At 31.4% G+C, this 60,948-nt stretch overlaps 1 protein-coding gene across 1 annotated transcript; it reads right to left on the reverse strand.

The window, feature by feature from the left end:
- Positions 1 to 37,181: 37,181 nt before the first annotated feature.
- On the reverse strand, positions 37,182 to 45,116 carry LOC145323654 (band 7 protein AGAP004871-like). Its single transcript, XM_080166073.1, has 11 exons — positions 45,051 to 45,116; positions 43,864 to 43,903; positions 42,804 to 42,909; positions 40,870 to 40,945; positions 40,332 to 40,373; positions 39,629 to 39,715; positions 39,056 to 39,125; positions 38,561 to 38,649; positions 38,292 to 38,387; positions 37,887 to 37,950; positions 37,182 to 37,581 (listed from the first exon to the last, which is right to left on the reverse strand). Exons 1-11 carry the CDS (start codon positions 45,096 to 45,098, stop codon positions 37,424 to 37,426), a joined length of 876 nt encoding a protein of 291 aa, XP_080022199.1. The 5' UTR covers positions 45,099 to 45,116; the 3' UTR covers positions 37,182 to 37,423.
- Positions 45,117 to 60,948: the final 15,832 nt, after the last annotated feature.

Consider the following 60,948-nt stretch of genomic DNA (forward strand, 5'->3'; position numbering starts at 1 on the left):
CATAAAAGTCATAAAATTAATACTAATTTTGTTAGCTCGGAATTGCGGCTTTTCGGGTCTAAAAAAGTTTTAATCTGATAATATTTTATTCTAATATCCAAGGAAAACTGTTTAAAATACGATGCGATACATAATTAACCCTTAACGACCCCCCCCCCGGCCCCCCCCCCCCTCCGGTTTTTTCTCTTTTTCTGTGTGTGAAAGATATAGAGCCCAAACTGCTTGACTTTTTAAGTATGGGTATGACACATAACTCAGAGTTGGATTTTTTTAATATCTCCATCCTGGCGGGCACAGGAGGTCATCCAGGTAAAGAGCAAAAATATTTTCTTGACTTTAACAAAGTCTTTTATCTTAACAAAATACTGAAATATCCTCTAGTAGTACATCCTCGAATTAAATATAGGTGTTTAAGTCAATTTCAGGTTCCAAGTATGATCCTCCAGGTCTCCAGAAATCTTTGAAAGGCTCCTGTGGCCGCAATTTTTACTTAGAGACTTCAAATTTTAAACTTAAGCTTTTCTTACATGTGTACATAACGTATTGAAATTTCATAAAGATCCGCCGCCGTTTTCCCGCCGACCGCCGATAGCTTCAAAAATAAGAAAATTACAGCCGTTTGAAATTTTTAAGTAAAAAAAGACCTAAAAACAAAGGTTGTTGAATAAAAGGGTGAAGAAAGCGAAAATTGACTTTGACTTACTTAAGGTCGTAAATTTATTATCAAAAATTTTAGCCCTCTAGCTCTAATGGGAAATGAGATAATACGGGGGGGGGGGCGATGAACGCCCCCTCCCCCCAACTCGACCGATTAAGGTGCGGCAAGGGGCCCGACTGTTAAGGGTTAATATTCGTTCTGCAGTCAATTCAAAATATTATTTCTTATTCTTTCATTTTCTTCTGATAGCAAAAATTCAAAATTGTCTATAGCTATTTTTGATGAAGAAATTATATAAGACTTTGATTTTTAGATATTTCTATCTTTTGATTTACTGTTTCACAATTCGTACAACATATCTCATAATATAAACCAAATTCAGAAAAATTTTTCATAATAAATGAGAATAAATGTTAAATAGAGGAATATGCAAATATATTAAAACAAATGGTACTAAATAAAATTCGTTAATATCCCTCAAATTTCATTGATGACAACCTGACCCTCCCCCCCCCCCATACCCCATGAAAATTTCAGACAGCTAGACAAACGATGTTTAACACTAATAGAGTAACTACACTTAAAAAATAAGTTGTAAATTGTTGTAAAACAGAAAACTTAATAAGAGGAGACTAATATTTTTGTGGCTTGATTATAGAGATGCTTTGCTTTATTGTCTTGGGAATCTCGGCTACAGGATAATTTTATAAAGTCAAAATTAGGCTTTCCAATATGTATTTACAAAAGTCATCAGCAAAATGTTAGCCTAGGATATGTAAAATTAAATGTATGGTAGGGTTTATTTGAGGTCCACTAGTTAATAAGCGAGATTATTCCTGAAATTCAATGGTTAGAAAGTGGAGAGGAAAGAGATTTAATGGGATTATTGTAAATCTTTTCAATTGTAAGCTACAGGACACCAAAGGCTGTGTTTTGATTTAAATATTTCTTATTTATAAAATAGACTCTGGAGGCTTTATTCCGGGCTGGGTTGTAGGAAAATCCAAACCAACCAAACATATTTTTATCATTAAAATTATAAGTATTTTTAGCAGTAGGGATTTTTTCTGGGGCTATAAGTACATTAGGGATTTCATACTCCCTCTCCAAATACTTTTTTACATGTGTTCACTTCTCACTCATAAGACCTAGAAACAGTTCCATTTAGCTATAAAGCAGAATTAGACATTTTATAGGCTTGGTATAGTTCCATTAAATTAAAAGGCAGAATTAAAGCCGTTATCTTAGACAAACATCCTGCTACTTTATCCTGCCCTTAAATATGTTCTGCCAAAATAATACCAGCAAGCTTAAACTGTGCCAGATAATCACTTAAAACGTACTTTTAACTGTTAAAAATAGTTAACATATTTGGGTATAGTCCCTTTCGTAACATCGCACCCTATGGGGCGATTCTTCGTAATTTTCACAATAACTTTTCTCCTATTTCTAGCCCCTGCGGGGGGCTCTAACACTGCGAAGCCAATAACCTAACCCTGTGGGTCAATCACATAACCCAATATACCCTAACCTAACCTAAAATAACCTATAAAAAGCCATTTTAAAAATACGATGAATCGCCTCTTATGGGGCGATGTTACGAAAGGGACTATTCCCACATATTTTTATTGTGTTCTAACATTATACAATATGCTAAAAATCTATGAAGGAAAGGAAGAAGGAAACATTAGATTGTAAATAAAATCTCATTCGTTAGTCCGAAGACTATGGGTAATTCTATAGAATATTGATTCGCTATTTCTAAACTTAGAGTGTCTAAACTTCTCAATCCATAATTTTGATCTACAGAAGGGGTATTTTTTGTTTATCATCATTGGAAAAGTGTATTAAATTATCGTCCATTGTCTTTTCCCTTAAATTCCTGGCTATTTATGTGGGGTGCCTACAGAATCAATTATTAACTAAATACATTACAATTAATACACAGGTAAACACATAAAATATTTGCCAAAACTATATTAGAGATAAACAAATAAACAAAAGGTTTAAATATTCACGTACATAGCCCCGTCCCCCCCCCCCCCCCACCACCCCAATCAATAAGAACTATCAAGGAAAACTAAAAGCTAAGTTGCTCAAAATAAAATAAGAAAATGAAATAACGTCGTAGCTCTGATATTGCCATAGATAAATATATAACAAATTAGAACAATGAATGTTCATCTGTCTGCCTGTCCATCTGAAACTTTTCATTTCGGTAACCTCTAGACCTGCAAGGTTGTGAATTTTATGGAGTATACATATTGACCCTAATTTCTTAAGGGTGTGTGACCCCTAACACTCCCACCCAATCACAAAAATTACCTCTCTTTAAAAACTTTTCTGAAAAACGAAATCAAATTTGGGGATTTGGAGCTCGTAAAGCACCTTTATGCGAAGCCCCTCTGAGAGAAATGACCCAATCTTCATCATTATCTTATTCATTAAAGTACTTGATTTTTCACTTAATAAAAATAAACTGTACACAGATTACAACACAAAAAAAAACTCTTTCAACAATTCGAATTATATAGATATGTGACGTGGAGGGGGGGGGGGGGGGAGTACTTTAAAGAAGTTTTGAATGTGCTATTTCATTTCATTGCAGGGAAAATATAAATAAAATAAAGTTTAAGCTGACATTGCATGTTACATGGCCATATGGTTTTACTGTGGTTTAGTTATCCTTAAATCTTTTCAACTTTTCACCTTCCTCCCAAACATTAGACGTGGTTTCTAGACTAGTAAAATCACCTTGTTTTACGTAAAGGCATATTAAATAGTCCTTTCAAAGTCAAATCTTGGAGTACATCTCACTGATGGTGCTACCCTTCCAAAATTTAGGTATTAACTTTCCATGGACATATGAAAAGCTTCACTTAAAGAATTACCATATTGGTTCAGTGGTTAGTTATATTTTTCTTTACACACACACTAAGATAAACATCTTTTACTTTCAAATTAAGAATAGGATTAATTCATGTATTTTTAGGGGGGAATTTAATGAGAGAAGGAATTTAACTCTAATGGCGACTTGAGTTAGTAACAAAACCGAGTTTGTTTACGTCATAAAGTTAACCACATTACTTATCCTTATACATATAAAAATAAATGGATGTCTGCCTGTCTGCCTGTCTCTCTGTCTTTCTTTGTACCGAATGAACTCAATAACTGCTAAACCGATAAGGTTTTGTACCAATTAACCCACCCCCTACAAAATGTTTCTTCTGTAAAAGGCATTAATACTAGAAATCCCTAACAGCATAAAGCATAAAATAAAATCATAAAAATAATATTGTATAGTTTTAAATGCAATTTACGTAGTTCCATTTCCTTAATTGCAATGATTTTTTGTTTTCAAATGAAGCTTATTATTTGTACATATTATATTGCAATGCATATAAAGTAATTAATTTGCTGTTAATTCGACAGCTAATTCAAATTTCATGACCTTGTTGATAATTGAATTCATTAAACAAAACATTTAATTAAAAATGTAATTAAAACTAATAAAAATAGTTATTCATCGCATCGTATTATAGATAGCTTTCCGTGGTTATTAAAATGAAAAGTTTCAAGATTAAAACCTATTTATTAACCCTGATTGGCCGAAGTCAAAACTGGTATTGAGTATATGTTTTTTAGTGGAAAATTGTTCATTGGTTCATTACATTTCCACTTTATTGAATTTTATAAGTCTTCACTCAAAAATATAGCTGGATTCCCTGAAAGTTCCTAGTCGAGCACATAAACCCCTCTTTTATTGAAAAAAATTGATAATAAGGGATTGGAAAAGTAGTTTTTCTTTTTTTATTATTTCTTTAGGTAAGGTTAGGTTAGGCTATAATGGGTACTAGGTAGCCCGTAAGTTTAGTGACCCATTTATAGACCCCGCATGGCTAGGGCCTCTAGAAAAAATACTCCCCTCCCTTATTTCCTATTATTTTTTTTTAGAGGGGGAGGGGGGGTTAGGTTCTGTACACGATATTCACTCTGTGAGAGAAAGCAACAAAATATAATTGGCTTTAATGAATTTAATTGAAATAGTTATATTAACAACTAAAGATTGATTTTTTAATTGAATATTTTGATAAAATCATTTTGTAACATCAAAATGAATGGAAATATACTTTATTAAACTGTTTTCTTTAGTATTTGAAAAATCATAGGATACATTTTTTCGACTAAACGTTTTGGGCAAAAAGTATTTGTAAATAATTAAAATGTCCTTTTGATGTACAAAAACAATATAAATGTATATGTATATGCGTATGTATTTTTGTAGGTATTTATTATAAGACGTAAATATATTCAATTATTAGCCTTGAAAATTGTTCTTTTTAAGACGTTTGTACAAAAAAGTCAATTTTCTAAAGCAAAGTTATTTAGAGAGAGAGAGAGGGAACAAATTTGCTGTTTGTTGCACTATTTAGTCTTATAATAACGTTTTCTTATTCGTTGACCTAGGTACGTTTTGATTGGTTGAATCTTTAAGTTGAGTTTCAATGACTAATTGTTATCTAACGAAGGGGTTATTTTGTGTATCATCATGAATATCTCAAGAACAAATAAATTTTCTATAGTCATTATTTAGACAAAATGAATTGTTTTACTACAAGAATTATAAATAATAGAGCTATGTAAAGACAATGAAGTTCATTACTAGAGAAGCATCTTTAAAAAATAAGAAAAATAAAGATAATAAAAAAGATTCATCTTTAAAATAAAATTATCCTCTAAACATTTCAAGCATAAAATTTTCATTGCTAAATTTATCTAATTATGTTAAAATGTATAAACATTGTCTATTTGTGTATTAATGATTGATATGAAAATGATTAGCCTTCTAATTGTCTAGCATATCATAAACAAAGAAAACAGGGATAGACCTATGGAGAATTGAATAAAATTCAATGACTTAGAGGTCCCTAAAATATTTTTTTTGATACTTTTTGTAACATATATTATATTTTATTTAAAATTTTTTCAAATCAGTTCTAGTATATATCTATCAAATTTCCTAGGTATCTATCTATCTATGTATAACTTTACCGATTGTAAATTAAATGATTAACCATTTAATTGTCTGACATTCTTAAATGATTCATAGAAAAATAATGTCTACGCCACATTATCCATCAAATGACATATTTGATTAGATTATATAAAAAAAATCAAACTCTTATTGTATGAAATAAAATAGTAAATTGTGTATGTCCGATTTAATCTCGTAAACGGTTGGGCCAAATATTCAACTCCAGTTTAGTATTGGCAGGTTTTGACCATCTTTTATAAACCAATCTCCACCCCGCTTCTTGTAAGCCCAAAGAATAAAAGACATCCCTCAAAAAAAAACTACGTGGCTAGTATTATTAGGAATACATAATTTCTTTGGACCTAGAAGCAATTCTTAAATGGTTATGTCGTTACATGTTACTTCAAAAATATTTATAACAATTATGGACATACTAATAAAAAAAACCTATATCTACAATGTATTACAAATCTTATTCATTGATAAAAAAAAACTTCAAATGAATTGTTTACTGTTAAATGCTATTCTAAAGTCAAGGTGATTATACGTATTATACCTGTCCATAAATCTATTATTTATTTTTCTTTGTACAAAAAATTCCATCTTTGCTTTCCTTTTTATAATTGAATAATTTGTTTGTGGTTAAATTATTGGATTCATTCCCAAAAAAATTCGATTTTAAAACAAAAAATTGTAAAATAGCAGAGTTTTCTTACAGTTAGGGCTGGTCCGTACTACGTACGTCCGTAACAGATAGTTTTTTACATCAATTTATCGATTTCAAACTTTGCTTGATGATTCTTGAAGTATAAGATGCAGTACATGAAGTGTAGTAACTTTTTGGATTACCAGAAATAGATCTTGGACAAAGTAGCCTCGGACAAAGTAGCTTCGGACAAAGTAGCTCCAGGACAAAGTAGCTTGCGGACAAAGTAGCTTCCGGACAAAGTAGCCTCCTAAGGAAAGTAGCCTCCACTGTTAATGCAGGCCGGGGGTTGAGCCTCGCTTTAATGGATTTTGTCATCCTCTATAAAAACATTTGTAAACTATATTTTTAGTTATAATAATGAATAGAAAATATTTGTTGTATAATAAATATTTTATATTCTTCATTTAAATTTAAAAAACTTCAATATCAAATTTTTTGTTATCCTTGCCTCTTTGAAGTATAAACTATTAGACGAGCAGATTTAATTGGGATATAAGTTAAAGTTAGATAGGTTTACTTAATCCTTTTCCAGACATTTTAATCATTAACTTACGCAAGAGTTTACCCAATAAACCCTAAATTCTAGGACAGAGGGAGTGCATGCAAGGTAATGTTTAAATTTTCTCAAAGTTTAAAATCCTAACAATGCAGGGGCACAGATTGCCAGCAAACGTTTCCAATTTATCTATATAAAGTATACTAGTATTTGTACTAAAATATTAAAAAAATATATCATAAATGCGATCAGGAAACCTCTGTCCTAAAATCAAGAAATCAAAAAAAAGCATTTCTCTATTGTGTTCTCAGAAGTTATAACAAAAAAATACCCAAAATTTGTTAGTCCACACGCTATAAAATAAGAGAGGGAGAGTCTTCAATGCCCACCTTTCTTCCCTGAAAGATATCTGCGGGTTTAGGGTTAACAAAAGTTTCTCAAGAACAGATATAATTAATCTATGTACCATTTTTATACACAAGTCTATTCTACAATACCGTTATGTACGTCAATTCATTATAGGTGCATTTATTTACAGCATTTATAAGATTATTTTATTTTGTGGACGATTCTTTGAAGATTAAAACGATGTTATCAGCAAAGCAACCTTATAACTATGACTTAAAGTAATACATTGCATTGGGATGATTGTTAAAAAAGATAGACCTATGCAGTATGTACTTATTTTCTAATTGTTTGATAATTATTTTTTAATTCAAAAGGCTGCCGTTTTGTGAATGTTATTATGCTTACTTATTATTTTAGGAATGAATTACATTCTATAAAACTTAATTAAAAGTTAACAAGGTCTCTTCTTAAAAGATGATAATTATATAATAGGAATTTTTGAAATAAGAATTTAACGATTTCATTTAAAATATTGCATAAATAAGGTGATATCTATAATTGTTTCATAGATTGTATAATTTTGTCCATGGAAATTTTAACAACATATTTATATTTTTTGTGTGTTTGAGTTTTATTTTATTAATATTTATTTAGTCTTCAACACAAAAGTATGAAACAAATATATAGCCTAAATCCAACCTGGGGGTTTAAATAAAGCATCCCTGACTTGAAGAAATCAATGGGTTGAGATACTTCAACGATCAAATAAATCATAAACCTAAGTCTATGTGGGATTGCGAGGTAAAGGGTCAGAGAAAGAGCCTAAAACCTCCCTAAGACAATTATAAGACTTCCCTGAAAAAGCACAACCCATGTGAACCAACAACGTCCGAGAACTTAATCTTCAGATAGAAAATAACTGTATTATTTGCATGATTGGACTGGTTTATTTCCCAGTGCCACTAGCTGCTAAGGGAGCTCTAAGGAGGACAGAAAATAGCCTAAAAACAACCTATAATATTTATAAAGCTTACCTGAGTATTACAACCAATTAACCCGCGACCGTGGCTCAACACGTAGCGCATCCGCTCGTCGTCGGGAAGGTGATAGGTTCGAATCTCGGGCCGACACCGCGTCATAACTAAAGACGTTAAAAATGGTTCCTACTGCTGCTATGTCAGATGCGCGACATAAATAGTTAGGGTGGGGGAATGCCTTGGCCCAAAACAGGCGCAACTCGTTACCATGCATAGTTGGGACTTCTCAGACAAAGGTCGTGCATCACAGAGAGTTGGTTGTCTGATGGATGTTACTTAGCCTAATACCCTTGGGTGTTTGGACAGAGAAGGTTGCGTTAGTCATCCTTAGTTCTCCTGGATTGCTGGACCAGGACTTGGACAGTACATCAAGTCGATAAGGTCCGGTACTGCAATCCCGCCCGTACGAGGTAATCTAGGTAATCTAATTACAACCAATTCAGACCAGCTATTTCCGAGATCTTCAGGTTAAGACAAAAAAAACCTTACTACTTAATATTATCGGATACCTGAGTATTTTTTCTGAAGAAATATGTTTACCTCATAAGTAAAGATAATCCTTTTTACATGATAATTGCATGATAATAAATACATGAATGAATATTGATATTCTTTAAGCATAGATGATCTACTTAAATTATGTAAAATTTACGCACTAACAAGAAAGGATAAACTATTAACATTCATTGAACCTCATACAACTTTTGTTTTCTTTGTTAAAACACAAAAAAGGAATAGTTTTTAAACATGAAAAAGAGAAAAAATAATTGAGAGAAAATAATTACATAAATAAATCAGTTTAGATTTGAGGATAAATACCGGGCATTTAAACTTTTTAAATCTTTGCATATTCTGTTTTCCTTAAATTTTTCCTAATCTAAATACTTATCAATAGTTATTTTAAAATTCAACATTAATCAAAACAAGAATGACAAAATATATTTAAAATCAAATGAATCCTTAACGGTCAGGTGGGGGGGGGGGGAGGATGAGTTATACCTTTGGTAAGGAAAAATAAATCAGCTGTCTATCTTAAATATCAGCCCAGCAATTTACGTTCCCCCATTCCTTTTCTTATAGACAGACAATTCGAATTGTAGAGTATCTTCGCTATTATAATTGAGTAGCTTTGCTACAAAAATTCATCGTAAATAAAAACAGATTTTTGTTCGACGTCTATTTGAATAATCCGCGGCTAAAAATAACATAATGAACGAGCACATATCAGGTATTAAAGGGAATGGTAATACAAGGGTTCATTGTCGTAAATAAAAACTTTGGAGTGGGGGAGGGGGGTTAGTTGTTCCCTAACATCTAAACCAGCAAGAAAAATATATATATTTTTTTTAGGGGGGGGGGGGGGGAAGCAAGACCGCGAAACTGTAGCGAAAAACAAAAATTTTAATTTGTTGGTCCAGCTTTTGTTTAAAAGTCATAATAGAATTAACATTAGAGTAAAACAATAGATTCGGGAACACAGCCATGTCACTACAAAAAAGCAGAAAGCAATTTGCTAGCAGACGAAAAGGTCCTTAACAGAAGGATCCAGTTAGTAATCTGGTTATACATCCATACTATAAATCTATTGAATTAACCAATTTTTTTTGTACACATTTTATGATTCTTTTGTTTTTAAATGTTAAAAATAATTTTTCCTTTATTCTAAGAGAAAATATAAACATTATTCACTTTAAGCTTTGGCGTATATAATAAGTAGTGTTTGTTTTTTCTATACACATAACTCCTCGGGGGCTTCCGGTTTTTTATTATACATAACCTTTTATTTTACACAATTTTATCTTGCCAACTTATGTCATTGTTAAAAGCAAAGCTTTTCCATATTTTCGGTCGGTCCGTCCGTACGTTCATCCGTAACGTTTAGCTTTTTTCGTTCATTTTAAACATTTTTAAACTGTTAATGTTTGTTGTCCTACCATTTTAGAGCTTCAATTTTATGGATCATTTACTCTGTAATTTTCTTTTTAAAAACGAAGCTTTTCTATAATTAGGGTCTGTCCGTCCGTACGTCCGTCGGTCCGAGAAAGATAGCTTTTATTCGTTAATTTAGGCATGTTAGAATTGTCCTATCGATTTCAAACTTTGCATGGTGATTCCTGCAGTAGTTAGGTATGATTTAGAAAGCGTAGCAACTCTATAATCATTACAAGAATGGTCGTACGTTCATTCTTAACATGTTGATTTTTCTACTTTTTTAAAAACAAATTTTTATGTGATCTAATTATCCGTTTTATCTGATTTTTGGTATATTGATTCCAGGGACAACAAAGAATAATATTTAAGCAAAGCAACTCTATAATCAATTCTTATAATTCATAGAATAAGGAGGAATAGAAATGAAAACCCTAAATATTTCTGGGAAATTTGAAGGAATCTTTGACTTGCGCAGTAAAGACAATAATGATAAAGTACAAATCACAATGACTAGTTGGACAAAACTAGAAAAGTTTAATTTGTATCAACATCTAATATAAGAAACATAAGAGCGCAACTTAGTTTTATAATATAAATACTGAGACCAATATTTTTTTTGTAAATTTTCTTACATAATTATTTTTTTAAGGCTTAATATGCACATTAAATTCATTTTTAATCCATTGTGAATAGGGAAAAGGAAGCTGGATTCTTGGCTACATGGCTTTTAGTAAATCATTGGAAAAGAAATTTATTTTGAATATTTTTTCTGAATAATTACTGAAATCATGTTATTTACTAACAGCCTTGTAGCCGTTTTGGTCTTTCAAAAGTTCCAATTTTACTTCAGGCTAGCCAGGCAGAATCTTCTACCTGGATTCTATTCTATACTTTATCTTCTTTGCTTATAATTGTAAGTACGTCCATAAACATTATCCTGCATCAAGCAGTTTTTCAACAAATTTACTCACAATTTAGCTTTGACTCTATTTATTTATATTCTGATTATTCAGTTCTGACAATATACAAGTGTTTATGTCGCTTTTATGGATGTTGTCATTCTTGTTCTTTTGTGATTTGAACAAGATATACTCAGGGATATTTAAAACAAGGATGACAACATCCATAAAAGCGAAGCACAGAAACGGTAGGACAAACGGACATGAACACTTATATAGTGTAAGAACTGAATAATCAGAATATAAATGTATAAGAGTCGAAGCAAAATTGTTAGTAATTTTTTTGAAAAACTGCTTGATACAGGATAATTTTTATGGACATACTTACATATTTTGGACTTGATTTGATTATAGAGTTGCTTCGCTTAAAACATTATACTTTGTTTTCCCAGGAATCAATATACCAAAAATCAGATCAATCGGATGATTAGATCACATAATTTTTTTTTGTTAAAAAAGTAAAAAATCAACATGTTTAAAATGGACGTACGTAAATATTGGCTTTATAGAGTTGCTACGCTTTCTAAATCGTAACTAACTACTAAAGGAATCACCATGCAAATTTGAAATCGATAGGACAATTCTAACATGCCTAAATTAACAAAAAAGCTATCCGTTACGGACGGACGGACGGACCAACCCTAATTATAGAAAATCTAAAGAAGTTATAGAAAAGAAAACTAGAAGACTGTTTGTCTGTCTATGCCGAAAGAATTTGCTAACTGCTCGACCGATATTGTTCTCCTTTTCTGTGAATCTTATCATTGGTCAGCCCATCTCCCACTTTTATTTTTTGAAAATGTTATCATCCTTGTTTAAAATGTAGAACTACGTATTAAATAACAAGAGATTAATCTGATAAGACATACCTACACAAATTATTGTAATTTTTTTCTAAAATTGATAGACATATTGACATACACAACTTTCCGCGCTATTGAAAAAACAACTTTTGCCTGCCCATTGTATGTATAGTTTCTTTTACTAATAAAAGCTTTTCTATAGCAAGGTTTGTCCTTCCATCCTACCTCCGTCTGTATACTTAACTTGATAAAAGTTTAATTACTATTTAAAAAATTCAGATTCTACACTAAGTTAGGACTGAAACTTTTAAATGCTGTAACAGTAATAGTGACTGACTGTTTATGACGTAACAAAAAAAATAGCCAATGAGAGGTCACTATAAATTTTACCATTGGTCAATAACGGCCTCTCTATTACTGTGTTCCAATTTTTTGACTTCTTATTATTGTAGTTTGAAATTGAGGTATGAGTTACGGACATAACCTAATACAATAAAGCTTCGCATTTAAAGAAGGTTATAAGTGTCCACGTAACACTATTACCTGTACAACGCAAGGCATAATAAGTTGGATAAAAGTAAAACTTTTACCTCTGGGTGGCTTTCAAGCTTAATGAAACGAACAAAAGATAGAAATCTGGGCTCTACAATATAGAGTAAGATTATAAAGAGACCTAATAATGTTAATAATGTTTTATGCTTAGGAGAATTAGAGAAAGAAAATTATAATATGTGCCTTAAGAATAACAATTAAATTATCGAAATTTGCAGCTGTGCATTAAATTACAACTGCTTGACTTTTTGGTGGCTGCATCTTTTGATATATTTTACAAAAAAACGAAACTTTTGATTGACAAATTTTGCTTAAATTAAGTCTTGCCGTTACCATTAACAATTATTTCCGGCTGATTGTCTAAAATAATACGGCTTGACTTTGAATTCAGATTGCCAACAACGAGCTATTACAACTGAGGATTGTTGAAATCAGTTATAGAAATATTACAGGTCATTCTTCTTCTACTCCTGTTGTAAAATATTGATAATACCAAGTTTAACCAAATCCTATACATGCGTAGCCTTCACTTGTTTTTTTTGTGACTCTTTACAGTCTTTATCATGTTGGACATGTATTCAAACTTTGAATTGGTTTGTGGTATGGGCTAGTAGGTGTTCTTACATGTTATCATATTTTAAAGAAAAAAAATCACCAATGCTAATAAAACACGTTTGAAACGATCAGAATAAACGTTTTCCTCCATCAGTTTGGTTCCTGTTTTCATTAAAACATTGTCTTATGAATAGTAATTTTATGTATTTATCTCGTGCTTCGCTATTTGAGAACATAAAAAAACTTCATCGGATATTGTGGAAAGATCAGTTTAGCTGTTTTTGAGATTTTAGTAGACATATAGACAGACATCATGTAACTTTAGTATATAGGATATGAGACTAATAAGATAAAACTAGACACATCTGCAATTAATAAAATTAGTTAGAAAGTATAAACACCCCCAGTAAAGAATGGGTAAGCCTACATAAAACTTTTTTCACATTTATTTTGTTTAAATTTTGTCTTTTATTTTGTTTTGGCCTAGTTTAGTTTTATCATTCAGAAACTTCACTGTTTTAGGTTAATAAGCAAATTGTCTAAGCACACATTTGTAAACATTAAACTTATTTAATTAGATGTACAAATTCACTAAAATAACCATAAACCATCCCAACGTATAAGTTTGAAACTAAAGCAGTCTAAAACCATCAAAGGATATATTTGAAGATTCCGAAAAATGGAGAACTCAATTAGTTTAATAGTTTTGAAATATTAAATTTCAGACAACAATACATTTTCTGTACTTGATTTACGTATGTTTTTGTAATGATTCCTTCAACAATTAGATATAATTTAGAAATAAATGTAATTTTGTAATTAACCTATTTTCTTGATATTTTGAATATTATTACAATATTAAGGCAAAGCAACTCTATAATTAAGTTATACAAGTAAATATATCTTTATTCTGTATTAATTTTTGTCCTGATTTCTAAATAATGTTAATTATAAATGAGCTATAAATTTCCTTATACTTGAGCGAATTATAGATGTTGTCATCCTTGATAACATCCAACTGGAGGTAATAATTTTTTCAGTATGACTTCGAAACTAATTCATATCCGTTGGACTAGAACCGGTTCGTAGCCAAACTAAAAATTCATATATAGTATCGTATTGCAGACATTTTCAACGAATATTAAAATAAGAATCTTAAATAAATACCAATTTTATTATCTAATATCTTTTTATTTAAATTTTAAATTTTTTTAAATTATGATAATGAAAACTCTTGTCTTACATGAATAAAAAAAATTTAAATGCAAATAATTCAATATTTTAGATTATTAAATTCGCCAATCTTAATATTGTATGGTTATACAAAATTATTGGATTATGTAAATCAAAGTTTTTTCCTCCGTCTGTGATAAATCAAAGATCATAAAACATCAAACCTTTGTTTTTTTCTACAGATTTGAAGACTTTCATATTTTTCACATTTGGATTTTAGTAGCGAAACTACTCTACAACTCACGTTGTCTGTACGTCCACCAGTCAGTCCGTAACGCTCTGTTGGAAATGTAAACACTAAAATGTTCAGTGAAGTTTTCTATGATATGTAAGAAACTAACTTTTACATTGTTATTCCAGTCTGTCTGTCGTTCATACTTTTTCTTTTCTGACAACTCAAAATATGCCCTAAAACTTTGTTTAAGAATATACTTTGTCCTTTTGTCCATGCATAGTTCTCTTTGTACTTCGCTAATTGTGTTTCGTCATCCTTGTTTTCAAAGTTATTGAAATGTTTTATTTTTTTGTAGAAAAGCAATACAGCACAGCAAAAGTTCACAAATGCTGATAATAATTAATATAAAAGCATGAAAAAACATTAGAAACAATCCTAGACGTGAATAAGGAAGATGCATCAACCCCCGTCAAAACCCTACAAGGGTGTCAATTTACTAGTCAAAGAAGGCTTGACTGACTTTTGAAAATAGAATAAAAAATTTGTCATCATTTCTAGCTGTATGAACGGAATCTCTCACAATAATAAGTACACAATTATTTTGTAAACTTCGCTTTCTTTTTATTATTATCCTTTTCTTTTATCTTATAGATGAATATGATTTGAACAATTTTAAGTTATAAAATTTTACTGAATAACATGAAGACTTGATGATTTATAACTTATGAAGTTTTACACATATTTCAAAAAGTAGGCGTTCTAGTTTTAATAACAAGGATGACAACATCCATAAAAGTAAATATCTTAAACGAAAGGAGAAACTAATATTAACAATTGTAGAGTGTCATAACTGAGCAAGCAGAATATAAATCAGCATTTATTAAATGGCCTTTCTGGTAACTATTATAGAGTTGCTCCGCCTTCTAAGCTGTACCTAACTGTTATATGAATCCCCATACAAAGTTTGATAGGATAATTCTAACATGTCTAAATTAACGAAAAGAGTAAACCGTAACGGAAGGACGGACAGACTGACCCTAATTATAGAAAAGTTTTGCTTTTAATGAATCTCAAAAGAAAAAATATATATAAGAGAAAAAAAAGTAGTAAAGCTGTTACAGAACAGTTTTCCTCTAGCTGCCATTTTCTTCAAAATAAGGCAAAATTAAAATGATTGTATAACTAAAGAAGATAGCTGTAAAAAAGTTCAAATTCTAGAAGAGTTAGAAAGGTTTTAAAGTTTATTTGATTTATTGTCCGTTCAAATTTAGATATTATAAAATAAGGCAGGGAACTGTTTTCTTAGAATGAATGTGTAAATGAAATATTATAAGACTAAAACCAGTGTTGTTAGCCCAGAGAGCATAAAGCCTGTGCTAAACTGGTATTAGTTTAATGATTTTTATTTGATATTCGTAAAAAAAAATTCTGTAATACGATACTATATCTAATTTTTCAGTATGGCCAAGAATCATAATCTAATCCATTTTATTATTTCTTTTATAAAATATTTCTTCTACATAGAAAATATTTACCCATATTTGCGATGTTTTTTTTTAATCTGTTATTGTTTAGAACTCATAGACAAAAGTTAAAATTTGTGATTAATGTTTATATATTTTGTTTTTTCGATGAATTGACTCTTATCTCTTCTATATTCCAAACACATTCAAGAACAAACTTATGCAAAACTTTTATCTATTCTAGACTTTTAGGTTAAAATTATGTAATTTTCTTGGGTTAAAATGATACGTTTTCCTATTAATATCAAGTGATTGTGCTATATCTTTGCATTTATTGATCGTTTTAATGGATTCGCTACTATTAAATATAATCTTCCTTGTTATGTATGTAAGTAACGCTTCTAAAATTATTTTGTTTTTTCGATGTGTTGCCCATAAGAAAAGCAATTACACTAAATATAAGAATCGATCGTATGACTATAAATCACAAATAAAACGGCAAATAAAATTAACATTTCGACTTGTTTCTTAATACAAGTTTAAATTTCATAAAAAAAAACATTCTGTTTAAAACAATTCACAAAAAAAACATTAAATTATCATAAAATTGTTATTTATTAAATTTATAAATTATAGAATATCTTTATTTATTCTGAGGATTTGTGGCTTTTGCTTGTATGAGTGTTGTTGCTGCTCTTCCCATACCTCTTGAACCTGTTGGCATCCTTGGACCTGGCCTTCACCTGGTGTTTCTTAGACTTGCGCTTGATGTTGTGTCCTTTATCCTCTTCCTTGCGGGATGACCTTTCATGAAGCTTGGACTTGTAACGCTTTGTAGATTTCTTAGTTGCAGCTCCGCTCATTGACTTATTCTTGTTAGCCATTGCTTTGGAAGTTTTAGCCATTTTTGCCATTTTAAATGTTTATGTGTTGTCTCTTCGAGTGATTAATTTAAACTAATTAAATGCAACTTTAAAATATCCTGGATTTTTTTCCTTTTATTTTCGAAGATTTTTTTTTATAAATTTTTATTTTGACGCAATTAAGTTTTTAATGTTAATATGGTTTTAAAAGTAAAATAGACTCGAATCATTTTTTTAAAGGGATAAAATAAAGATAATTCACATATACATAGACCCGCGTAAAGTTCCTACAAATATATATATACTAGAGTTGGCTCGATATAATTATCTCCCTATTGGCTAGTTTTCTATATGCATATCTATTTCTCAATAAATCTATTTTCCTCACCCGGCATTACTATCTAAAAGAAAGTAAATATTTAATAATCTAAATGATTTTAAAAAGATTTTTTAAATTATATTTTTTCTTTTCATTACCATCACCAAATGGTTAATGATGATGATTACAATTTTAGTTTAATATTTGAACACACAAAGTGTCGCCACAATCGAATTCTTTTAAAACAGAGTTTTCTTACATTTATTTTTTTAGAAATTTAAATTTTCTTTTTTATGATTAGAATTTAAATACATTGATATAAGGTAAATAGCAACATGAAATTAAAAAAAGGAATTTATTTTTAATAAAGTAAAATAATGGGTCTTATCGTTCTGGGCAATGAGAGTTTATTATGGATTATTGGAGCACTATGAGTTTTAAACAAATATTCCTTGGAAAACTTGAGCTCGTTTATAAACATTTATTTCCTATATAGATCTGACATGGATCTTGAAGCAATTAAGCAGGCCGTTTTGTACATGTTAAAAATTGGAAGATTTAGTTAAATAAAAGTTATCGCAAATATACTTAGTAAATAAAATTTTATTATTCTACCGTCTGATTTTAAAGGTTTACTCTTATGGATTGTTAGTATATCCTCTAATCGAATCATATAAAGTAGTAAGTTTTGTTTGTTTGTTTGTAGAGTGATTTTCGATAACTACTGAACATTTGAGGAAAGCTTCACATAGGTCTTGTGATGATTTCATGCTGTCTTATTATAGACTAGCGGATACGCCCCCTAGAAGCCTCTAGGGGCACTGGTAGGAGGGGGAAAAGTTGACCTTATCCCATTTTAAATTTGAGTTTCAAAAGAGTTAAAAAAGCATTTCTTTGGGGGGAGGGGGGTTAGAACCCTCCCAAAAATAGTTAAAAACCTTCCCAGAACCTATAATAAGCTTCACTGTAAAGGAGAACAATATAAGTTCAGCGGTTAGCGAGATCCTTTGGGACAGACAAAAAACGTTTACTACTTTATATAATAGGATTTAATTCTTAAGATGGTTTCAGGCTGTGTTTCTGTCCTTCCCTAATACTTTAATAGAAAAGCTGCTAGATGCCAGGGTTGCAACCGCTAATACTACATATTTTATATACATATACTGTAATTTAAAGTCCTAACTTGGTACAGGAATTATGACAGTCTTTTTGTACCTTCATGATCAATTTAGCTCTTTTTTCAGGGAAACATGTTATAGTATAAATACAGGTTTTTAAAACATAAGTTATATAGTTTTTATGTTCAAGCCCCTTCTTGAGAGTCCCGGGAGGTTAGATACCCGGCAAATAGTTTCAAATATTGTAATACATACTGACACTGTGTACACAATAAAATACCATGTTCTAAATGTGAAGGTGTCCTATCATTTCTGTACAAAAAAACAGGTTGATAAAATCGCAATATTCTGAATAGGCAAACATTTATTTAGACAATTATATGACAACAATATGGTAGATAGACATCCATATTAACGTTAATATGGTTAGATATTTGAGTTTTTAGATGAAACTTATTTAGGATTCATAATTGGTCATTTAATTTTTTTAAACCTAGGTGTATTCAGGACTGAAACAATACTTGGCATTGTATAATACCAGCGGTTACGACCCTAGAGGCCTCTTGGGGCACTTGAGGTGAGATGGGAAGTTGAACAACCACCCCCCCCCCTAACTTTCAATTTGAGTTTTAAAAATAAAAGGCAAAAAATGTTTTTGGAGGGTGATATTTTTCTAATATCGATTTTCTTAGAAATGTGGTTGAAATAAACACACTCTCAAAATAGTTATAAAACTTTCTAGGACCTATGGGAAGCTGAATTGTAAAGGAGAATCATAACGGTTAAGCGACTAGCGAGATCCTTCGGTACAGACAGACAAACAGAGTCCAAGACATCTTTTTTACTTTTATATGCTTTTATTAGGCGGAAATTATTGTACTCTACATGAGTAGTATGTAGTTTTAAATAGATTCACATGGAGGGACAAATATTTAAGTAGGTCGTATCCTAGATAACTATATCTACTATTTTTGCATTGTATATAACAAACAAAATTAGCGAATCTTGATGATTTATTTACGGGAGATCCGCTTATTTTTTTGTTTGTCATAAAAATAGCACTTCCTTTTCTTACTTTATCCTAAAATTCACAAACATAAAACGTATTTGATTCATGAATAATACATGCGACATAATTAAACATTTTGGGTATATGGGTATTTGTACAAGGATAGTTTTAGGCTATCTAACAACCCAAATACTATCTTCATCCATAGAAAAAAAGAGTAAACACTGAAAACCTTTTTAAACATAGTCATAAAATTACTTTTTTTCAAAAGTTCTATCATAATCTTAAAATTTCAAGTTTTCGCTATTAAAATAGAATTATCTGTTGTATAATAAAAACATTCACTGTATTTAATCTGTTAACCAAAACTATTGAATATTTTGAATCAAATTTTGTTTGCTTGGTCAAACAATATATTTTATATGGATAAAACATTTTCAAAGCATTTCCCTTCGTCACAATTTTAGAAACGTATATATGGAACAATAAGGTAGAAGTCCACTATCTAATCTTAATAATTTATTTTTAATATGTATTATTTTCTATTTTAATAATCAAACATTTTGTTAAAGTCAATGTAACACAAATTTGAATTGCCTTTTTTCTCAAAAAATCATATATTGATATTTATTTGAGTAATTCATTACCAATCTATGATATTTTGCTGAGGCCTAATTCACTTTTGAATTTAAAGTCTTATATTCATGATTTCAAATCCATTATTTTACCAAAATTTATAAACCTTGCCCTGTACATTTACAAAGTAGAATAATGTCTGTCCGTTTGTCTATCCATAATATTTTACTAACCGCTGAACTTATTTAGTTGTACTATTCATGGAATTTACCTATTGGTCGATCCTGTGATGCTTTTACTTAACCCTTAACGGTCGGGGGGGGGGGGGCGTTGAACGCCCCCCCATCCGGTTTTTTCTATCTCATTTTCTGTGTGTGAAAGATAAAGAGCCCAAACTGCTTGACTTTTTAAGTATGGGTATGACACATAACTGAGAGTTGGATTTTTTTGAATATCTCCATCCTGGCGGGCACAGGATGCCAGCAAACATGGCAGGGTCATCCAGGTAAAGAGCAAAAATATTTTTTCGACTAAAACAAAGCATTTTATCATACCAAAATACTAAAAAATCCTCTAGTAGTACATCCTTATATAAAATACAGGTGTTCAAGTCACTTTTAGGTTCCAGGTATGATCCTGCAGGTCCTGATCCTCCATGTCTCCAGAAATCTTTAAAAGGCTCCTGTGGCCGCAATTTTTGACTTAGAGACTTCAAATTTTAAACTTAAGCTTTTCTTACATGTCTACATAACGTATTAAAATTTCATGAAGATCCGCCGCCGTTATATTTTGATATTTCTAATGTAAAATTTACATAAAGATAAACATTTTCTGGGAAAAAAATTTTCTTCTAGCTTCAAAAATAAGAAAATTACAGCCGTTTGAAATTTTTAAATAAAAAAAGACCTAAAAACAAAGGTTGTTAAATAAAAGGGTGAAGGAAGCGAAAATTGACTTAGACTTATAAAAGGTCGGAAATTCATTATCAAACAGGGGACTTGCACAAAAAAATTTAGCCCTCTAGCTCTAATAGGAACTGAGATAATTAGGGGGGGCATTGAACGACCCCCCCCCCCCCCCCCGACCGATTAAGGTGCGGCAAGGGGCCCGACTGTAAAGGGTTAAGCTATGTTATAAGTGGTGCAGTACCCAACTTATAAGAAAAAGTTATAACACCATCCAAAAAATATAATAATGAGCAACTAGCGATGTTTGAAATCATAATGTAAAAATTTTTTTTTTAAAGAATAAATCATACATTTACAATGTAAAGTGGATTAAAAACTATGTATTTTCTAACCCAAATTTTACAATTGATCAATTACAGTGCATACTGGCCTTTCATTGGTTAATTTTTTTTTGACGTCATAATCTAAGTCAGCCACTTTTACTAGCTTCACAAATGCCATCAAATGCCTTTCTTATTCTTACCTTTTTCCTTCTTCTTTTTTCTTCTTATTTGTAAAAAAAGATTTTTTAATTAATTTGGCAGTAGATTTTTCTTAACTTTTGGATGTAATCCTCAACTTTAGACTTTTTGAAGGAAAAATTATCATTGTTAGTACTTTTAGGTAGGGTTAGGTAAGATTAAGGTGAAAGAGCCCAGCGGGAAATATACTTGGTCCATCAGTCTTAGGGCTACTTACGGGGACTTTATACATGTTCTTTTGTTAAAAATAACTGGGTTCGGGGTCTATTTATAGGTTTGATTTTGCTCACTCTGTAAGTAAGTGTAACTCTAGTTATCGCTTGGTTTTTCATGATTCTTTTTCTACTACGCCTTCATAGCAACCATTTAACCATTATTGTGCGTGTTTTAACGTAACATCACTTTTAGAAAATTTTAAGGATAATATTAATTAGAAAAGAAAAAAAAATAACATAAAATTAAAAGGAGATGATTATGTATTAGATGTTTATTCATTGTATAGTAGTCTAATAATAAAAATTTTACTATATATTTAAATTCTATACATTGTTTGTGTTAATAAAGATCTTATAAACGGCTAGTGATTAGGTTATTTAAATAGCCTAAAAAGGATTTCTTACTATCATAGTAATTCCCTATTCTTTTTAATAAAGTAACAACAGTATGTCTCTTTTTCTGTCTGTTTCTACCGAAGGATCTCGCAAATCGCAAACTTTTTAAAAAGTAACAGTATGTCTCTTTTTCTGTCTGTTTGTACCAAAGGATCTCACAAATCGCTGAACCAATATGGTTCTCCTCTACAGGGTAGGTTCTCATAGGTCCTGTGAAGGTCGACCCCCCCCCTTTCCCATAAAAAATTAGCTCCCAAAAAAATTGGCGTAGCCGCTAGTACCTAATAAACAAACGAAAAAGCCTTATATTTTTTTTTTCACGGTTTTGAATGTTATCCGATTATTTTTAGCTATCTCATCACTGATTAATGTAGATGATTATTCTGTAATAATCCGCTTATGGCTAAATCTTAAGGATGTGTGGTCAGCAAAATACAACACAGAAGCTCACAAGAGGACATACATACGCAAAAATTAATTGGTACAGAAAACAGTTTATTTTGGGTGCGGGTGCTGTCCCTCAAAGTCATTAGCGAGCACAAAACCCAATCACCTATCTTATTTTAAAGTAAATTGGAAATAAAGTTAGGTTACACATACGAAAAACTATCCTTTCCCCCTTTATTTTCGATTTTTTTTTAAATAAACGGGGTTGGGGTTATATCAGTGCCCGACAAGTCATTTTGAGGAAAACCACCAACCTATGTTCATTAATGCTAAAGTTCAACAACTTTATACAATAAGGATTTTTAGGTCTCTATCGATAATACCAAATAATACAAAATAAACTAAACCAAAGTAAATTAATTTATTTGTCTTTTTTTCTGTAGTGTATAAGAATGCTGACATTTCACAATTGATGTTAATTCCTATATTCACTAATGCTTGTATGATCTAATTCCTGTTTAGGATTTCTTTTTAGTAGAGCAGATACTCCATATACAACTTTGGTTTTAATCATTTAAAGGTTACAATTGTTGGATTGTTTTAATCTTTTAAAAAGTCATATCCTTATAATAAAGTAACAGGATGTCTACTTGCCTGTCTGTTTGTTTGTATCGAAAGGTCTCGCTAACCGCTGTACCGTATTGGTTCTCCTTTACTGGAAAGGTTTTTAACTATTTTGGGGCAGGGTACCACCACCCTCACAAGAGAATTCGCCCCTAGAAACAATATCCTTTTTATTTTTTTTTAAATATGAAGTAAAAATGGTGGTTATTTAATTCAACTCCCCCTCCTTAAGTGCCCCAAGAGGACTCTATGGGCTTAGCCTCTAGTGTACATATTGTATTGGAATATTATTATTAGACTTTTGTATTTTTAACTTTCTATGTTTTCTGTCTGTCAATCTATCTATCTAATAGTATTGCAAATAAAAAAAATCGGTGATTTTCCTCAAAGTTACTAAAGAGCACTAAACTTCTCCCCCCCCCCTACTTTTTTTAGATAAATTGAGAATAGTAACTCCTGTGGGGCCTTTATAGCTACTGTGCTCAAACCCTGTGGCACTACCCAGTAGCTAATATAACCTAACCTAACTTAACTTAAAGAAAAAACAAAACAGTCAAATCACTCATTTTGTATTCATTTTAATAAAAATGTGGAAGGGGAGGGGGGTTGGGTTGGTGGGTGTTGTGGGCTCAACTAAACATTTTGCTAAAAGCCGCCAAAAAAATCTATGTTATCGGGAATTCCTTGGAAGGATGCAAATATATTGGAAACAAAGGGCAATACAAGTCAGGGAGAAGGATATGCAAAATGAATAAAAAACATTTCAGTGAAAGATTAAGTTGTTGGATGAGTGGTGCCCTCACATTTTGTTATTAATATTACATATTATGTGTGTTAAAAGAAGACTGATTTCTTTATATTAAAACAAGGATGACAATCGGATGATTAGATCACATAAAAATTTGTTGTTAAAAACGTAAAAAAATTAGGGTTGGGCCGGATATCCGGCCATTTTCAATATCCGGCCGGATACCGGATATTGAAACTATCCGGCCGGATATCCGGCAAAATAATACTTTATATTTTACAACAAAAATTTCTGCTTTTTAAATTATAAATGACTGTAATTTTCTTATTATTGAAGCTAGAAGAACAATTATTTCTGAATATGTTTATCTTTATGTAAATTTTATATTAGAAATCTCAAAACATAAATTTTGGCAGGTGCAGCAGTACTTGGCAGCTGCCAGCCTCAAACTGGCGGTCGTCAGGTAAACAGCAACGGATTTTATGAAATTGTAATATGTCATGAAGACATATAAAAAGTCTAAGTTTAAAATTTTAAGGAACTGTTTAAAGATTTCTAGAGACTGGAGGTTCAGGACTTGCAGGACTATACCTGGAACCTGAAATCGACTTGAACACCTATATTTCATATGATGATGTACGACTGTTTAAGTAAAAAAAAATGTTTTTACTTTTTACCTGAATGACCTTGCCAGGTTTGCTGGCATCCTGTGCCCGCCAGGAAGGAGGTATTCAAAAATTTCCAACTCTCAGTTATGTGTCATACCCATATTTCGTCATTTAGTTATAGCCCTCTACCTTTTATACACAGAAAATGCACAGGGGGGGGGGGGCATGCGTTCAATGCCACCTCCCCGCCCATCCTCTAATATTACAGATTGAGGGAAGTAATAGTTTATTAGATTAATTGCTTAGAAGAAAAATCATTTAAAAGTTACATAATTTTTACATTTTATTCTGAATCCTTATAATAAAGTAACAGGATGTCTATTTGTCTGTACTGAAGGATCTCGCTAACCGCTGAACCGATCGGTACAGGGTAGCTTTTCATAGGCCCTGGGAAGGTTTATAATTATTTTTGGGGAGGGTACCACCACTCTCTCAAGAGAAATCGCCCCTAGAAAAAAATACCCCCACAAAAAAAAATTTTATTTCATTTTTCAACTAAATATAAAAATAAGGGGGCGTCAGCCCCCCCTAAATTTTTTTTTCTTCCTTAAATCTGAAAGAAAAAAAATGGTTATCAAATTCAACTCCCCCCCCCCTCAAGTGCCCCTAGAGGCCTCTAAGGGCGTAGCCGCCAGTTTTGTATAATAAGACGCAAGTAATTTGGCCGGTTATCCGGCCGGATACCGGATATCCGGCATTTGAAATCGGCCGGATATCCGGTATCCGGTATCCGGCCAAAAAACTATCCGGCCCAACCCTAAAAAAAATCAACATTTTTAAAATGGACGTACGGTCATTTTGGTAATGATTAAAGAGTTGCTACGCTTTCTAAATCGTACCTAACTACTATAGGAATCACCATGCAAAGTTTGAAATCGATAGGACAATTCTAACATGCCCAAATTAACGAAAAAGTTATCCGTTACGGACAGACGTACCTACCCTAATTATAGAAAAGCTTCGCTTTGAAAAACAGGATGCCAGTTAACTTTATAGATTTATTCTGGTAAATTAATATTTAAATACAAGTGGCTCATTTTTTTTGTTGTTTTTTAAATGGGGGAGGGGTGTCTTAACGTCCCTGAAAACAGCTTCAAACCGCTTCAGGACCCGTATGTATATTTCCCGAGAAACACAAACTCGTCGGTTTAGCGGTTATCAAGATCTTAATCTTAAACGGACAAACAGACCAACGTTCTACTACTTTTGTATTATAGATTTGTTATGACTTTAACTGAATATACATATAAAGGTGTTCGAGCCAGTTTATTTCTCATTTTTAAAAGAATTTTTAAGGATTTTTAAACTTCTGTTCACAATACATTTATCCTTATCCTATGAAAGTTATGCAATATCCGTCAGTGTAAACTGTTATACTATCTAATAGAAGAAACGAATCTCTTATTACTAATTATGGTATCTATGTACGTCTGTTAGTACATAACGAACTAGCGCCTACGCCCCCAAGAGGCCTCTAGGAGCACTTGGGGAGTTGGGGGGTTGATTTCAACAACCCAATTTTCATTATATATTGTATAGGAGAACATTTTCGGTTCAGCGGTTAGCAAATCCTTCGGCACAGACAAACAGATATAAGGAAAGCTCTGACTGGCAAAAGGGCATGTTAGAATATCTTCATGCATGATATGTGATAATGTTGTTTAATCTTTAAATTTCAGATTCTTTTTGGCATAATGTTTTTTTTAGATAGTAAATTAAAAATCACTTACAATTTTTATTTCCTATTGCGATAAAACATTTAAAATGACTTAAAATTAATATTTTCTATAAATATTTCTATCGTGATTAAATTGTTATTAATCCTTTTAACTAAGTTTACTTTATTATAGATTATTCTAATAATTTTAAGTCTCTTTTCCCCATCAGAAAAAAACTTTAGATATATTTTAGAATTGAAGTGAGAGTTTAGTCAAGGAAAAGAATATATATACAAAAAGTAATATGAAAATCATATGTTTTTTGAGGATGAGAAAATTTTAACATTATTATTTTAGTTCTAAAAAGATCAATTTTCTTTCCTAATATCTGCTTGGTAACAAAATTGTTAAGACAGAATAAAAAAAAATCTAGTTTTTAGGTTTATAAAAAACAGAAAGTTAAAAACCTACGTCTGACTAATTTTTGAAAGAGAAAAAAAATTCAATCGTCATTTTTTCATGCTTTATTTGCCCAAAATATTAGACACTATTTCCCCAAAAATGTATCCCGGGGGTATGATTTATAAAGGGTAGGTAATTACCCCCGTCCCAAAACAATTTAGAGGGGTTTAAGTGGATGGTTTGGGAATGGAGGTGGGGGGGGGGGGGTTATTTTAAAATCAGATGCAGTATTTCTAAAACTTTGAAGTCGACCAACTGGACCTTCAAATTATATTGAAAGGGGGATAATAAACTTTTTAACCCACCATCTAGAGACGTCCTTGGGCGCTGGAGGTTATAATTGGTTAATATTAAAAAACAAGCCTATGTTTTTTCGAACTATTTGCTTTAATGTTACGTAAATTATGTTGTGCATACTTATTCCTGTTACTAATTGCAGCTGCAGTATATATTGCCATTATCTTGAATTGAATGTCCCCCCCATCCCAAGCAGCCAACGAGCAGCCACCAGCCCCCCTTTCATGCATTTTTAAGCCTCTTGTAATGGCCATTTTACGTGATTTAAAAGTTTTAAAAATTCTACCAGCGAAGTTGTATGGCTTATTTAACTTGTTAGTTAATAGGAATAGGTAAATTACCCCAAATCAATGTGTACAAAGTTGATCACTTCAACGCTGAACCACTGAGCTACTAAAAATACATGTAGTAGAATAAAAAAAGTTATCCCTTTCTTGGATTCATATACCATAGAAAAAGACAAGAAACAATTTGTTAAAAATTTACTTTTAAAGAATTAGCAACTTTGATTTTGGATACTTTTTTATTGGCTATGGGCGATTATTTGAGCCCCGTGCTAAACTATCCCATTTGTAGATTAAAATCATTTGTTTAGTCTAAACCTACCAATAAAGATTACATTTAAAAAAATTCCAAACCAACGAGAGAAGGTATTTAAAGCTGGAAAACCTTTATAAATTAGAGTCCAATGCCCTCCCCCCCCCCTTGATATTGATATCCCTGTTTGCCTTTATACCTATCCGTAGCTTGCAAATTTTTGGTGTATGTAATTGTTCTATTACATTGTCAATATAGAACTTGTTAAACCCATAAATTTTCTTCTTAATACGTGTGTGTGTGTTCCTTTTTTTTTGCTTTCTACAATTTAACAAGAACAATTAAGTAAAAAATCTGCGAACTTTCATGTTTCGACAAAACTTATATTAAAACACTGCTTATCAGTACAACTAGGTTTAAAATTAGATGTTGTATAAACATGTAACATTTAAATCTTTGAATGAAATTTAATTTTGTATGTGTCTTTGAATTTTAAGGTACAGGAAGGCGTTTCAAACTTTTAACGTTTATGTATATTAACGGTTTTTCGTATGTAGAGCCATTTTTGAACAATATTATAATTTCCAGAATGGTTTGTAAGCCAATTAATATCCGCTAGATTAGAACCAGTTCTCAGCCATTCCACAAAAAACATGTATAGCATCGCATTACAGACAACTTTCTGTGAATATTAAAATGAAAAATCATAAATTTTATTGTTAGCATAAGCCTTCGGCCCCTCAGTGATAGCAAATCTGGTTTTAGCCTATTATTTTTCATTTTAATATCCGCGGGAAGCTGTCTATAATACTATACGATAAATAACTATTTCTGTTATTTGCTCTTTTATTATAAAAATGTTTTATTTTGCTTGTATTTTTACAATCATAATCTTTTAAATTACAAATATTGTCTGATTGTTCATCCCCCCCCTCAAAATAAATCCACCCTGCAGATTAAGATTTTTCGTTGTAGTGTGTGCTCAATATGCATGTTTTGTGTTTGTTTGTGTGTATGTGTGTGTGTGTGTGTGTGTGTGAATGTGTGTGTGTGTGTAGTGTGTGTTTGAATGTGTTTGTGTGTGTAACTAAGCTTGTGTTAGTCTGCTTGTTTTGTATACTTTAAAATTTGAAATCCAACAAGCTTTGATCTCTAATTTGTTTGCTCTAATCTAATGGGTTGCATCTTCTACCACCACCCTAAAACTACCCCTCACCTGTCCCCCAAACAACTTCCAACGTACCTACTCCTAACTACCACCCTGGGGTGTTTCAGCATTTAGACAATTATGTTCATAAATAGCTTAAAACAACACGAGATCTTATTAAGGTGTATCTATAAAACGAAGACCAAGAAAGTCTAAAAAAAAACAGCAACATGAAAACGAAGAATTATCCATCTCTTTTTTAGGGGTTTTCTTTCCCACTCCTCCTCTCCTCATCCCTCGTTTTTATGACATCATTGAGGGACTTTCTTTGTCTTCTCTTAAACAAATCTTGCTTAATTGATGTGCATGATTAAATGGTCACAGGCACTTTACACAATCAACCCTTTGATTTCACGCACCTTTGTCTGTAAGTCCTAACTCCGCATGGTAATGAGTTAAACCTGTTTTGGGCTAGGATATTCCCACTGCTCAATTTATGTTGCTCGCCCGACATAGCAGCATCAATATCAATTTTATAGTCTTTGGTTATGACGCGGTGTTGAGCCGAGATTAGAACTTTCCCGACGACCAGCGGATGTGCTACAAGTTAAACCACAGTCGCGAGTTAGTTCAAAAGTTTACATACAAAGTGCAATTATGCAATTTAAGTAAAAATTTGATATTATATTGTTTGGATATATAAATAAGTAATTATATTTTTTTGTAGACTTGTATGAATATTTTAAAACTTTTCCCTTCCTTGAATAACAGGAATTTAGGCATGCTTATGATATAAAATTGTAAAATAAAGAATTTATTAAATTAATACTTATTAAGACGGAATTGTCTATTCAAAGAATAATAGTAATTTCCTTGATTAATATCAAACATTTCATGCAATTCTTTTTTTTACATTTAATGAATGGCTTTTTACAGGGAAAAAATATATTACTGATTATTTTAGTTTTGGATAGAAAAGTAGATGGCGAATATGTTTGCTGAAAATCCGGCAGTAAATTTTGCCTTATTTATGCTTAAAATTTAAAAAGTTAAAAAAATCTTACTAAAAAATGTGACTGATCAAAAAATGACTACAGTTAAATTTTAGTATTTAAATACCAAATGGGCTACTTTATTCTATAATAAAGCTTTTTATTGTACCTATAAAAAATTACTCACTACAATACACAGACTAAATTACCAATGGCAATCCAGTACACCTTTTTATTGACCAATGGTAGGTCAGTATGCCTTTTATAGGCACTTTAAAAAAGCTTCATCTAAAATAAGTAGAGAGAAAGGCTTCTGATTTCGAGGCTGGTCAGCATGGCAGGAATGCTTGTTGCAGTTAGAGATACAGTTGCCGAGCCCTGCATCTAATGCATCTTATTGTATTTGAATATGATGTCTGACGTGTCTGTGACTGTATATGGATTCTATATCATACATCCCACACAAACATATTTCATAAAATAAATAGTTTCAGTTGTGAGGTTGAAAAGTAAATTTAAATTTTATATCACATATTATCATATTTGTAGTTGTACAATATACAAGAACTTGATATTAAAGCCATGTAAAATCCGCAAATATTTTACTGTTTCGAAAACGAAAAGATGTACAAAATCCTTAAAGTAAGAATTCAAAAAGCAAAGTTTGTTGAAATTCTTTCTTGTCTGCTAGCAAAAAGGTCTTCAAAAAGGGGGCGAGCTAGTTGTGTATAATATACATCTATACCTAAACATTTATTGCAAAATCTTAAACCTCTAAATTGCCCTTTTTATAAAAGCATTTTATTAACATCTAGAAATTTTGCCCTTAGATTTAGGGGCTCTTTCTTCAAGCTGGAAGAATGGTATGACATCTAAAACAATCATAAGAAATAAATTGAAAATAAAAATGCCTTAATCTTTCAGAGAGATAGAATATAGACTCCACTACCCAACTGTTGAAAACATATTCTTATTTTATTTGCTCTCACTTTAGAAAGTAAACAAAGTTTCAACAAAATCTGTTGAATCCACCAACTCACTATTTCCTTCCACAAAAACTTCACAGTGAAACAAATATTTTTGTGAGAATTTATGAATAAATAATCATGGATAAAAAGCAAGGCATACAATATAATGATTAATTTTATCCCTAATTTATATAGGAATAGTTATTGATCGCATCGTATTATATAAACAGCTTTACGCAGATATTAAAACGAAATATTCTAAGATAAAAACTAAGTTTTTTAGCCCTGATGGATTATTCAGTATCTCTGAGAACCGGTTTTAATCCAGCGGATATTAGTCAGTTTCAAGTCCAAACTGGAAAATAGTTTTATTAAACTTGCTTATTTAAATTTTTAAAATTATAATATATGTTTGTATCTTTTTAGGATTGTTTGGATATGTTAAACATTTTGATAAAGTCAAAGGGCCTTTAGCTACCAGAAAATTAAATAATAAATTTGAAATGCAAGAAAATTTAAGTATTTGAGCTATTTAGCCATTTATATGAAGTATAATAAATAGATAACCTAAGCATTTCTAAGTAAGTTAACAGTCGGGGAATTGGCGTTCAACTAATTTTTTTGGCCCTCTAGCTCTAATAGGAGCTGAGATAATAGCAGGGGGCCTTGGACGCCCCCCCCCCCCCTCCTGATCGATTAAGGTGAGGCTAGGGGCCCGACTGTTAAAGGTTAAATTGCTAGAATTTGATGTTCTGATATTTCCAAACTAATTCTATCGTGTAGGTTTAACTGTAAAATGAGTTTCCATGTTTTTTATTAACCTCAAAACTTTGCTATGAAATGATAAATGACCTATTAACCCTATTCCCTTCCCTAACATTTTAAACTTATTTTCTTTTTTTATTATAAACTAGTTTTTTTCTTTATTGGGTTATGGTCAGTTTAAACATTAAAAAAGTTTAGGTGTACATATTTTTAAAGCAAAGTTAACCAATTTTTTAATTTGTCTACCAATCTGAAAACCTTACATGAGAAATATGATTTCGTCGGATTCTATTTAAGATAGCCTGTCCCAAAGTTTCCAATTACTAAAGAGCATCAAGTATACAACTTACTTCGTCCGTCATGTCATACTACAAAATACATTTATATAATAATATGGAAATAAAGGTTTATATCATAATTCTTATTTTTTTCCTACTCAACTTTTGTCCGTTTCTATATCAATAAACATTTAACTTACCTACTTATGGCCGTTGTAACCTTGTTTTTTTTTTGATAATTCAATAATATATACTTCCAATAGATTCAATGCAATGTGTAGGAGGCAATGCCTTCACCTATAACATGCGAAACTTATCATTACCCACAGTTAGGATACCTTTTAATACCAGCAACGCAGGTATCTTTAGGGATAATGGCCGATAAATTAATGCACATCCCCAACTATGATATAAAAATTACCCCTTCTAGTGATTAGAATTAGTGGTTGAAACGTCTGAATACTCAACTTAACTAAAAAAAGAAACATAATTATAAAACTTTAGGGACAAGTGTAATACACATCCCATTTACCTCTCTTTCTCTCTGCCAGCAACGTTATTGATTTGCAAGAAAATATACAAACTTAAACTCTCATTTTCCGAGGTGTTTATATCTTGAAAAAGTTGTCCCAATCTTTGAATACTCATATTACCAATATATATCTTCTCATATAAAATACAGATTGTATTTGAAGGGAAAAGGATATATTCAGATTTAAATTGGTGCTAGATAAAATCTATTTCAAATATCCCAAGCTATTTAATGGATGTTTTGAAATTTATGATATCTAAGTTGCCCCCAAAATTGCACTATTATATAAATTTGGCTTCCCTTACCATATATAAATGGTCAGTTTCTATAAAATTTCAATTGATTTTAATCTATTACCACTATATAGAGCTTTGGTAAACATTTTTAAAATCGATGCTTTTCTATAATTAAGGTTAGTCCACCCTTCCTTATGTAACATATAGTTTTAGTTAATTTATATTTGTAAGATTTGTCCTATTGATTCTATAGTGATTCCTGCAATAGTTAGGTAGCAACTCAATAATTATTACCAGAATGTTCATACGTCTATGTAACTATTTATGACAATATTTCTTTTTATGTTTTGCTTATTCAGTTTTGACACCATGCAAGAGTACATGTTTGTTTGTCATAAAGTCTTACTTCAGGACTTTTTATAGATGTTGTCATCCTTGTTTTTACAATGACTATTATTTCTGACCCGATGTATTCTTTTTGTAAAATCCTGTTTTATTGTATTTACATATATATATATATATAAATTTTTGTGCTGCTTATTGGAGGATAACCTAATTTTTTTCTTATTTTGAAATAATGCGGTAAAAATAAAAGAGTTCTGTTTGAAAATAATGGATATTGCTCTGTGCTAGCTAGCTATTGTATCAAAATTTGAAGTTAAGTGCTATTATTCAAACAATTTATCTTATGTTTATTGCTTTAGCCTACCAAAAATAAAACTTTGATACTTATATATAGCCTAGAATACATATATAAACATGTAAAAGGATAAGGAAAATAATAAAAAAAATATAGGAATCATAAAGAAGCTTGTAGAATGGGGGTGTATTCACCAATGGAGGGAGGGGACACTGGGCTGTTCATTTCACCAAAGTCCCCAATATAATTGTATAATATAATTTTCTTTTTCGTTTGCTTCATAACTTTAGGGACGTACTTTTATTATTTGTTTGTTTATGGTAGGGTCCAAACTTTTCACCCACTAATTATAATTGTCTTATCCCTTTAGATCCCGGGTATCCACCTCACCCCCGGAAAATTAAAAGGGATTTTAAATATCCCCGTAATGAAGATATCCTTTTTTACCATGGTAAAAACTACACCTTAATTATATTTAAGCAAGTTTAAGTCCTACAGTTGCTTGAATATAATTAAGGTGTAGTTTTTACCATGGTAAAAAAGGATATCTTCATTACGGGGATATTTAAAATCCCATTTAATTTTCCGGGGGTATGGTGGATACCAGGTTTCTATCCAACGGATTCAAATGAATACGAGAAAAACATAACTTATTGTTAAAGCTTAAATCAAACCCTTCAGCTACTTTTTTATTCTTTATCTATTCTACACAAACTACTTTCATTTAATTTTCAAGACATTTTTTTTAACTTTTTTCTATAAGTTATTGACGAAAAAAGCAAAATATACATCCATATTGTCTTCAACTGAAAGAGATTGTATAAACTTGAAAGTTTTAAATCTAACTTTCTTTGTACTTTTTATTCATTCATGATTATACACATTGTACTGTCATTACATTTCGAAAAAAATTCTCTTTCAATTTTTTTTCTATAGAAATTTGATCCCCTCACTTGAAGCTAGCATAATAAAATAAGTTTTAATCCAGGGAAGTAGAGGACATTGGGCTGTTTATTACACTAGTCCCCAAAGTTTTATAATAACGTTTTCTTATTCGTTGGATTAATAATCTTGGAGACTTTCATTGGATTTTGATTGGTTAGTTCATTAAATAATGTGTCCAAAGTTTTCACCACTAATTGTAATCTACAAAAGGGGTGGTTTACATCAATTTATCGGTCATTGTCTTATCCCTTTAGATCCCTGGTTTTAATCACTTACTTATAACTTTATCATTGAATTTCACCTTATTGATACCTAGATCAATAAATGTTTTGTAACTAAAGATAATTCATTATTTTCCTTGTTTTAACATTTTTTTTTGCTTTGAATATTGTATTACTTGTTATAAGCCCCTCCACTTTTACTTAGTATATCTCTCTTCATTAAGACAAATAAGATTTCTTCTAACAAAAACTTTTTCTTTGCTCTTTAAAACTTGTAAATAATCAGTATAAGATCAGTATAAGTGTGCATTCAATACAACTCATAGCTTTAGCATTAAATGTGTTGTTATTTTCTATTTAATATGATGAAGGCATTTTCTAACTATACTATGTAAGGCGTTTGAAGGTTGTACAGAAACTCTCAAACGATTAGAATTGAGAAGGGTTGAATAAAGCTTAATACATATTTTACTGAATAAGCTTTTTTTATCATGAAGCTTAGCTCTATAAAGCGGCGTTTAATAAAAGATGTGGTAAATTATGAATCAATAATAAAAAAATAATTGTTAGCAATGGGTAAAAAGTTGACAAAAGCTATTAAGATACTTGCAAAAATCACCCTAGATGTATTTTTGCAGAAAAGTCTTGACACTATTAGCTAGTCGGGGCTGTAGAATTAGAACTATAGAATTCCAATATTTTATATTAACTTGTCCCAATACAAAACCTTTAAAAAGTTTTCACTTGATGCCTTTACGAATGCCAAACAATTAGAATTTAGTTTCCATGGAGTAATTCTTTAAGTTTATTTGTTAAGCACAAACCACTCCAATTAATTTTGTAGGTTTGTAGTTTTTGTTTTCTACTTTAGTTCAGGTTAGGTTAGGTTAAGTTGGGTACTGGGTGAACCCGAAGGGATAGTCCCCGGAGTCTTCTTCAAAAAACACTTCACCCAAAGTGGTGGTGTATACGCTTTCGAGGAAAGTATAAAAAAATGTTAAAGTTGAGGATTTTTTATAACAAAGTAGTCTACTTGTTTTAATGTTATTCGTCTGCATACAAGTCCAAACAGGTTGCAATCGTCCAAATTAACTTTCAATTTTAATGGTTCATCTCAAATTTTAGTTTTGAATCTATTAATAAAATTGATCGTGTCATAATTATAATAAAAAAAAACTTTCAGGTAATGACTAGTAAACAAATAATTAAAGCTAACACTTTCAGAATAATAAAAGTGATCCGATCCGTTGACGGATTTAGTTACAATTACAGTACGTTTTGCAATAGAACTATTGATGTTCATTCAGTTACGCAAAATTTCGGCATGGAAGTATTCGCATATAATAACATTAGCAAATAAGCTAGAAAGGTTGATTAAGGATAGAATGGGGGCAAATTGGAGGTAGGAGTTTGTGCTGTTGTAATAATATACCATTCTGATAAATTAGTAATTTTAAACCACTTACGCCATACTAGAGACGTTAAATGTATTGTATCTAGTGCTGCTCTGCCAGGTGTTTTACATCAATATTTATAACAAGGAAGATGTTTGTCCCATCCCAGGTTTAACTTATATGCACAGTTATGACTTCTAGACAAAAAAGAGTACAATCAAGGATTAGTTGTTTGTTGGATGTTACTGAAGCCTATGCCCTGGGTGTTTAAACAGAAAAGAAAACAGTTATCCTTGGTTGTTTGACGTTATGTTACTGTGTCATGGGCAGAAGCCTCGCCTAAATGAGCTATCTTATGATTTTATATATTTGCAGAAATGAAGGCACACCAAAATATGATTTCCAGTCACTTGAATAATTCAATAAAGCAAATTCAATTTTTAACACTGCAAAAATGAAAATTGGCATCTACGCAATTTTGTAAGTGATGATTCTTTATACCCTAAGTCATACGTACGTTTTCTATTGTATAAAAACACTGTTATTGTGAATTTCTGAATCTCGTCATGGCTAGTTAGGCGGCAGGGAGGGGAGTTTACTTCACTGGTTCCCAATGTTTTATAATAACGTTTTTTTTATTCTTTGGGTACTTTCATTGAATTTTGATTAGTTTGTTCATTAATTAAGTTCCAAACGTTTCAACCACAATTGTAATCTACAGTACGGATAATTGTGTGTATCATCATTGGGTATGTACATTAATTGAACAGCCATTGTCTTATCCCTTTAGATCCCTGCTAGTTTGGACATTAAGAACCTTCGTAAGTATTGGAAGTTGTCATCCTTGTTTTGTTTGTTGTTGTTAACGTTTTTTTACGCTACTTATTACAATGAATTCTTGTCATGAACACAAGTTGTTATATTTTATTTAACCCTTACAGATTGGGGGGGGGGTCATATTGACCCCCCCCCCTCTATTTTTTCAATGTCATTTTTTTTGTAGGTATGATAGAGAGTTGTTACTTCATGACTTTTTAAGTTTAGTAGTTATACGTCGGCAAGAGTTGATTTTATTAGGATATCTGGTCTGTGTCGGTCGTGGTGTCCGGTCAAAGTCGGTTGGGTAGCACCAAAATTTAAAAAAAATTCTAAATAAATCTTAATTTCTACATTATGACTTTGTATATAAGGTAGAAACCTAAATTTTTTTGGGTGAATACTGAGATATCAATGACCCTATGAGAAAAGTGGTGTTATGACCGTTTGACCGCACCCTGACCGACTTTATGGCCGATTTTTGTCCGGCTTTTACTACAGACATATATCATGAATATCGTGGCTTTTATTACAGCTAGAGACCTATAAATTTTTTTGGTAAATCCTTGAGCAATAATAAACAGATACAAATATTAATTGGCGCCGCCAACCGCCGTTTTACCGCCGTAACCGCCGAAAATGGCGGTTTCCGTTATTTGCCGTTTTTTGGCGATGATCAGATAAAGTATTTTTTTTGTTATGAAAAATAAAAGTTTGTCCTAAAATTTGGTCATCCTAGCTGCAAAATTGGCCGCTCTACAGCTGTTTTAAAATTTAGCGGCTGGCCGCTAAAAGGCGGCTAAGGAGCGGCCTGACCGCTATGACTAGAAAAAGTAATTTTTTCTAAAAAATACACATGAACCACCAGAAAAAAATTTTACGTCTTTATCTGTAACAGAAGCCGAGATAGAGGGGGGGGTCAATATGACCTCCCCCCCCCCCCCCCCGATCTATTAAGGTGGGAATAGGGGCCCGATCTGTAAGGGTTAAATTTGTAAAGAAATATCATTATTTATAATAATTGATAATTAAAATAAATCTACAAAATTAATATAATATATTGAAAATAATAGCATTAAATGTACGTAATCATTTTATTTAATACATTATCACAAATATCAATTGAATCTTAAGCATGATATCAAAAATGAGTAAAAAAAAACTAAATCAAAATTATGTAATTAGTAATTTTTTCCAAAATTCTGAATAATTTTCATGAAGCACGCAGCTACATTTGACTGGAAGTAGCTGGCTGAGCAGCCTTTCCGTTCATAAAGTTGGACATCATGTCGATGGGAAGGGGAAAGATGATTGTAGAGTTTCTTTCAGCCGCTATCTGGGTCAGGGTTTGCAAGTATCTCAACTGCAGGGCGGATGGGGACTCACCTAGTATTGAAAAAATTGAAGAATATACATAAAAAGATCAGGGTAGAATGAATATTTTTTCAAAACTATCAATCTGGATATAGAAAAGTAGGTTTCGACTGTTTAGGGTTGTAGTACCTTAACCCTTTCAAAAGAAATTGTCAATGAATAATATAACCCTGCCCCAAAAACAAAACTTTTAAAACATTTTCTTTAAAAACTGAATTAAAAGTAGGGGGGTCAATCCCCCCCTCCCCCCTCTTCATTAAAACTTGTATCTAGACAGATACTTCTTACTGGAAAAATATAATTTTAATGCTACTTACTGATAATCAGAGAAGCTTCTTTTAGTGCTCTGCTAGCCTTCTGTTCTCCTTCTGCTGCAATAACCTAATAAAACAAATGTTTTACAATTATTTTATTATGTCTTTTTTTGCAGTAAAAGTGTTCAATTAATGGGTGCCGTAGTCACTCCAAAATCTTTGCAAAAATTTTAGATTTTACCATCCCACAACCTCTCAATTTTTATTACATTGCACACCAAAAAAAATGGCTTTACAGCTCAAAAACAATTTTTACCCCCAGCATGCAAATTTTACCTACTGTGTAAAATTTTTAGAGGGGATTTAAGCGCAACATTTTAACCCCTCTCCTTAATATAAAAAGTCAATTAATAACCCCTATCCAGATAATTTACTTCTCAACACCCCATTTCAAAATAAAAAGTATACCTTAGCTCTGGCCTCTCTAGCAGCTTCAGCCTCAGCAGCCATAGCTCTTTGCAGCTGTTGGGGTAGACGAACATCCTTTACTTCCACACGTTCAACCTAATAAAAAACGACATAATAAATAAGTAGTAAAGCCTTTAAAATGATAGAATAAGAATTATAGTAAAACAAATAAATTGTTAAACTTCTAGATTTGTATTTGAAAAGAAGCATTTTTAATTGAATTTCTTTAGTTTGAAATGAATAGACCAATTCTATCATAAAAGCCATACCTGGATACCCCATGGATCAGTTGCCTCATCCAGTTGTTGTAGAATTTCTGTGCTAGTTCTTTCTCTGTCCGCTAGGAGTTCATGCAATGCCTTTTTGAATGAAGCCACATTTTGTCTAGGTCTTTTGACGTTTTAAAAAGCTTAATTTAAAATTATTGATCAAATAAAATTAGGCCAATTTTTTTTATATAATTCTTTATAATCAATCAAAAAAGAATGATTTATGTCTGGATGTTAAGCTTAAGATATCGGCAAATGCTTTACCATGAGCTCTACTTATCAGGGAAACTTGGTATTTAAAAAATTGCAAGCCATTTTTTTTAAAATGATGCAAAAAAAGGAAAATTAGGATAAAGGAGTTATTTTTTTCATTTTGCGAATCCTGTAAACACAATAGTGGCCACTGTTTAAATTTTTTAACAAGCTATAGTACTTTATGGCTATAGTACAACGTGTTATTAAGTTTATTCCACATTTGAATAATGTATCTTTATTCCTTAGTTCCAAGAATAGTTCTGAGGGTGGTGGAAGCCAACAAGCGGGTGGAGTGGTGTGCATTTGTAACCTTAACAATTTCAACTTATATTAGTCATAGCTATAACTGTGATCTAAATTTTTTTTTTTAATACCTGACTATTTCATATCTTTTACATTGTTACGCAGACAAAGACTGTTATGTCGGTATGGCTAACAACTGGAATCAAGGTATTTGGTAAAATATGACCCTATTACTTTGTTTTAGTCTATTAATGTATCAAAGCAATCATAGCTTGATGTGATAGTGGTAGTGACGAGTAAAGAAGCAGCTTATAGTGCCTGTAAAAGATTACGTTATACAATACAAAGGACCAATGATAGGAAAGTATACATTTTACCATTGGTTTAGTCAATTTAAATTTATACTAGTCCAAAATTGGTCATTTTTATAGGCACTAAAAGCTGCGTCTAAGTAAAACAAAAAAAGCATATTTTTGACAACAGACAAAAAACATTGTTACTCATTTAGTTACAGAGTCAGGAACACTAAGCTTTATAGAACACGCTTTTCTAGTTTACAAATAATAGTACCATACAAACAGATGCCATAGGATTAGAAACTTTGTAGTACACAACAGCATCTACTGATACCGTTACACTGTCCTTTGTCAAGATTTCCTGAACATTTATTTAGATTTAAACATTCTAAAATTTATCTATAAGTAGCACAGCAATTGAAAAGAAAGTAGCACAGCTACTAGATTCTTAAAAGAACAAATCAAGACAGAGAAACAAACAGAATTTTAAAAAAATATTTAAAATGCTTTCAATATTTTGCAGTATCTGGAAGTCCCAATAGTCTAAAATTCCCCATAGTCTAACCCCATATATATTGCTTCTCTGACCCTAGCTGTTACAGGAATCATCATACACAGTCTGCAATAGATAGGACAATTCTAACATGCCTTGATTAACGATAACATATATCCGTTACGAATTGAAAAAAATGTCCTTATTTATTTATAAGCTTCATTTTTAACAAGGATAAACAGTTTGTAAGTAATACAACAATAAAAACCTAATGTGTTCCAAAAAGAATATTAAAATGCAATACAGCTTATGGATAAAGGGAAAGAACAATGGACTTTAAATTAATGTATTATTATAAATAAACAAATTACCCCATATTGATAGCAAAAGTTTAGGGCTACCGAATGCCAGAACGAGTTTTGGGGGGCAAAATATATATAGATACTGACTTGCAAAGCAGATTTGTTTCATAAATTTGTAATACCTGGGGTGGTACGTCAAAAGAGACAGTTCTCAAATCAACAACCTAAAAAAAAAATATTTAAATTCTTTTTTTTAGGACAAAGGCCTTGGGACAAATACCTTTGATATGAAAAAACATAAGGGTACCTTTTGGATACGACCAAATGAGGCTTTTTAATCCACATGCGCAAATATGCACACAAATGATGTCATTAATAAATATTCTTATTAGAAGAGAACCTTAATTGGTCCGTCGGTCTGTCGTTCATGCTCTAAAAGACCGATACAGATTATACAAAAAGGTTTCGTGTTTTTATACTTTACACGTAAAAACATATTATTTTTTTAATGTCAATGAATATCTTCTCTAAAACTCACATTTTCCGTGTTTCACTATTTGATATCTTTGTTAGAGTTTAAATAAAACTGCAATTAATAGGAACATTTGCGATTAAATTATTTGTAACATATCGTCAATTTAGTCAATTCATTCGATTGGAATCGTATACCAACATTAGGCTTTAAAGGGATATTAATAGCTGATTGTTTGAAAACTCTACCTGGATTGAATCTAAGCATGGAATAATGAAAAACAAACCAGGTCCTACAGCATTTCCTTTCTTCACTCGTCCAAGCCTGAAATTAGATGTAACAAATTGATGATGAATCCTGTAATAATTAGGTGCAATGTAGAAAGCGTAGCAACTATGTATATTGTATATATTTGTAAGCTTCACTTTTTTTGAAGTTGTCATCCTTGCAATTGTTTAAATTAAGTATGGATACTCTATACTTAAGGCACTTCAGTCCAATCTTTTTTCAAATATGACCTTTATGAAATTCAAAATTAAATGTTTTTATACGTAACGATAAGATAAAGATAAGAAGATTTAAATTTTCTAAAGGTAATTTCAAGACAAGGATGACAATATCTATAAAAGCGAAGCTATGAAACGGTAGGAAAAACGAACATTAACTCTTGTTGAGTGTTATTACTGAATAAGCAGAATATAAATGTAGAAGTTTTAACAAATATGTATGTAAAATTTGTTGCAAAACAGGACTTACTTACATTTTAGGACTTGAATATATAGATACTTTGCCTATAATATTGTACTTTGTTGTCCTAAGAATCAGCATTCAATAAATCATATATATAGGATAATTATATGACAAAAAAATGTTGTTGAAAAAGTTAAGAATCAACATGATTTAAATGAACTACAAACTTTCTGGTGACGATTATAGAGTTGCTACGCTTTCATACCTAACTGTAGATATCATCATGCAAAGTTTGAAATCGATGGGACAATTCTGACATGTATAAATTGAAATATTAAAAATATTGTTCTACAAAAAAAATATATTTTTTTCCTTTTGTATTCAACTTCTTCTAGCTTTTATCACACTGTGCTCCCATAAGTTTAAAATAAAACCAAACGTAAAACAAACTTTCGGCATTTTAACATAAAGTCTAAAGTTAGTTGTGCAATAGTATCCGCTCAAGTATCATCAGCGCAATTTTTATATTAATAAAATCACTTAATTCTTCTAATAAATAAATGTCTGTTTCTTAAAATCCCACTAGCAACTGCACCGATTTAGTTCTCCTATTAATGGAAGCAAAAGACGGTTCTCTTTTTGCACTTCCCTCCTTCCTTTAATTGAAGATGCCCTAATTGATATTTGTTTATATTTTGTTCGTAAGTGATAGCATACCAAGTCTAAAGTTAAGTTTACATAATTCTTGAATATCTTTCACTTCAAAGGCATATTTTTTCTTTGACATTTCCATATAAAAAAAGTAAAAGTTTCTTAACCTAAAGATAAACTGTTTTATTTGAAGTATTGTTTCCTATTTAAAAGAGATGATTTGAAATAGACAACTATTCAAATTTATCTTCAATGGAAAGATTTAATAAGTTAGCACATAATTACAAAATTTCTAATATTTGGTTGCTTTTCCACAAAGTGTTGGTTAAACACTTACCGTCCCCGTTTATTTGTAACTAGAGACTACGCCCCTAGAATATTATAGGGACACTTAAGGCTGGAATGGAGATAAGCTCCTCTAACCATAAGGAGAACGTTATCGGTTAAGTCGTTAATGACATTCCTTCGCCCAATAAAAGCTTTCTCCTTTATGTAATAGGATAAGTTGAAAAAAAAGAGAAATGGGTTATTTATTCCTGTGCTAATCCTTGATGGTGGGGGCGCTGCTTTAACCTTGAGGGGCTATCCAGTACCCAATATATCCTAACCTAATCTAAGCTAAAATAATACACAAGCAAACAAAAAATTTAATTTTGAAAAAAATTAAGAGAAGAGGTCCAATAATTTTCAAGAGACAAAATTAACTAGAATGTTGTAGAAAATATTTTTTAATGCCTAACAATCGAGATCTATAGTATCTATATTTTTCTTTATTTGGAAGCACACAGCTCACTATAAATAAATAGTAAAATCAATATAGAAATTTTGGTGGATTTTTTACCTGAAAATGACGGCCCTCTGGTATTCTTGTACCATTCTGACACACATCCAGATAGAGATAGGGAAGGTGATAAAAATCAGTATCACTGAGAATATTTTCAGGAGAACTAAAACAGTGTAAATTAGAGCAGGGACAATGGGCTGTTAATTACACTAGTTCCCATAGTTCTATAATAACATTTTCTCGTATTCATTCGAATCCGGTGGATAGGAACCGGTTATCATCCATACGAAAAAACTATGTCTAGCATCGTATTATATCCAGCTTTCTACGAATATAAAAATGTACAATCATAAGATTAAAACCATTTTTTTAGCCGGTGCCTTCGACACATCGGGGCTAAAAAAAACTAGTTTTAATCTTTTAATTGTACATTCTATATCCGCGGAAAGCTGTTTATAATACGATGAAAAAAATAACTATTCTTATTCTTTGGCTTAACAACTTTGGGGACTTCAGTATATTCTGATTGCTTGGTTAATTAAAATGATCGAGCGTTCGAACGTTTCAACAAATAATTTTAATCTACAAAGAGGGTAATTTTGTGTATCATCCTTTGAGATGTACATTAATTTATCTGCCATTGTCTTATCCCTTTAGATCCCTGAGCGTAAATAGTAAAAACCTTGCATCTTATTCATGAAGGTAGATTTTCTTCGCAGAAACTTAAGCTTAATTATCCTTAAAGGGGACATTAGACTGTAAATTACGCTAGTACCCACAGTTTTAAACCCCGTTATCTTATTCGTTGGCTCAAGAACTTTAATTACTTTTATAGAATTATGATTGGTTTGTTTGAAACTAGACCAAACTCTTAACCATTAATTTTGATAAGCAGTAGTAAATTTGTACAAAATTATTTGGGGTGTTATTTGATTAATTTTATATAGAATTCCAAATAAAAGATTTTTAGTATAAAGAGAGACAATATATCCTTGGGTTGGAAGGTTATGTTAATGAAAAAAGAAGCTGGTATGTTTTTTGTTTCATAATTTTAGAATACAGAAAGTTACAAACCAATACGCAGACAGATTGAAAAACTTTATACTTATTCACTTACATCCAAAGCATCCTTCTCCCTCGTTGTCATCTCCAATAGCCTAAAGAAATTAATATAAAGTACTAGTTGCGTTGTTCCTAGACTCTAGGTGCGAACGTAATAGCCTAAATCCACCCTAAGGCATTTATAAAGGTTTCCTGAAAGGTACAACCAGTATTGACTTGTATTTTCCAAGATCTTCATACAAAAAACCGTACTACTTTATGTTACAGAAGGATTATAAGGGATAAGATTATTGAGAAAAAAAATTAGTGCATGGGACAAAATGGGGCTTTCCCATAAAGTGTTGGTTTAAAACTGATAGCCCCCCTTATTTTTATGATAAATGGAAATTTAAGTAAGGGGAAGGTTTTTAGGAGCGAAGCTACTCTATAATTCAAAATGTCCGTCCGTCTGTTAGAGACAGCTAGAAAGAGGGAAACGTGATTTTCTCAGCTCCTATAAAAGATAATGAGATTAAATTTTCAGGAATTAATTATGATAAAATTTTTCATATTTTCAAGTTTCATTAGGATTCGTTAATTGGTTGGGGTGCTAGATCGCTTCATACATTTTCAAGTTTTCTTGACTTTCTCAACTCCTATTCAAGATAGACAACTTAAAAATTTAGAGATTGAATACTTTCATATTCTGCATACTTTTATCAAGTTTTATCGAGATTTGCTTCTGGTTGGGGTGCTAATTCGATTCCTATATTTTTAAGTTTTCATTATTTTCTTTACTCTTATTCGAGATAGATGGCTGATATTTTTTGGAATTAAATAAGATCACAATTTACATATTCCCACAAAGTTTCATTAAGATTAGCTTATTGGTTGAGGTGCTAGATCGATTCCTAGATTTCACGTTATAAATCTCACAAGGCTTCGTGATTTTTTAGTTTAATGTTTTTTGGAAACTGCTCTATAGTTCATTTTTTCCGAATATCCATCTATATTTTTGACCTTCGCTTCTTATGGATATTTTCATCCTTGTTTTCTATGTTTTTCCTAACCACTAAGGCGTAAAAAGTAATAAACAAACAAACAAAATATAACCTCGATCCCCATAATTTCAATTTATTACAAAATGAGGGAAGGGGGTAACCAGTGCTCAAGAGGGTACTTTTTGTGATAGTTCACAAACAAGTTTTGAATTTTTGAATTTCCACAGCTTTCATAGATTATTTTTAAAATTTATTGGATTACCTGGTTTTCCCTCTTAAAGGCTGGCCTAGCTTCAACGTCTTGTGACATTTTAATATTACAGTTCAAATTTCTAAATAATATAAAATTTTATAAAATTCATTAAAACAAAAATGAAATGTGTCCTTAATCTTGATAAGTTTACCATAAAAAGGAGAACAACACTTGGTGTTGTTAGATCTTAACCCCTTACAGTCGGGCCCCTTGACGCACCTTAATCAGTCGGGGGGGGGGGGGGGGGGGGGGGCGTTCAACGCCCCCCCCCTTATTATCTCTGTTCCTTTTAGATCTAGAGGGCTAAATTTTTTGTGTAAGTCCCCTGTGTTATGATGAATTTCCGACCTTAAGTAAGTCAAGGTCAATTTTTGCTTCCTTCGCCCTTTTATTTAACAACCTTTGTTTTTAGGTCTTTTTTTACTTAAAAATTTCAAACGGCTGTAATTTTTTTATTTTTGAAGCTAGAATAAAATTTTTTTGCAGAAAATGTTTATCTTTGTGTAAATTTTATATTTGAAATATCAAAATATAAATTTCAGCGGCCGCAGCTGTACTTGGCAGCTGCAAGCCGCCGCAGTCGGCGGTCGGCGGGAAAACGGCGGTTGATTTTTATGAAATTTTTATATGTTATGTAGACATGTAAGAAAAGCTTAAGTTTTAAATTTGAAGTCTCTAAGTCAAAAATTGCGGCCACAGGAGCCATTTAAAGATTTCTGGAGACCTGGAAGATCAGGACCTGCAGGATCATACCTGGAACCTGAAATTGACTTGAACACCTGTATTTCATATGAGGATGTACTACTAGAGGATATTTTAGTATTTTGGTAAGATAAAATGCTTTGTTTAAGTCAAAAAAACATTTTTGCTTTTTACCTGGATGACCCTGCCAAGTTTGCTGGCATCCTGTGCCCGCCAGGATGGAGATATTAAAAAAAATTCAACTCTCAGTTATGTCTCATACCCACACTTAAAAAGTCAAGCAGTTTTGGCTCTTTATCTTTTACGCACAGAAAATGAGATAGAAAAAACCGGATGAGGGGCGTTCAACGCAACCCCCCCCCCCCCCCCCCCCCCCGACCGTTAAGGGTTAAATGATGATACAATTTATGTACATTCCAATTTATCATAAACAAAAATACCCCTGTAGAATAAATAATTGGTTTTAAAGTTTGGAAAAAGTTCTATAAACATATGTACCCAATTTTTTTTAATTCCAACAGATAAGATAATGTTGTCATAAAACATTGGGTATAAGTGTAATTTACTGTCCTATGTCACCTTCCTCCCTGACCGTAAGAAAGCATGGCACATGTAGGTGCGCTACTTCTAAGGAAATGTTTTTTAAGTTATATTGATTATGGCATTCTTATATTTAGTTTAATTTATATAACTTTACTTTTACTGAAATTCTATAATTTAGAATAATTAAATCAATTTATTGTATAACTTTTACTTAATGTCTAAAACAATGTAATGTAGGTTTAAATTGAACTAAAACACTAGAGAGTGACCAACCTAGTTTTTAAACATGCTTTGTGTAGTTGTGAACGTCCTACCTTATCTTTCTTGTTTGTGTCTTTGTAGAAGCGAAGCTTTTCTATAATGAAGATTGAACTGTTGTCTCTTTGTCAACCTATTATATACAAAATGAAGTTTTTGTCTGTAGCTTAAGATTTCGAAAAATGCTTTACCGAATGATTTTTCAATTGTTGATAAACGGGGTAATACTGGTTACTAGACTAAAGGTAAGTTGATGTATATGGGATAAGTAAGGTATGTAAATTGTCCTAGAATTCTGGTCACTTGTCCGCGGATGTTAAAATGAAAAATTGTAAGATCAAAACCTGTTTTGTTAGACCCAATGGACCGATGGCCCGGGCAAACAAAAATGATATTAAATTTATGACTTTCGTTTTAATATTCGAGGAAGATTGTATGTATGACTGAGAACCGTTCTAATCCACGGGATATTAATCGGTTTCGAAGCCATGCTGGAAAACTGTAAATTAGCTCTGAAAACAGCATGTTAATAATAAGTAAACTGGATTGGTTTACGGTGTTTTAGTAACAATAAACTATCTTACTTGCTATGTTTTCATGTTTGTTTGTCTTATCTTACGATTTTATGAGGTTTGTATATTATTTCTTGATTAGTAATAATTTTGGAGCGGAGCTGCTCGTAAGATTAATAATTAATGTATGCATTGCAAGCCAGAGAGGGAGAAGACATTTGGCTGTTTATCACACTATTCCCTAAATTTTATTACAACGTTTTCCTTTCGTTCGCTTAACAACTTTGAGGACTTTTATTGAATTTTTATTTGTTGGTTGAGTGTTTAAAAGTTTCAACCACTAACTATAATCTACAGAAGGGGTAATTTTCATCAGTGTGTATGTACATCAATTTATCATACATTGTCTTATCCCTATAGATACCTTAATGCAAGCAATGTTCCTGACCAAATTTATATGCGTATCTTAGAATAACATTTCTCGTATTCATTCGAATCCGGTGGATAGGAACCGGTTCTCATCCATACGAAAAAACTATGTCTAGCATCGTATTAAATCCAGCTTTCTACGAATATAGAAATGTACAATCATAAGATTAAAACTAGTTTTTTTAGCCGGTGACTTCGTCACCTCGGGGCTAAAAAAAAACTAGTTTTAATCTCATAATTGTACATTCTATATCCGCGGAAAGCCGTTTATAATACGATGCGAGAAATAACTATTATGTAATTTAATATATGTATTTTCTTGAATTTTTTACTAATTCAATATAAATCAATGACTCTATAATATAATTTAATCAATAATTTAGATGAAATTAATATCATTTGTTGATTTAATTGATTACTGAATTGATTAATGAATTATGCCTGTTTTTGAACAAGGCATTTCCCCCTACTCTTACTATTAATGTCACGACGTTGCAGCGTAGATACAACATTTAACGTCATTATTTGACGCGGTTTTGGCCAAGATTCGAACCTTTAACCCACCAAACGCTCAGTGGATACATTTCTTGTTACACTAAAGTCGATGGTTTTATTGTTTATTCTACAAACAAGGATGACAACATCCATAAAAGCGAAGCACTGAAACGGTAGGACAAACGGACACTAACACTTGTATAGTGTCAGAACTGAATAATCAGAATATAAATGTATAAATGTCGAAGCAAAATTGTAAGTAAAATTGTTGAAAAACTGCTTGATACATAATAATGTTCATGGACATACTTACATTTTTAGGACTTGATTATAGAATTGCTTCGCTTATAATATTGTACTTTGTTGTCCCAGGAATCAGTATACCAAAAATCAATCGGATTATTAGATCACATAAAATTTGTTGTTAAAAAGTAAAAAAATCAACATGTTTAAAATGGACGTACGGACATTCTGGTAATGATTATATAGTTGCTACGCTTTCTAAATCGTACCTAACTACTACAGGAATCACCATGCAAAGTTTGAAATCAATAGGACAATTCTAACATGCCTAAATTAGCGAAGAAAGCTATCCGCTACGGACGGACTGACGTACGGACCGACCCTAATTATAGAAAAGCTTCGTTTTTAAAAAAAACATTGTTAGATTTTACTCAAAGTACTTGTTCTTGTTAAAATTCGTGTGTAAAATGTGACGATTAAGAATGGAAATTATTTAACGTCACATTTTTTAAATCACACAATTGATGTAATAAACTGTTTTTAATGTTGAAATTAAATCATGTAAGTCCCTGTTGGGTTTAACGTCTTAGATATAAACATATTGATAAAAGTTGGATAGTAGCTTAACCCTCAATATCGAGCCTTCAGCTAAGGCAACATGTTATGAGCGAACTATTTCAACAATCTGAATTATCACTATGTCTATATCAAGTTTTTTTTTATGTGCTTTTACTGATTAACCTCCCCCCTCGGCCCCCTTTAATATAAATTGAAGAAAAGGAGAAGAAGTGTAGTTTTTTTTCCCTAAGATCAATACCTACTGGGGTCCCGAAATCCTCTGGGCTACCCAATACTCACTATAACCTAACCTTACCTGACCCGAAAAATTATTATAAACTACCTACTCTGAGCACCTCCTATATCTAAAAATATTTATATTGATTAAGATTTGTCTCAGACTAAAATGATTTTGAATATTCTATTTATGTGACGATACTGAACATTTTTTTATGTTATGTTGAGCCTCGCTATTGGTGAATGTTGTTATCTTCGTTACAATAAAAATTTGCATATGTTTGAATTATACTGTAATACATATTACAAGTTTATGTCATTCTGCACGCATGAGAATATGAACAAGGAAGACAACATCTATAAGTAGCGAAGTGCAAATATAAATGACACTCAAAAAGTATTGTTCTCAGGGGTTTTTAGTAGCGAAGCTACTCTATAATTCGAAATGTCCATCCGTCACGAAGAGGGGCAAACGTGATTTTCTCAGCTCCTATAAAAGATAGGAAGCTGTAATTTTCAGGGATTAAATTTGTTAACATTTTTCATATTTTCATCAAGATTCGTCAACTAATTGGGGTGCTAGATCGATTCCTACATTTTTAAGTTTTCCTGATTTTCTCTACTCCTATTTAAGTTAAACGGCTGACATTTTTAGGAATTGAAAACCTAAATATTATGCATACTTTTATTAAGTTTTGCTAAGATTTGCTTAATGATTGGAGTGCTAGTCCGATTCCAAGATTTTTTAAGCTTTCACGATTTTCTCTACTTCTATTCAAGAGGGACGGCTGATATTTTTAGGGTTTAAATAAGTTAACCATTTACACATCCAAACAAAGTTTCATTAAGATTTGTCAATTAGTTGAGGTGCTAGTTCGATTCGTAGATTTTTATGTATAAATCTTACAAGGTTCGTGATTTTTTTGGTTTAATGTTTTTTTTCATAAAACTGCTCTAGAGTTCATTTTTTTAGGATATCCATCTATAATTTTTTTAGCTTCGCTATTTATGGATATTGTCATCCTTGTTTAAATGGTTATTATCAACATTTATTGTCACTAAGAGCACTACAGACATACAGACGGACCATTTGAATTGTTTCATTTCTCATAATCCAGTAGAATCACCAGGGATCTAAAGGAATAAAACAATGGCAAATAAATTGATGTAATCCTCAAGGATGATAAACAAAATTACACTGTCTGTAAATTAAACACTCAACTTAATGAACCAACCAATCATAATTCACTAAAATCCTCAAAGTTGTTAAGCCAACGAATAAGAAAACATTATTATAAAAACTTTCGAGACCAGTGTATTAAAAGAAAATTACACATAAAGATTTCAATTTATAGAGTAGTTCGCCTCTGAAAAATTATTTAAATGACGCACCTATCACTTTTTAAATGAAATCATTAAATTCTATTTATAGGTTATTTTTACGTAATTAGCTATTCTTTTGTGTCATAAAAAGATAAGATAAATGTCATGCGATTATAATGCTTTTAAAAGCAAAGATTTCTAAGTCTCTGGGAAGATGGGAAGGGGGTCTGAGAAAGAGGGTTGAAAATTGCGTGCTTTTTCCCAAAGACTTAGAGAGGGGGGGGGGGAGTACGATGGAAAGCTAAGTCTTATAATTTTTTATTTTAAGTAATCGAAAAGCTGCGATAAAGAACTATTATCAAATGCCAAAAAACCAAACAATGAATAATAAATGAGGATAAAAAATTATATAATCTAAATTAATAGAAAAACATGAATTTTTCAGATAATTCTTCTTTACAGAAAAAAAGGGTTTAAAGGTAGGAGTGTTAAATAGCCTAAAACCAAACCCAAATTAAGGGAACGCATCATATATGTTTTTAATTTATGTTATTCGTTCTCCATGTATCCTTATAATAAAGTAACAGGATGTTTGTGTGTCTGTGTGTTTGTGTGTTTGTACCGAAGGATCTCGCTAACCGCTGAACCGATCGGGTTCTCCTTAACAGGGTAGCTTCTCATAGGTCCCGGGAAGGTTTATAACTATTTTCTTGGGAGGTGGGACACCCCCCCCAAAAAAAATGAAACCCCCCCCCCAAAAAAAAAAAAAATTCGCCCCCCCCAAAAAAATTTTTTTTCTTTTAAAAAATCTAAAATAAGAAATTGGGTTATCAAATTCGACTCTCCCCTCCTCAAGTGCCCCTAGAGGCCTCTAGGGGCGTAACCGCTAGTTTTATATATAGTGCACCCACATATAATGAATAAAGAATACATGGATGTTGTGAAGGATTCTCGTATACCCTGATAAAAATTCCCCTAGCTTGCTAATATTAAGATACTCCTTATCCCCTCTCCTTATATGACTTTACCCTATTCCCTCCCTGACCATGGAGTGTTGACCAATATCTGAGGACTATATTAGGAACCTAAATTTCAACAAAAAATTAATATCACAAACTCCATGTATGTTATATCCATTCACAAACTGAAGGATCAGTTTGTCCATTCCATATGAAGGGGTTTTATAACTTCCGCATATTATCTTTTTTGCATTGGAAAAGCCGCAATAGCCACTTAGAAATTTTACTTAATGCGCGCTGGGATAATGAAATGGAAAGGAATAATTTTGCTGTTGTAATAATATTCAGTTCTGGTGGTTTAAAAAATAAATGTTTAACTTTAATGTTTGAACTAAATAATAAAAGTACAGATGCGTACATAAGGGGGGTGTATTGGGTTGTATCCACCCCCTTGCAAAATTCAGAGGTGTGAAATTATCCCTCTAATTAACCCCCTATACACCTTTACACCCACCCAGGGGTTTTTAGTAAAACAGGCACAATTTTAAGAATTTAAAAATTTGTGCGCTTCGAGCAACAATTTAACACCTTTTTTCTCTTTGAGTAGCACCCTTCTTGTTGTCTATATTACACTTTCCTTAACTTTTGCTTCAGGAGGGTTTCAACAATTTTCAGGTGATTTGTAATATTCTAGGAGCAGTTAGGGCAACCTTCTCTGGTAAAACCCTGACCATTGCCACTGTATTACAAGTTTGGTTTTGAAAGTACAACTTACATATAAAACATGAATGGTCGATCTTTCAATCATATTTTCCTTTCAAAGTAATAACATTTACCACAGAAAAGTATAGAATATAATCCTTACAACCCTTTTATTAACACACAACTATCCTTTTTTAATTTTTCTATGATTAAGTCATAAATATGATTTTAAATCTATTAATAATGAGACTCTAGAAAAATAGGCTACCTTGAATCCTATCTTTAGTGTTATTATCAGAGAGAGAAAGGGTACAATTGGCTGTTTATTAAACTAGTCCTCAAAGTTTTATAATAACGTTTTCTTATTTGTTTGCTTAACATCTTTGGTGAAATTTAATTGATTGGTTTATTAAGTTAATTGTACAATTGTTTCAACTAATGATTGTAATCTGTTGAAGGGGTAATTTTATGTATCACCATTGTTTATGTTCAATAATTAATCAGATCAGCCATTGTCTTATCCCTTAGATTGCTGTTAAAATTGACCTCTCAGACAAAATAATAAGGGATGTAACGAAGGATAGCACAATGCAAGATTAAATTGTATTTATTCCAAAATCTTTGCTTTTATTTTTATTCTAAGTAGGATTAAGAAGGTGGTAAAGAGTAATTCTATTGCTATTGCCCTTTCCTTTCTGACCAAAAATGCAGCTGTATGTTTAAGATTATTTATAAGAAGGGGGATAGATTTTACTACCATTGTCCCCTCCCTGCCTGTAGAACAGAGAAGATATTACCAAATATAAAATGTGAAACTCTGTAGTCATTATTTCATTCACCAGTTAGGGTTTACACAAAATATTAGAACTATACAATTATAGAAAAATCATAAAGAAAAAGAACATTTCGACAGCTTTTGTATGCATGTTTAAACCAAAGCTACCATCCATTTTGTAAATACGCTGCCGAACTGTTTAGTAACTTACCAATCATGCAAACAGCAGCATTTTTGTACATTTGCAGTAGTATTTCTACATTCTTTTGTTATTCAACATCGGGGCTACTCTTTTTTTCTCTCAATAATTTCAATAAGAAATAGTTATTTATGCTATTTACTTACGAAAATAGCCTTAAATTAGCCTTAGCCATTGATCAAATCTTTTGAATAACCAGCAAAAAATACAATCTTTTAATTCTAAAAACTGCTTATGGTGTAAACTGTTATTACATCTTTCTCTTGTATATTATATTTCTCACCTTCTACTAGTTGTGTTGTGATATCACCTCCGCATATTGCATATATCATTAATCGAGATAAGATAATTTCAATCCATCCGTCTGTCTGTCCTTTCGTCCAGATAAAGTTTAAGGTCTCGATAATCGCTGAACCGATTGACTCTGGCTTTTCATAGAATATACTTACTTATCATATAAAGGTTTTAGGCTATTTTATTGAACGGTGTGATCCTCAGAAAAAAAAATCCGCATAAAAAAATTATACAATTAAGATAAATAAATGTTGAAAGGGAACCCCCATAACCTCTTGGTTATAAGCCCCCCAGAGGCAAGTGGCCCCGTCAAAAGTTATCATATATTCCGACTACATTTGGTGGAAGTGACGGTACACGGCTAGAAGTATCCATCTCCCAAGGGAGAAGTGAAATATAGCTGAGTAATATCAACATATCTTATATAGTATGGCATTTAAATAGATTTTTATTTTCTTTGGTCTACATTCTACATTTTAAGTATAGATCTAAGATTTTAGAAAATATAGTGGTCTAAAGTAAAAATTGTCATATCCATCATATATTGAAATAAGTTGAAATTCCTACCCATGTGTAGAGCCATAAACCTGCAGGGCCTATACATGCGATACTCTAACCCCGTAAGGCCACCCAAAATAACCTTACCTAAACGAAATACGGCTTATCAAAGCGATGTAGAACTAACCACCCTTACTTGAAACGTGTAACTCAAACCTAAAGATTTTTATGTCATTCTTTGATTGCATTTCATTCTCATATTTTAGATTATTTAGTAAAATAGCCGTTTTACTTACCACAAATCTACTCATTTTACACATTGCTATATAGTATAGCTAGCTCTATATTCTTGCAGATAAAGTCAGACAGAACAGAAGAATACAGTTACTGGATATAGTTTAGGATAAAATCATGTTCATTCATTATTGAAAATATTAAAACAGAAAGACAAAATCTATGCATATTAAACCAAATAAATAAACAAAATAAAAATGACAATCACTGCTACTATGTCTGGCACGTGACATTAATAAGGAGAGTAAGGGTAATCCTTTGGCACATTATGGCGCAACTCATTATTATACAGAGTTAGGAATTCCAGACAAAGGTCGTGTAATCAAAGGGTTTGTTGTCAGTTGGATGTTACTTAACCTAATATCATAGCGTATCGTATCCCATTACAAGCAGATAATGCTCTGGCTTCTCTAGATGATCACCTAAAATCAAAGGAGAATCCTGTCCGAATGAGGTAACATAACTAATTTATGCAAAACTTTGTGAGCTTAGAATGCATGGATGATCTCATTCTTGTTGTTTCATTTATTTGTAATTGTTTTAATCCAATGGCAAATAAATGTTATCTCTAATAAAAATCCATCTTTAAGATGCTTTCTTCATATTTAAATTCAAATTATACTTTTTCTTCATATTTTTTTCATAAAATGTGTTTTTAAATATCTGAATGATTATTATTTCATACCATTTGAATTATAGATGTAGTGAGAAAATACAAGTTTATACTAGATGTGTCTAGTTAACAAGGATGACAAAATCCATAAAAGCAAAACTCTGAAATGGAAGGACAAACGAAAATAATTGAACTTGTACACTGTCAGAACTAAATAAGCAGAAAATTAATGCATAAGCCTAAACAAAATTGTAAGTAAATCTGTTGCAAAACTTTTTAAATACATGATACTGTTTAAGGACTTACTTACATTTTTAGGACTTGATTATAGAGATGCTTTGCTTACAACATTGTACCTTGTTGTAGTAAAAATCAGTATTCCAAAATTCAGATGAATCGGATAATTTTAACATACAAAACTTTTTTGTCAAATAATAAAAAATCTGCATTATTTAAATGAACGTACGGACTTTCAGAATCTTTTATATTTTTTTGTAGAGGGATAGGATAATGGCCAATAAATTGATGTACATCCCCCATGATGATACACAAAAATACAACTTCTGTAGATTACATTTAAAAGTTGAAACGTTTGTAAACTCAACTTAATGTACCAACCACAAGATTCAAGTCCCATTTAGACATTGCCTAGACATGTTCAAATCCCTGGATATCAAGATCTGAACGTCTTAGTAGCCACAATTTATTATTAAGCTTTTTACCAAAATGCCTTTGTCTATTACATTCAGCAAAAAGCATACAACATACAAGATATGAATAGCTAGTAAAGGAAAAATTCTAAAACAAGGATGACAACATACATGAATGCGAAGCTTTACATTTTACGGACTTTCTGGTAACGATTATAGAGATGCTATTCTTCAAATTCGCACTCAATTGTTATAGGAACCATTTCGCAAAATTATAAATAAAACATAAATAAAATTTTAAAATAAAAAATAAATAGAAAATTGTGTGTTTCTTATTTGAAAGAAAATAGGAAATGTTATGGATCCATGTTACACATCTCCCAGAGTTAATAATCCATTCTATTTATTGGATTTCGATACAATTTTCAACATCTGACCAGGTCAAAAATAGAGTCTACATCTAACAGGGATAAAGGAACCAGTCATAACTAAATATCATTTATTGAGTTTTTTTTAAAGATATGTATGTTTGAACATATTATGTGTATTATAGGAAAAAAAATACCTACACAAATTTCAGCAGTTTCCCTTAAAGTATCTTGCATTCTCAGAAACCTCCTCCCATTATTTTTATTTTAAATTATAAATAAGGAGGAGGATAAAAGTTTTTTTGAGGTATTATTATTAGGTTATGTTAGGTTATATTGAGAACAGTGTAGCCTTCAGGCTCTGTCCCTTGCAGGGGTTAGGCATGAACAAAAACAAACTACTACCTCCCCCCCTGCCATTATTTTTAAAATAATTTTAAGTAAGGGTCTTCTCATTGAAAATTAAACTTAGTTATTATTAGAAGCTGATATTTTACTTAGTTCAATAAGTATAATGGAAAAAAATTGTAATCGAAATTTATAATATTTACTGATCTTCATAGCTCTGATATTTTGTAAGAGAAACAATAAGAGGATTTGTTTAATATGAATAATAGACAATGTCTAGAGGTTAACTTAAAATCCTATTTTTTCTAAATGTGTAGTTTTATAGATTCAAGGTTTCTCCTTATAGCTTTTAAATAGCTCTTCTTTTTTTAAAGAGTGAGTTGATATTTTATGAGGGTCACTGTAAGAATTAGGTATAACTCAAAAAGCATAGCATTTCTACAATTGTTGCAGTAATTCTGTACATTTATTGTCTAATTATTTACTTTGTGGTAGATTATTGAAGTAGAACATATAATTTAAATTATCCTGAGTATTATAGACAAACAGACATTTGATCACACGATCTTTGTTTAGAAATCACCATAATTGTGTCAAGAAAAATTTAGTTTTAGTCTATTGCGAAGTTATTTTATCAGACTTGCTTTTTGTGGTCGGACATGAATATGGAAAAATACGAGGAAAATATATTTCATATTATGTTAAACCATTCCGATATGAAATTATATATCATACAAAATGAAATATATGTTTTGAGGGGACGTAGCAGCCGTATGGTTTGCTATTTCTGTTTGCATTTCAGCTAGGCAGGTTAAAAATATATGAACAAGCTAAATTTAAGACAATTTTTTTGTATCAATATATCTATTATCTATATATTTATTGATACAACTGACTATCGTCAAAAAAAAATAAAAAAAATTAGCAGCTGAGGCCAAAAAAAATATTAACAAATTACAATTTTTATAGTCTTCTATCAATTTTTACGTATCATATGGTTATTGCAGCCATAGATATCCACGAATATTGCGGTTCGGTTGCGAGTGTGACATTGATTGATATTTTGAAATAAGGATATATCGACTGATGTTGACAAACGCAGGAGTGGACACTTAACCTAACCTAACCTATTTTAAACAATATTTTAGGTTTTTTAAATGCATAACCCCTGCGGGGGGCTTATTTGTATGTTCATAGCATAACCTAACCTAACCTGTATAGAAATACCTGCTTATAAATTATATTTTACCACTCTTGCGTTTGTTGTCCACTCCGACGTTTGGGACTCCTGCGTTTGTCCTGGAAGGCAGAATTTATTTATAGTACAGACTTAAATTTTTTTTCATATTCACTGTTTCATTCGTTAGGTTTAATTTTTTGGTAATTTTAGACTAAATAAACTTTTATATTTAATATACAGAGGGGAAATGTTGTTGATTATCATTGGGATATTTGTGCTATTCTCTGAGATACTTAAGTGTTTGATCGACAATCTTTGATTAACAGACGGACATAAATTGACTTTTTGTTCACAGATTTTCAGACGCATTTACCTTGGCAATAGAGTTACAGCGCTATCAAAATTGTAAAACAACTACAATATAATTTTTGCTAGCTAATTACCAAATTATACATACTCAGCTGGTATTATACAGGTATAGGAAAAAGTAATAGAATAGTTGGGGCATGAGATGCATGTAACTCTGCAAACAGAAATCAGCTAATAGCGTCGAAAAAAAACAGCCAAGTCCCTCCAGAATAACAGAAAGTATGTTGTTAGGCAAAATATGTTTCTACCATTACTTGGGCCATGTAGTTGTCTGGATTATACATCTATACTTATACATTAATTTGTTGTATTTTGTCCAAACAATTATTGTTCTATCCCTGAATCCAAGTAAATAATCCTTGAGAAATCAAATTGCAGTAGGAATTAAATTATTCCTGAAAATTAGATTAATTTTCACTCTTTCTTCCCCACTTCCCATTTGTTAAACCCCCCCCCCTCTCCCCACTTCTTTTTGTTCTACCCCTTCTTTCTCTCTCTTACCCTCTCTAACTAACTACCCCTTGTTCAATGCCAAAATACCCATTTTGGGGTCTGCAGCTCCACAATTGTTTCATCTTTGATTTGTCGTCCATTCAAAACAGTTTAATTAACAAAAAATCTAAATATAAAATTATTGGCTAAAAATGAATAAATTTTCTAATTTAGATTCTAGGGAAACAAAATGAGTTATTGTAAAGATGGGGTTCTGCTTTTTGGAGGGGTATTTTTCATTTTTAGGGGGGTTGGGGGTGTCCTACCCCCCAAGAAAAAATAGTTATAAACCTTCCCGGGACCTATGAGAAGCTACCCTGTAAAGAAGAACCCGATCAGTTCAGCGGTTAGCGAGATCCTTTGCTACAAACAAACAGACAGATAGACATCGTTCTACTTTGTATTATAGATTAACGAACACAGTAATAGTGTCTGACTGATTATGAAATAACAAAAAAAAATTAGCCAATGAGAGGCCGTTATTGACCAATGGTAAAATTTATAGTGGCCTCTCATTGGCTAATTTTTTTTGTTACGTCATAATCAGTCAGACACTATTACTGTGTTCTAGATTAACAATTATTCTGCCTAAACGAAGAGGTACCATTTGATTCTAAATTTTGCATCAAAGAGAAATGAGTTACAAAAGTCTTAGAATTTGTGCATCAAAAATTAACATGCGGTTTAGAAATTGAATCTACATTACAGGATTCATTTACTAATTCAATGTTCAGAAAAATCAAAGTTCAGATGTAATCGATTCATTTTTAAATCACTCTTCTAACCTCTAGGTGGTATACAGAAAAAAATGGAATGCTTCTTTACTTTTTAGTAGCGAAGCTACTCTATAATTAACGATATATGGAGAAATGCTATTTTCTCGGATGCAATGGGAGATAGACAACTTTAATTTTCAGCGAAGTTTCTTATAAAACATTAGCCTCTTTTGTTTACAGTGCTTTGTCCAAAAGACATAAACCTTATTTTTAAAGGTTTTGTTTTTTTCTTTGATATTTTTTTGCATATTCTCTCTCTTTCTTTTCTTTATTGTGTTAACTGAACATTTACTCTACATAACACTATGTCTGTTTGTCCTTTCCATGATACTTTTTTGCTTCGCTACTAATGAATGTTACCATACTTGTTTCCTTGAAACAATTAACAAGAACTATTCATTTCTAAAGTTAAAACAGAATATCTTAAAAAGATGATTCTATCCTATTATATAAAGGCTCTTTTATTTGCTGATTTTAGGATAGTTTTTGGCCATTTTTCTGCCCTTTCCTACCATATCGAATACATAGACTTTATATGACAGGGATAAGGGATGGGAAACGTAGGAAAATATTATTTCAGGCCTATTTCAAGCCTAGGCCTATTTCTAGCCTAATAAACCAGTTTTGGGATAGCGCAGTGGTTCGTATAAAATGCTAATGAAAAAGCTGTGTGTGTGTGTGTAGATAAAGTATAGAATCAAATTCAGGTAGCTAGTTTAAAGTAAAAAACATAACTTTTTATAAACCTATATATTAATGGCTTTTGTTAAAATGAAGTTTTTTCTCTCCCAAAATTTTTTATCTTTTACTTTGGTAATTTGAACTGTCAGAAAGCTATCGTTGGGTTTCCCTCAGACAGATTTTAGTTTGTATTATTTGCATTTTTATTAATGAGTAAAAATTTTATTTGAAAATTTCATTGCTAATTAAAATTCAAAATAAATAAATAAATATGCACTTGGGTAACATTCTATCAAGTTCTTTGGATACTATACTGGATATAATGTAATGATATATCTGTACTGTGTTGTATTGTACAAAAATTAGGGTGAAGGTGTTGTATCAACTCCGTACTAAATTTTTAAAATTCAAAATACAACATCTAATTTATAAACTACCAAATGAAAATTCGTAGCTACCTTCTTTCCAAAAAAATAATCCCGTTATTTTTGTTTTTTCTATGTGGCCCTTTTTTAATGTTTAACTCTAAGCAGATTTAATAATTAAACTAATGTGATCTAACACCATTTATATTTATTTTTTCGTAGTGGTGATTGGTTGGTGATTGGTTGATACAAAACAAGCCCAAATCACAGAACACTATTGGTTTAGAGCAGTAGCCAATATGAGCCGTCCGCCAGTAAGGTCATTAAATTAGGCAAATGGTAAAAGTTGCATGATCCCTTTCAAAACCAGGCCGAGACCTAATTTATGGCCAGGTTTCCTATCCCTTATCCCTGTTATATGATAATGTCGCAGCTGCTATATTTTAAAAAAAGTAATATTAAGAAAAGAAAAGTACGTTGATGGTTTTTGCTTAACAGACAGACCAATGATAAAATCATATTGTCTATTTGTATTTCTATATGTAACCACACAAATCCATTATGGTGTGTATGATTTATTTTACAACTGGCATCACAACATCCATATATATAAAGAGTAAAGTTCAACACATCTGATGGTTAAACTAATCTACGCTTGTTATATGGAAGATTTAAAAAACCTAATCATAGATACAGGATGCCTAGATATTATGATATTTATGGTACATAGTGACCTTATTTTCCTAGGAATTACCGTTAATATAAATAATAAGTAACACAGGAATTAAAAAAGGTTTAATATCAATAATACCAAACTATTTATTAATCAGACGGACTGATCCTAATTATAGAGTAGCTGTGTTAATAAAATTATTATAGAATAGTTTTGTCTAAAGCCAACAAAAAGAAATCATTTGTCCCAAGAGATAAATTTTCCCATATCAAAGTGTGCATACAAAACAACAATGTTGACCTTGGAAAAAATGTGTAAAAATATAAGTAAAAAAGGACCTAAAAACATAGGTTGTCTAATAAAAGGGTGAA

This window comes from Acartia tonsa, chromosome 7 (assembly GCF_053477335.1).
Source record: "Acartia tonsa isolate MP-2025a chromosome 7, ASM5347733v1, whole genome shotgun sequence".
In the NCBI taxonomy this organism is placed as follows: Eukaryota; Metazoa; Arthropoda; class Copepoda; order Calanoida; family Acartiidae; genus Acartia; species Acartia tonsa.

What these genes read in the sequence shown, in the direction of transcription:
- LOC145323654 (XM_080166073.1), bottom strand. Translation starts at nt 45,098, where the DNA reads ATGTCACAAGACGTTGAAGCTAGGCCAGCCTTTAAGAGGGAAAACCAG. An exon ending in GGGAGAAGGATGCTTTGGAT is followed by an intron (nt 42,910 to 43,863) that starts GTAAGTGAATAA and finishes ACACTGTTTTAG; the next exon opens with TTCTCCTGAAAATATTCTCA. An exon ending in CTATGGCATCTGTTTGTATG is followed by an intron (nt 39,126 to 39,628) that starts GTACTATTATTT and finishes GAAATTGTTAAG; the next exon opens with GTTACAAATGCACACCACTC.